The sequence below is a fragment of the Sorghum bicolor genome, chromosome 5, assembly GCF_000003195.3.
Source record: "Sorghum bicolor cultivar BTx623 chromosome 5, Sorghum_bicolor_NCBIv3, whole genome shotgun sequence".
Classification (NCBI taxonomy): Eukaryota; Viridiplantae; Streptophyta; class Magnoliopsida; order Poales; family Poaceae; genus Sorghum; species Sorghum bicolor.
In genome coordinates this window covers 4,838,526-4,910,614 of record NC_012874.2, presented here as the reverse complement: position 1 = coordinate 4,910,614, position 72,089 = coordinate 4,838,526, and the positions used below count along the sequence as shown (strand labels likewise).

At 43.0% G+C, this 72,089-nt stretch overlaps 1 protein-coding gene and 2 pseudogenes across 11 annotated transcripts; 1 reads left to right on the top strand and 2 right to left on the bottom strand.

The window, feature by feature from the left end:
• LOC8073623 lies at positions 4,450-8,872 on the top strand (annotated as a pseudogene).
• On the bottom strand, positions 12,914-20,539 carry LOC110435846 (annotated as a pseudogene).
• LOC8073620 lies at positions 24,338-67,024 on the bottom strand. 11 transcript variants are annotated; one of them, XR_002452988.1, is made up of 10 exons: positions 66,870-67,024; positions 65,796-66,752; positions 58,514-58,645; positions 48,507-48,586; positions 44,450-44,566; positions 40,602-40,916; positions 40,282-40,438; positions 38,108-38,216; positions 25,357-27,077; positions 24,338-24,388 (listed from the first exon to the last, which is right to left on the bottom strand). XR_002452988.1 is itself a non-coding variant. In XM_002449008.2 (4 exons), exons 2-3 carry the CDS (start codon positions 66,661-66,663, stop codon positions 58,554-58,556), a joined length of 960 nt encoding a protein of 319 aa, XP_002449053.2. In that variant the 5' UTR covers positions 66,664-66,752; positions 66,870-67,024; the 3' UTR covers positions 48,593-49,857; positions 58,514-58,553. The 11 variants fall into 11 exon arrangements, 1 of the variants encoding a protein (XP_002449053.2); XR_002452991.1 differs by lacking the exon at positions 40,282-40,438; XR_002452992.1 differs by lacking the exons at positions 40,282-40,438; positions 40,602-40,916.

The following is a 72,089-nucleotide window of genomic DNA, read 5'->3' as shown; positions in this document are numbered from 1 at the left end:
TGCAACAATTATGTTGCATAGCCATCGCACTTGGCTTACGCAAACTTTAGGGTCACTCCATCTTCAAAAACATTCTTCTAATACCTCTCTTTTGTCCCTTCAACAAAGAGAACATCTATATGTGGAATATATGTAGCCAAACATGAAAAAATAGGATTAATTCTTGCATACTGTGGGAGTGAGCTAGAGGTTTCAGCAGCCATGGGTGCTTGGTTTCGTCCATGGGAGGGAGCAGAGATTTCTCGGCCATGGGAGGGAGAAGAGGATTCTTGCATGTCGTGGGAGTGAGCTAGAGGTCTCGAGAGAGCAAGAGCCAGCCGGTTTTGGCCGTAGGAGTGAGGAGAGGATTCGTACATCCATTTTATAGGCGTGGTATAGGTGAGAGAAGCCATTGTAGGTGGGACGAACAGTGCAGATTCTATGATAGCTGAGATCAATGGTCAAGATTTCCAAATAATTTAGCTGGTGGGCGGATTAAGTAAACCGCCACTAAAAATCCAGTTTACAATGGCGATATATTAAAGACAACTGCCTGTGTGGCTGCCTTAAGTCAACCACCTGTGAAGATCTAGTTTACACTGGCAGTGCCTAATGCCAACCATTTGTGTAAATCTGGCATTAACAATGGTGAGTTTGTTAACCGAACGGCCAGTGTAAATAAGTTTATGGAGGCGGTTTATAGGGCGGGCCCACCCATTCAACATGGCGCCGCATTGTTTCAAACCGGTAGTGGAAAAAAAATGGGTGGTGCCAAGAGAGAGCGCTAGTGTACTAGGGTGCTGTTGCTTCCACCTAGAGGTAGCAGGCTTTTCCTTTAGGTAGTCAATATACCATTGAAGCATGAACTCAGTGCTATCATTAGTCTAGGTTTTGTACTTCTGACGAGATCCAGCAACAGCATTCCGGCCCATCTTTCTTTTCTTACTCATGCTCTGAATGAATTTTAGAAGTAAGTAAAAACATTATTAAACAATATAACAAACTATATTCGTGTTTGGCAGAAACAAAGATAATCCATGAAGCAAAATAGCAATATTATTTACATGCGTACAAGCAGCAGTACACTCTAAGGGTGATTACACAACCACCAGAGTATACAAAACCAAAAGACCAGCGAGTACTAACTAATTGTCAATGCCAAGATCATTATTAAGTCTATCATTACTCGTCGTGGTGTCAAGCCAGACTCGAGGCAGCGGCAATACAGGGAAGGCAATATATACGTTTAGATCCGTATGCCTCCTAGTCCTGCTGCCCCCCGTGGCCTCCTCACGAGCCATGCTTGCACAGTCACAGCACCCACTTGCCCTCCAAAGATGAATACACACTCCTATGCCCGCAATGGAGGGAAGACAAACAAGTCAAAAATTAGACAGGAAGAGCAAGCCTCCTACTCCCAGAATGGCAGAATATGCCAGAATCAGGATACCGTCAGATCAAAAGGGGGCCCCACAAAATATTACAATGTTGCTGAACATTCATTCATTTTTATTCATCCGACAACACTAAAGCTAAATAATTTATACAAACACACCGGTAAGGAATAACTAGAAAAACAAAGATGGATTTGTATTGCTGAATGCATGTTTGCTTAGGCTTATTCAGCATGAAACAAGATCAGAGAAATATTTGTAATATAAGTATAATTGTTATAAATTTAGGAAATTTTAGTGCCATTTTAATCTAGAAAAAAGATTATGAGCAAGTTTGTGATCTCAGATATGTGCACGTGAGATTCAAGTGTAATGAACACATATATGATACTAGATCTTGATCAATATAAAAAGAGGATGAATTGCGACATAGCCAACAACACCAGAGTCGGTTACGTAAGTCGACATAGTGCCTATTATTGTTGTCGTCCAACTCGATGTAATGCAGAGATGTAGCAGTGCCCATCTGCCGCCACCAGGAAGAAGACAAAGTTGTGGATCGATCTATTGAGCAGTCACATAATCGCTAACTCCTGCCCATAATTGGCACGAGTGGCAAAACCAATTCACGCACCGCATGCGCGTGTGGTTTACCCTTATCCTTTTCTCAACTTCTGAATGTAGGCAGACATAGTCCGCACCAATAAGTCAAGTTAACATTTAATCAAAAATCTCATATGGGACTAAATCATATGGCGCACGATATATTATACGATTTAATTATTAGATTAAATATTGGGCTTGGCCCACATTAGATCTAACAGTAATGCAAATCCCTAGAACAAAACTAATAGGACATTCAAAACACACACACAAATACATGCACACACATATTACCGTTGGGTTGGCTGCTCACTAATAGGACATTCAAAACACACACAACACACACACACACACACAATAACAGCATGCACAAAAAAAAACAGCAGCACGGCCTCAAGGAAACACGCTGCCATCCAAAACAATCTTTCCCAATGCGGCTCATGTTGGCGCTCGGATTGTCCTGGTTGTGTCTTCGCTTCGGGGCCTGAGGGTCACGCGATTCTCTCAGTTTTTTTGGAACTATCAACGCTGACTCTTAGTTCAAAACTAGTTGAAAAACTATGGAAAATTCTTCAGTAATTTCAACCAATAGAAACTGAAGTATAGCTATAAGCTCTGAAGAGACAAGCAAAGCCCGCATACTGTAGATGGAAGCATATGGTTTCTAACTGAAGGCAGGATTTAATGGGAGGGGAATTCAGCACAAGGATGAACAAGGCTTCAAATCAGCCCCTGGCCCGTGATCTTCTCGCTATAAACCCCCACACCCCTATTCGGGAATTCCCTTTGTTGGATAAGCTCTGTTAGAAAGAGGGGAAAACACTAAACTACTCTTAGAATAATTAATTCATTTTTAATAATCAATATCTGCTGATTTTTCTTTTGTGGGTGATTCTTCTCGCTACTAGACTACGGCATATAGATATTGCTACCAGAAGATCATCCCTTTCCATCCCAGTGGCAGCTACTAGAAGCTACGGCCCAGACACACAGGGACCATCCACTGCCGCCAGCGGCTTTGGATTATCAATGTCCTTGGCACTACAACAGTCGAGCGCGAGGAATAAGCTACGGGGTCAAGCATTGGGTGCTCCTCCCGTGTGGACATAACATTAGACGGTGAATCGGCCGCCACCATCTCGGCGAGCGATTCTTGCCCATTAATTGTTGGGCATCCGGCGCAGCACTAGTTGGGTTGAGCAGTCATCACTGTGTTGAGCCAGACTCAAGGTGGCGGCAATAGAGGGTGGCTGATATACAAGTTTAGATCCATATGCCTCCTGGTCCCGCTGCCCCCACGGCCTCCTCCTGTGCCACGCTCGTGTGCGCGCGCGCGCGCGCGCGCACACACACACACACACACACACACACACACACACACACACACACACACTTATGTCTGCTCACTTTCATTTATTGCATGTTGTTCCCATTGATTATTGCTTATGTGACCTTATTCATTCTCTTGGATATCAGAAGCATCTTTATTGCATGTTTGGTGATACCCTTTCTAATTTATGTTCGAGCTAGTTCGTCGTGATGAATGTTTCCTCTAATATAATAATATTAGGCTTTATAGTTGTATTTCTTTTTTTGTTCATTCAAGCTTCCCTAAAGATTGTCTCCTTGTTTGCCTGCAGCTTGTGTGGCATGGATATCCCTTTAAACCTTCTTCCGTCGTGCCAACAGTCGGATTGCCAAGAGCAGCAAGGGCGCAAACAATAATTTTTCTATCTCCTGTGAGATCAACCGGGTCTGGAACTTGAATGGAAAAAGGCCATACGGTAAACACATAATATATTTATAAATGCGAGCATTTGAAAATTAATGATTTAATAAATATATCATATAGAAGAGGAATTTTAAATTTTACGGGTATCAAAAGGGCACTCAAATTTTATTTTCTTCAGTCCTATTGTCTTTTAAGTATATAATATGTTTGAAGAATTGTCTTAGAGGCAACTGTTGGACCTTGTTGTCTTCTATATTTTCTTCAGTCTCTTTTATTCAAGTCTCATTTTCTCAAATGACATCGAAGAGAATATTTAATTGTCTCTAATTTCTTTTTCAAATGAGATTAAAAATGAATTGTCATCTATATTTACTTCGGTTATTTAATTTTTGACCTCATTTTCTTTTATTCAACACTACCCCTCACTCACTTCCAGTCCCAGTCCAAGTCCAAGTCCCGTCCCACTCACTCTCCCACCACTACAATTCCCACCAGATCTGGTTTCTCCGTGTGATGCATGCGCATGCCACCCTCCTCACCTCCACAATGCCAGCATCGATGGTTCCCCAGTGGCCATCGCCAGGCTTGGCACACAAAATCATGGTGCTATTCTTGGGCCTGCCACGTTGGTAACAATAACAGGATCTCCCTCAGGCACATTCCTCTTGTCGACGATGCTCCCAGCAGTAGTGAGCTCTGGCTCCCCTCCAGGTCTATCGCCCTGGAGAGAAACCTGGGAGGATGGATATGGCAGTGGTTAAGGGGTTGAAGAGAAACATTGGTGCACACACAGTAGCGAAGCAGGAGCCCCTCAGCGTCGGCGAGGAAATTGATGTACTCCTCAAAGGATGGCAGCTAGATCCAGAGCATGGCGCCTGCGTGCAAGTTCACGATGCGGCAGTGCCACAACAGGTGCCTCATCATTGTTGTCCCCGTCCTTGTGAAGCATCACCAAGCAGGGTTGTCCTTGTGAAGCATCACCAAGCAGGGTTACATAGAATTTCCTAGGTTGGACGATTAGCGGTGGAGCTGCTTGTCCATGGCTTGCAGACTGCTTTCAGGCAAATGTACTCCATTGCATTGATGGCGAGCAGCATCTCACCAATCTCCCTGATAGCGTCCTGGAATAGATTTGCCCAATCCTGATGTGGCATCGTGCAGAAAGTGAAATGGTTACATAGAATTTTGAGAAACGGAGAGATCGAACAAGAAATCATATGTATGAAGGAGGTTTCCAGGGGGCGCATGGAGAACCGCCTTTGACATAGTTAACACCAGTGCTGGGGGCAGGAATGACAGGGTTGCTAGTCGCAGCATCAACAACGGTAGTGACTTGGTGATGTTGGTTTGCTAGGAAAACCATGATGGTGCTGCTAGGTTTTGGATGGCTGAGTATGTGGACGAGGAAGGTAGATGGATTGCGCAAGCTGCAGGACTAGTGGACGACGCAGGCTCTTTGGGAATATGTAAGAGACACATTCTCATATGTAATGAAATAATACACAAGTATTTAAGTCTAAAATCAAGAATTCTAATTGTAAGAAAAAGTAACATGAATGAAAGTGATGTGTAAAGTAGATGTTGACCACAAAAAGCAGCATTTGTCCACTGTGCCGTCATCTCTATTACGTTTCATATAACAACCCCAAGGAAATGTACAACCTGTCCACGTGCATAATGCATAGGTCAGGTTTCTTCGATTGATACATGCTGAACAGATCCAAGTGTAAAACATGATGAGTTGCTTCCACTTTTTGCTCAAGGAATGACTCAATGTTGGAAACAGAGGAACACATTGTGCACCTCATCAAATGACCAATATATACATCATATTTCAAATATGAATCTGAGTAGTCATATCATGTCACACACTGCTTACATTTCTATGACCGAACTATGCTAGATCCAGTTCATAATGTTAAAGAAAATCAAAGACAAACCTTTGCTCAATATGCTCATTGAATACAGTATAAATCATTGCATAATTATGGTCTACATCTCGTAACTAAATGACAAATATTCCAGCTAGAGTTATTCTTTGAAACGGACACCCCACGAAGCAGACACACACACACACACATAATTCCTCTGTTGGTTATCAATTATGGCTGCTGGCAACCATTCCACATGCTTCTGCTAGCGCCCCCACTTGGACCCCACCAGCCATTACTTCCCTAACATGATTAGCTCCATGCTCAACCTAATATTTTCTGGAGGCATCCTTCTGAAAACATAAGCCTCAAGATATGGCCATTCAAAATGCCCTAGTTATAAACTTTTGTGCATATTGAGAGTGGAGCAATATCTAGTTATACTCACTCCGAGCTGGATCCTTCATTTCTTCTGGGTTTAAGCTATGGCATCATTCCTTTTGCAGACCACAATGTTGCTCAGAGGGTATTGTACCAATCTGAAAAACACTCGCAACAAGCTATTGAGTACTCAATTACAAATCCACACATCAGAGTTGATACTTTTTCTCATCAACTATATTATCCTCAGAGGCCTATTTTAAAAACAGTTATAGCCAACTATCTTGGCATCAGATTATACTACTTTTGGAAGAAAAGATGACTTTGCAAAACCAGAATATTTCAATTGACAAAATGTTTATCGTAGAAGTGAATGTTCATCAGGGGTTTAAACAAGAGGATTCCCTGGTTATGAATAGGGCTTCTCTTGAACAATGTTTAGGACTGAACACTCAGGAGCTATAAGATAGATGTAGAAAATAAGGATGGAACCAAATGACTGAAATTGAAGAAAAAGATAGATTTTGGAAAAAACAGAAAGCAAAAGAGGACGTGTTTACAATCTTGTTGATGATGGCTTACGTTACATTGGTGCAAGTCTTCAGACCAATGACATTGTTATTGGAAAAGTCTTGAATCTGGAGAAGACCACAGTATTAAGCTGAAGCATACAGAAAAGGGAACGGTTCATAATATATATTGCTATCAGCAAACGGTGAAGGGAGGAATTTTGCTGTTGTTAGTTTAAGACAGGTAACCCTTGATTGGCTGCTCATTCCACAGGTGTTGGAAACTTGGAATGAATTGGGGTGAAAATGTGGTGGATACGAGTGCAGCCAAACAAGACCTAAACGACATTTGTCTTAGCAAAGAAGTATTAACCTTTAACTAATAAGTACATTCCTTGATTTCTGGATTCACTAGCAAGCGTACGGAGCTTATTTGACAATAGAATGCTGCATTCTTCTCTTCTGTTCCACCGATTGATATAAACCATCTGTACTGCATTGGCTGTCAGTTAAGCATGTTTCCTGTTGCAAATTGATCATAGATCAGCTGGTCGGGTTTCTCCCCTGTCCACCCGGGTTCAAGTCCCCGACCTGACATGGGTGCTTGTATTTTCTTAGATTTATTCTAGAATTTAACGGCGCTATGCTTTCAGTGGTAGGCGACGTGTCTATCGACAGTGAGGCGCCTATGGTGACTTCGTTAATCTCGAGATTTGCCGGTCCAACTCGGTTTTTCGGAGGGGTAGGGTGTGCGTGCGTGCATTTATAGGGGTGAGTGTGCGCTCGTGTTATGAGCATATGTGTGTCTGTAACTGGGTCTCGCAAAAAAAAGCATGTTTCCTGTTTTTTTGTGTGCCTAGCATTTTTATTTAACCCAGTAGTGTCTTGCTCTTGCGATTATTGTTGGTCTTATTGGCATTCCTTTTTTAACTCAAAAAGATTAATGAATTATCGATGCCTATATTCTTGCCATCCAATTAAGAGGTCTTGGATGATAAGAAAGACAAGCATCAGTGTGCGCTCATGGGTACTTCATCCTTTATGGTTAAAATAAAACTTGGTTCAACTTTATTAATTCTTTTCTTTTACAACACTTGGCACTTTTAGCTTTTAGGATGTAACTTCAACACACGCAAATATTTCTATGTGCATATATTCTTTGGGTACCCATGTTGGCAATTCCTACAATGGTAATTTCACACTATTGAACCATATATAAAAAAACTATAGATAATTAGAAAATCAAAGCTCACAAGTATTACGAAACAGGGGTAGTACTTTTTCATGGGGTTCAGCACTTACATCATTGTTGGCTTGGTTGGGCATGGATGAGCCCAGATAGGCTGCTGGCTTGGTTGGGCCAGCATCTCAATTCACCCTTCTCCATTTCCTTAAATGCCTTCCAACACTTATAATGTGACTATTCTAATTTTGTTTGCATCCCCACCTTCACATTTACACCACATATGTTACTTTTTTTTTACCATATGAAGTTTTCTTTGTTGATCTGATTTTAGGTTCGGAACCTTGCCAAAAAGGTGTTGTTGGTTTTCTAGAATCTCAAGAGAACTTCCCATTTCCTTTCGAAGGTATAGTCCCGGATATTGTGATAAATCCACATGCCTTACCAACATGTCAAACTCCCGGACATCTGCTTGAAAGCTGCTCTGGGTAAGGGAACAGCCTGCAAAGGTGCAAGTAAGTGTTTCCTTTTCTAAAGAATGAATAGCTCCTTGCCTTAATTCAGACCCTTTCAAAGGGTTGAGCATTTTTTAGCCTCTTTTAGTTGAACTTTGTAATCGTTAAGCTTACTAGTACATCTTATAAGAACCCTGTACATCACTATGCTCTCAAGTCTCCAGTCTTAACTCTGTTAATACTTCACTGCTGCTTTTCAAAAAAAATAATACTTCACTGCTTATTATACATACAGAAGAAGAAAAGGAAAAAGAAAGGTAGGGAAAAAAATACACACATGCACAGAATGGCTGGTGGCTAACCTCGTATTTTGTACATTGGTCATTTGAGTAAACATGTATTGCATTGTTCGTAGTATCTATTGTAATCATTTGCTCCAAAATTGTGGAAATACACAACTTTCATTTTCCCATTTAACTTGCATTACTATCAGTTGATGCTTATCCTTTTCTTAACCGAGACATTCATAGTGGCACCACTAGTAGAAGATATAAAGCTTAGTGTGCTCACATACTAACATGTTATCAGTGAGGATCTTTTTTTAGATAATCAAGTAACTTTGCATGGAATGTATTTGAGAATTACAATATTTTAGTTATTTTCTTGCGTTGTAGACTTGTTTTCTTCTGTGACTTGTTTAGTTGATTTCCAAAATTTTATGTATCGTATTGCATTGCAGGGATGGTAATTCATGATGGGGAGTGAGAATATTCTAAATGGCCGAACTGGTGAAAGAATGCAATCCTTGGTTTTCATGGATCCTACCTTTTACCAGAGGCTGATTCATATGTCCGAAGATAAGGTGAAATTCCATAACACAGAGCCGGTGCAACCCCTCACGAGCCTGCAGCCTGCTGCCGACAGGAAAGGTTTGGTGGAGTTAAATTTGGAGAAATGGAGAGTGATTGCCTCCTCACCCATGGGTTAGCTGCCAACCTGCATGAAGGCCTCTTCATGCTTAGTGACTTCTCCCAGATGCACCTCTGCCAGACATTATCAATATATATTTGGGCTGGGTGTGTAACATAAAGTCATGTTTTGTCACGATCCTGTAACATTACCCCTCTAATGGTGCAACTATCCTATTTGGTATACACTAGTAAAAATTGGTTCTGATAATTAGTAAGTGGCTCACGACACAAGAATTAAAAAAAAATCAGAAAGTGACTTATGGCACAAGAGTTCAAAAGGAAAAACGGGGCCATAGAACTAGTGGAGCAAAAAAAAAAGCTAACTGCATGTACTGCTGTGCACACGTTCACGAAGTGGCGGTGACGGGGTGCTGCCTGGTCTGCAGGCGCCGTCCTCATCCTCGTGAAGCCTCACCCAGTTCCTGGTAAAGAAACATGGTTCCCTGGTTGGACGATTAGCGGTGAAGCTTCTCCACGGTTTGCAAACCGCTCTCAAGCGGATGTACTCCGTCGCATCAATGGCGAGCAGCTTCTCACCAATCTGGGACAGCATCCTTGACTAGATTTGCCCAGTCCCCCTCCTGCGACTCCACCTGATGTGGGATTGCACAGAAAGAGAAATTCATCACATAAAATCAAGAGAAACGGAGAGATCAAACAACAAATCACATGTACAAAGGAGGTATTTGGGAGATGCTTGCAGACACTCCATGGACATCGTAAACACTGGTGCCTGGGGCAGGGAGGACTCAGAGAGGGTTGACTACCACAGCGACATCAACTACAGCAACTTAGTGAAGTTGGTTTGCAAGGAAAGCCATAACGGCACCACCAAGTTTTGGATGGGTGAGTAGGTGGATGAGGAAGGGAGCTGGATTGCCCAAGCTTCAGGATGAGTGGACGATGCAGGCGCTAGGGAATATGTATGAGACACATTCTCATGTTTAATGAAATAGTACAGAAGTATTTAAGTTTAAAATCAAGAATTCTAATTGTAAAAAGAAGTATCATGAATGAAACTGACAAAACGTATTGTACAACTCATACAACATGTATATCGAACATATGGTTGGCCTTAGTCCACACAGATGACACACCCTGCTTGTTTGGTTGCTTCTCTAGAGCAGCAGCAAGCATTTTTTTTAGGCCATTCGGGGGGCTGCTGCTACTTTACACTCTCTCCAACAACCTTAGAAACTCACTTTTGTTGCTGTTTGCTGCTTGATGCTTTACGGTCTCTCCAACAACCTTAGAACCTACTTTTTGCTGCTGTTGTTTTACAATACAAGCTTTCACAATGCTGGGATTGGGAGGCCTCTCACTACACCATGGTTGCAATTCCTCATGTCTGCCAGATGTTGGCTCAGGCTGTCACTTTGGTTTGCTCGCGGCCTGGGGTGGCAAGTCAGGGTTGGCGGTGAAATACCCTTCTTCACCTACTCTTCCATATATCAATTTTTTTATTTTTAGCCCAAATTTGAAACATATTTCAAATTTGACCCGCTTATGAAAATATTTTCAAAACTAGGCCGTTTGGACCGCCACCCTGCATGGCGGGGCAAATGCACGTAACCCCGCCATGCATGGCGGCGGGGTACTACTGTTGACGTGGCATGTTTTAGGGGACACCTGCTGACGTGGCTAACACGTGGCGGAGTACGTGGCAAAGAGTACCCCGCCGCGCATCATGGCGGGGTGCTCCCTGTCTGACAAAACAGTCCACCCCTGCTTTCTCTGTGTCCCTGGTGGCACTTTCATTAATTTGTGATAATTATTGTCTGTAAATTGCACTAATTATACAGTTTACCTGCAAATCACGAGACGAATCTTTTAAGCTTAGTTACTTTATAATTAGATAATTTTTATTAAATAAAAACAAAATTGCTACAGTGTTAAAATTTAAAAAGTTTTGTTTTTATTTAATAAAAATTATCTAATTATAAAGTAACTAGGCTTCAAAGATTCGTCTCGTGATTTACAGGTAAACTGTATAATTAGTGCAATTTACAGACAATAATTACCATAAAATAACGAAAGTGCCACCAGGGAACGCAAAGAAAGCAGGGGGTGGGCTGTTTTGTCACACAGGGAGCACCCCGCCATGATGCGCGGCGGGGTTACATCCCGCCATGATGCGTGGCGGGGTACTCTTTGCCACGTACCCCGCCACGTGTTAGCCACGTCAGCAGTTGTCCCCTGAACCATGCCACATCAGCAGTAGTACCCCGCCGCCATGCATGGCGGGGTTCTGTGCATTTGCCCCGCCATGCATGGTGGCGGGTCCAAACAGTCTAGTTTTGAAAATATTTTCATAAGCGGGTCAAATTTGAAATATGTTTCAAATTTGGGCTAAACATATAAAAAATTCAAGATCAGAGTGACATTCGCTTCCTGCACCTCTCCCTTGCAGACAGGGCACCTCTCCTAGATGTGACCAAGCGGCACCAAATCAGATAATCTCATGTGGCATCAACTTTTGTTCATTAAATGCAAATGAACTAACTTCTGCATATATAGTTTGTGTGGGGGCCTTCATGACAAGAAGTGTTGGCGGAGGAATAGGGCTTGAGTGTTATGGAGCGTGACAATAGGCCCTGAAGGTGCTACGTCCCAATGGTCTTCTACCACATTGTTGAGGCACACCTACCGTGTTGTTTGTTAAAACAACCTCACCTTGCTTCCACATCCATGTAGGTATGATTGAACAAGGCTCGACACTAAGAAGGATTGGCATGTGGCCCACCCTCAGCCTCCGCAGCTTTGTGAGACATGCTAGTGGACCATAAGGAACTCCATTCTTGGAGGTTACAATTACATGCTACAAATCTGGTGTTGGGAGCATTGGCCCATCGGCACGCTGGACCTTAAGGAACTACCAGTACTTATACTTGTATGGGACTATTTTGTAGAGATTCACTAGCTCCATATTCACCACAAACAGCTCCACTATACCAAAAATTCCCCAAATGCTCTAGATCGGGGGCTAGATCCACTGTTTTGGTGGAGCTCTGATCCTCTAGGAGTGCTCCACACTAGTCCTCCTCGCTCTCCTCCACCCCCCTTTTTTCTTTCATAGCCATGGGGAAAAGTGGCTTTGGTGTCAACTTTGGACTGCAGCCACTGGAGCTCCTCCTCCCTGCATCATGGCCAGCGTCGAGCCATCTGCGGTCGGCCTCGCAGACCTCATGGATGGTGGCATGGCCAAGCACGTGGCCACCCAGGTTAGCAGCATGGCTACCCAGGCCGCCCTAGCCAGTGTCCAACCCATCCTAGCTAGCGCCTAGGATGCTATGGCCATCCTCCACCCTGCCATGACTGGCACCAAGGCCACCTTCCCTGCCCAGCAAGCCTTCATGTTATATAAAACTAGTGCTATTATTTTCAATCCATGAGAAGAAATGGAGATGAGACCAAAGTAACGTGAATCCTAAAGAAATATGAGAATAGTTGGAAGATGAAGGAAGTTGCCAATCCAATTAGCTCTGGAGAAGGATGCCAAACCATGAACACAAAGAGGAAAAAATTGAAAGATGCCATACTTATATGCAACAGATGCATGGCAAGAAACATCATCTGATGTAAATTATATATTATCCTGATTGCCTCCACTATCCTCTGTCTAGCACTAGTTATTGCAAGAATTGGATGACATATGCCATGAGGGCAACTGGATTCTTCCAAGATACAGAGTACTTCCTTTAGTTACTTGTGGTATGTGGTGGATAATCACTGATTTTTGAAGTTCCTACATGTTGTAGCATGGAGTCCTAGGAAGTAGCATGTGGTGGATAAATATCCGAGGGCAGCAGTTGTTGTGGCTTGGGCCTCGGGCAGCTCAGGTGGAAGGCATGGTAGAGGGTGGAGCGGAGCCGTAGCGGACGGCTGCTGCCTCCATGGCAGCCGGTGCAAGTGCTGCCGGCTTCGTGGCAGCCAGCGCGGGTGGATTCTGGCTATGTGACAACCAACACAGATGACTGGATGCAGGGCTGCAGCGAGATGGGCAGCGCAAACCTACAGGGATGGCGACGTGGATAGGGTTGAGGGGTGAGGCTCGGATATTTTCACGGACTGAGGTTGGACCAAGTCACGGGAGCGGGTAAATAATTTCCCTCGCTCTTTCTGCACATGCCTCTCTCTTTTGGGTGGGCCAGTGACTCTAGGAGCACGCGTGAGCCTCTCATCTGAGGAGCACGCGCATGTCCAATTGATATGAGGGAACACCCAAAATCTTCGCCAAGGAAAATTTTCCTCTTTTCATTCCTGCGGACGCGCGGGCCTTTTTTCTTTTGGATGGCGGCCAGGAAGCACGGCCTATATAGCGATAGCGACCAATGGTCTATCCTCTTTACTGATCTATCCCGACCCATTATTTGATGGTACAGTCAACTATCTATACCAACCGATCATTCATCGCGATAGGTACATTTTCTGACACTTGGTCTGTGGACAATCTATAACGACCAACTATTTAACGGTATTAGTGAACTTATAGCAACACATGTGTAACGCTAATTTGGTGTTGTGGTGTAGTGCCTTGAACATATTGGCATCAGAATAATGCAGTTAGATTTAGGCTTCATTGTCTATTCTTCTTGCATTATTTGGTTGTGAAAACAAAAATATTTGAACCTACTAATTCTGATTTGATGGTGTTTGCTACACAAGCCACAACTTTCTGTAGGTGTGCAAGGAGAGGTTCTTTGGTCTTTAAGATGTGGATTCTAGATTGTAGTTGTCACCCTCCCATTGTTGGGAGTCCAAAGTCCAAACTCAAATGACCTTATTGTTAAATGAAAGCATGTTAGGCAGTTGTGGGTACAACTGAATATGGTAGACTAATATTCATTTAATCTTTTGTTATTTTTATGTATGGAAAATCATAATATTGTTGAGATGTTGTCATGGAAATTGGTTAGTTAATTATCATCTTGTGTGTCAAAATATTGCATTTGTGTTGAAAAATACACTATTTTTCAATAATTATGACCAAAGATGCATGGTACATGTATCATATTACAACCTAATGTCAAAACAGGCCACTCCCACCAAAACCATTGTTTCATGGATCTGGAGTTGTTGTGTAGCCAAATAATTCTCTGATAGATCCATGATAGAGTTGATCCATTGTGAGTCACGTATCTACATTCACTTTTTTCTCGTGGTGAATCTCTACTAAAACTATAGGGATGCATAAAAAATGGGCACTACATAATCTTCTCTTTTCCAGCATATGCCGCAATTATAAATATGCCTGCTGTATATTTGGAAGGACATCATGTCGATTAGGGAAACCCACACATGAGCTATAGGTTGTACACCTCCTAGATGTGATCATGCAACACCAGATCGGATGATCTTATATGGCATCGACTTTTGTACATTAAATGCAAATGAACTAACTTTTGCATATATATGTTGTGTGGGGGCCTTTGTCACGAGAAGTGTTGGATGAATATAGCTTGTCTATTAATAACATCTTTGTTTATTAAATTGCAACACTTGTCAATAAGTATCATTGTATGACACCATGTAGGTATGATTAGAGGAGGCTCGACACTGAGAAGGGTTGGCGTGTGACCCACACTCAACCTAAGTCAGCAGCTTTGTTAGACATGCTAGTGGACCATTGGACATTACATCTACATGCTGCAAATCTGGTGTTGGGAGCATTGGCCCATCGGCACGGCGGACATTGGGGAACTACTAGTACTTATACTTGTGGGCCTATTTGGTAGAGATTCACTAGCTCCTGATTCATAAAAAATAGCTCCACTCCACAAAAAATTTCCCAAATGCTCTAGATCCACTAAATTCAGATTCACCAAAATGGTGGATCTGGAGAGCTCCTCAGGGGTTGCTCCATGTGTTTCGTAACTCCTCATGGAGTTCGGTGGAAACAACCCACCATTGCCATTGATTGCACACACTCGTCTTCTGGTACCGATTCATTCTATTCCTCTTCGTCTTCCCCACTCAATGGACATGAAAAATGAACATGTGTTGTCTTCCGTTGCGGCTAGGATGTCGTGTTGCCCACCTTCTCCATCTATTTTTCCTCTTTGATGAGCCCCCCATGACCGGATACGGTAGATACCGTCCTCATCGACCTCCTCCACCCCGTTCTTTTTCATAGCCATGGGGAAGAGTGGGTTTCTCGTCAACTTTGGGCTCCAGCAACTAGAGCCCCTCCTCCTTGTGTCACGTCCAGCGTCGAGCCATCTCCGGCTGGCATCGTGGATCCCATGGACAGTGGCATGGCCAGACACATGGCCACCTTGGCTGCCCGCGCGGCTACCCATACCAAGCTGGCCGGCGTCCAGCCCATCCTAGCTGGCGCCCAGACTCCACCTTGCCGCGTCTAGCACCTAGGCCACCTTCCCCGGCCAGCAGTCCTTCATGTTATATCAATCTAGGGTGTATCATTTTCTAACGATGAGAAGAAATGGAGATGACACCTAAAATAATGTGAATCCTAAAGAAATATGAGAATAGTTGGAAGATGATGGAAGTTGCCAATCCAATTAGCTGTGGAGAAGGATGCCAAACCATGAGCATAAAGAGGAAGAAACTGAATGATGCCATACTTCAATGCAATAGATGCGAGGCAAGAAATATCATCTGATGTGTAAATTATTATCCTAACTGTCTCTACAATCCTCTGGCTAATAACACTAGTTATTGCAGGAATTGGATGACATGTGCCATGAGAGGAACTGGATTCTTCCAAGATATAGAGTACTTCCTTTAGTTACCTATGGTATGTGGTTGATAATCACTCATCCCTGACCATATAGGCATCAGAATAATGCAGTCAGATTTAGGCTTCATAGTCTATTCTTCGTTTGAGATGTTGTCATGGACATTGGTTAATTAGTTATCTATCTTGTGTGTCAACATATTGCATTTGTGTTGAAAAATACACTATTTTTTCAGTAATTATTAACAAAAGATGAATGGTACATAAAAAATGGTGAATCTCTACTAAAGGGGCTCTATATTTCAAAACTATAGGGAGACATAAAAAATGGGCACTACATAATCTTGGTTTTTGCAGCGTTGGTCGCACCAAGACACTAACCTTTATGCATGTGTACTTGGAAGGACATCATGTCTGTTGGAGAAACCCACACAGGAGCTATAGGTTTGTACATAGATCTCCTAGATGTGATCAAGCAACACCAGATAGGATGATCTCATGTGGCATAGACTTTTATTCATTAAATGCAAATGAATTAACTTCTGCATGTATAGGTTGTGTGGGGGCCTTCAGCACGAGAAGTGTCAGAGGAATACGGCTGCTTGAGTGTCATGCAGTGTGACAATAGGCTCTTCCATGTAGTGGTCTTCTTCCACATTGTTGAGGCACACCAGCCATGTATAGTGCATCTTTGTATGTTAAAACATCTTTGTTTATTTTATTACAACACTTATTGATAAGTGTCATTGTTTGACATCATGTTGGTATGATTGATCAGAGGAGGCTGGACACTGAGACGGATTGGCGTGTGACCCACACTCAGCCTCTGCAGCTTTAGGAAGATAGGGAAAATAGGGATCAAGTAGATGAGGCAGCACAAAATCAAATTTGGTTTGGACAATACCTTGTTTGGCTGCACTCCTCTATGAGGATCTACATCAAGCCACCATACACGGACAGGAACGTTGTGGATTCCTCCTATGATGGTGATAACATTGATGACATTGTCACGATGACAAGACAAGACGAGGGATGCAGCCAAAGTTGAGACTATAAAGAGCTACATGGTCCACTTCTCCACGATATCACCTGATTATGGTAACCTTTCTTCATTTGGATGCATTTAGTAATTCTATCTTTATTGCAGACAACCCAGCGGGCACGACAATGTAATGAGGTTGGGATGGTGCTCTACAAGCTAGAGGGCATGAGCATGGCATTCTGCGAGGCTTTGCTGAGGTAAGATGTCTAAATCGTGCACCTACAGTTTTCATAATTTGGTTACTAATCATAACATTATACCGAGGGTGAGGACAAATTGTTGGAGGATGTGTTTCAAGTTCTAATGAACGCGCACTCATTCCCTATGCCTTCAAGCTCACTCGATCGAGCTCTATGACTTCGAGCTCACTGACTTCCACCACATGTTCTTCATCAACGACAAGGACCCCTACTCACTCTACTTCGACCATGCCACACAGGATGGCTGCTTTACCTAGGCAGCAGGAAAGCTCCAGCTCAGCGGATGAAGGATCAGACACATCATGGAGCCAGCACGAGATTGGGTTGTCCCATGTACAGGGCACACCACAACATTTCACTCAGTCACAACGAGACACAGAGATGGTACATTTTACATTTTACATCTATTTGATTGCAGGGTCCAAGCAACACCCAACAATACCATCGCCATACTAGCCAGCAGACTCGACAGTGCGGCCACACAGATGTGGGGTACACTCCAAATGTAATGCCGATAGAGCAAAGAAGCTAAGCTTGATGCGTACACAGACTCAGTACACCCATTGGCGCATCTGACTGCACGGACTGTGTGGACACTGCACGGACTGTGATGTTAAATGCTAGGAAATGGCATGGTATAAAAAATATACTAAACGTTGTCAATTTTTTTGTTTAAAATGCTTTCGTTGCTCCAAGATGAAAGAAGGTTACTTGTTTTCATTGTTTAATTGGTTGTCCCATTGGTGCATCTGTTTTTGTTGTTTAATTGGTTGTACAATTGGCAATACAGATGAAAGAAATTCTATTTTCTCTGTGTACAAGTATAGATACCTTAATCTGAAAGCAAAATTCTGAATTTTTTAAGTCATTACTAGCAGAATGTTGAACTAACACATGCACATCGAAATGGCATGTTGTTTCTCAAGTCTGGATATATATAGACGATAATCTACCAAAGGCACAACAAAAGAATGTAAAGAATGGTGCAATCTTGCCTGTTACTGCCAGTGGCAGAGGACAGATAAAAATAAGGTATGGCGAAGCTGTTCATATCATCAGCATCATGTGGTGCAATGTATCCATGCCTCTGTCTAAATACCTGTACCACATGTATCAGTAACTCTTGACAATTAAAATCTATTTGCTCAAATAAAAAAATACAGTCTTAGTAGATATATTGAGAAAATATTTGCTACAAAAATTACTATTATTTTTGTGCGTACAATAGTGTTGAGTTATATACTTATATATTCAATAGTACTACACCATAATCAAAATTGTCATAGGTTCGCAGATGGAGAGAGTGAATCCTCAAAATTGATGTGTGCTTTTTTTAGGGAACATTTGATGTGTTCTTTTGCAATCTCTTTTTGAAATCTATTTATATATGTTCCACACACATAATTAAATTCTGTTGAGGTAAATGTATTATGTATCTACGCTAAACTTCATTTCTGTCAGATCTGAAGCTTTAGTTAGGGAAACAGATGATATTTATATCAAGACCATAAGAATGGAAATTGGGAAATAAGAAGCTGCAGCACTTTGTTCTTATGAACGTAGCATAACACGCACTGTTAGAGGAGCCGGCTCCTGTATTGGACGGACTCAGAAGGGACGCAGCTTAACATGCAGTGCTAGAATTTGGTGGCCTCTCACTACATCCTGCTTTTTTTTAGACAAACTACACCACCCTGGTTTTGATCAACTGCCTCACAACTGTTGCAATTCCTCTTGTGTCCACCATTTGTAGTTGTTGCCTCATGCCTTCCCTTCTCTCGCAGCCTGGGTGTCAGTCAGGGTTGGTGGTGGAATCCCCTTCTTCACCACCTCTTCCATATATCGCAGTGACATTCTGTTCAGTCAGAGAATGGTGACTTTGCATGGAGCCACTGGTGCAAGCATGTCCTGAAGAAGAGGAGGCCACAGGTTGTAAACACAGGCTATTTAGCCAAGTCAAGACAGATATTGCACTCAAAGCTTGAGTTGCAGTCGCAGGAGCCATCCTTCTTAGCAGTACTACTTCCACACCCTTGTTGTCGTTGCCATCTATATTTTGCCCCTCGCTGCTTGTTCAAAAGAGCTATGAGTGTATTGGATTGCCAGACCAGACTATCTGATCTGTGCTATAGCTGCTGCTTGACTATGGTTTGTTGATCCTGGCGTCACAATGTTGTGCTGCTGCCTAATCTGTGTCGCCCTCAGAAAGTGGAGCTCAGGAGCTCCTACTTCAATTGCAGTTGCAGCAGCCCCTTGAGTGGATTGCAGTGGCCGCAACTCCTTGAGTGGACCACCCAAGTATATGCTTCGGTTGACCATCCCCATTCAGCAGCAACTACCCTACTAGGGCGCACATACCTTGCTACTAGATGATCTCCTTGTGGCAGCTAACAGAAGCTTCGGCCTACAGACACTGGACCATCCACTAGCGCGGGTGGCTCAGGAGCATCAATGTCCTCTTCACCCACCGGCACAGCTGCCGTCAAGCTAGGAATAAACTATGGGATCAAGCATTGGGTTCTCTCCAGGGTGGAGAGACCATTCGATTGCGAATAGGCCGCCACTGCAGAGGTGAGTGATTCCTAGCCTGTTCTTGGAGAGTCAGGAGCCCAGCACCGGTTAGGATGGGCATTAATGTCTGGGATGTCATCATGGTGTCAAACCAGACTCATGGCAGCAGCAATAGAGGGAGCGCAATATACAAGTTTAGATCTGTACGTCTCCTAGTCCAGCTGCCACCTGTGGCCTCCTCACCAGCCATGCTTGCGCAAGACCGTTGGAGGGAAAGGAGGCATCAGTTAAAGATTAAATAGGAAGAGCAAGCAAAACAATAGGAAATGTCCTGGTTGGGTCTTCGTTTCGGGGCCCAGGAGGGTCATGATTCTCTCAGTTTTTTTGGAACTATCAAGTCTGACTTTTGGTTCAAAACTAGTTGAAAACTATAGGAAATTCTTCGTTGATTTCAACGAGTTGAAACTGAAGTATAGCCATCAGCTCGAAAGAAGCAAGCAAAGCCCACATACTGTAGATGGAAGCATGTGGTTTGTAACTGAAGGTAGGATTTATGTAATGGGAGGGGAATCAGCACAAGGATGAACAAGGTTACAAATCTGCCCCTGGCCCGTGATCTTCTCGATATAAAGCCCCACAACCCTATTGGGAAATTCCCTTCATTGAATAAGCTCTATTAGAAAGAGGGGAAAACACTAAACTACTCTTAGAATAATTAATTCTTTTTTAATAATCAACAGCTACTGATTTTTCTTTTGCGGATGATTCCTCTCGCTACTAGACTAGGGTGACCTTGCTACTGATCAAGATCATCCCCTTCCAACACAGTGTCAGCTACCAGAATCTGTGTCCCAGACACACTACATCCACTGCTGCTGGCAGCTTAGGAGTATCAGTGTCCTCTTCATCGCTGGCACTACTGCAGTCGAGCCAGGAATAAACTACGGGGTCAAGCATTGGGTGCTCCTCTAGGGTGGAGATAACATTAGACGGTGAATGGGTCTCCACCATCGGTGCGAGGAATTCCTCGCCCATTCTTGAGCATCCGGCGCAGCACTAGTCAGGTTGGGCATCAACATCTAGGAAGTCATCACTATGTCGAGCAAGACTTGAGGCGGCGGCAATAGAGGGAGGCTGATATACAAGTTTAGATCCATGCACCACGTGGTCCCACGGCCCCCCGTGGCCTCCTCACACTGCCGCGCCCGTGCTGTCAACACACACATAACACACATTATCTTGGGATATGGCTGCTCACTTTCATTTTGTGCACGTTGTTTCCATTGATTATTGCTTCTGTGACCTTATTCATGCTTGCTCTTGGATATCAAAAGCATCTTTATTGCTTGCTTTTAGATTCCCTTTCTAATTACTATTTGAACTGGTTGCACATGATGAAAGTTTCCTCTAATAATTTTAGGCTTCGTAATTGTATTTCTTTTTTGTTCATTAAAGCTTCCCTAAAGATCATTTCCTTGTCTGCCTGCAGCTTTTGTAGAATGGATCTCCCATTAAACCTTCTTCCGTCATGCCAACAGTCGGATTGCCAAGAGCAGCAAGGGCGCAAACAATAATTTTTCTATCTACACTGAGATCAACCGTGCCTGGAACACATGAATGGAAAAAGGCTAGATGGTAAACACATAATATATAAATGCAGAGCATTCGAAACTTAATGATTCAATGAATATATCATATATAAAAGGAATTTTAAATTTTACGGGTATGGTACTCAAATTTTATTTTCTCCAGTCTCGTTGTCTTTTAAATATAATGGGTTTGAAGAATTGTCTTAGAGGCAACTGTTGAACCATGTTGTCTTCTATATTTTCTTCGGTCCCTTTCATTCTAGTCTCATTGTCTCAAATGAGTTCAAAGAGAAAATTTGGTTGTCTCTAATTTCATTTTTAAAATGAGACTAAAGATGCATTGTCATCAATATTTATTTCAGTCTATTTAATTTTTGACATCATTTTATTTTATTCAACACTACCCCTGTCCCACTTCCAGTCCCAGTGCAAGTCCCACAAACTCTCCCACCACTCTCACTGCCACCATCCTCCACTTCCTTAATGCCAGCATCAACGGTTCCCCAGTAGCCATCGCAAGGCTTGGCACACAAAATCATGGTGCTATATGCCTGGGCTGCCAGAGTCATGAGACCATGACAAGCACCACGTTGGGAACTGTAACAGGATCTCCCTCTGGCGCATTCCTCCTGTCGATGATGCTCCCAACAGTAGTGAGCTCTAGCTCCCTCCAGGCCTAGCGCCCTAGAGAAACCTGGGAGAACGGCCATGGCGGTGGTCAGAGGGGGTTGAAGAGGCACACTGTTTCGGTGCACACAAGCATCGACAAGGAAATTGATGTACTCCTCAAACGATGGCAACTAGATCCAGAGCGTGGTGCCTCTGTGCAAGTTCACAATGCGGCGGTGCCGCACCAGGTGCCTCATCGTTGTCGCCCTCATTCTTATGAAGCGTCACCAAGTTACTTGGAAAGAAACATAGTTCCCAGGTTGGACGATTAGCGGTTGAGTAGTTATATCATGTCACACACATCTTACATTTCTGCACAGAATTATGCTAGATCCAGTTCATAATGGTAAAGAAAAACAAAGATAAATCTTTGCTCAATATGCTCATTAAATACAGTACAAATCATTGCCTTCTGGTGATATATACTCACAAAACATACAGTTAATTATGGCCTACAGCTCGTAGCTAAATGACAAATATTTCGGTTAGAGTTTTTTTTGAGTTATAATTTGAGTTATTCTTAAATGGACACCGCTGGTAACTGGTTTATAGTAAATAATTATAAAAGTGATGAATGCGATGCTAGCAGCACGCAAACGGCAAGCGTCAAATCAGATTTTGCACAGCCGTAGCCCTCCACTGCCCTGCTGTCTATCTTTTTCTCTGAGTCCTACTCTGGTGAGCCACCCACACACTGCACCCCACCACCACCCACACACACACACATGCGCGTACACACACACACAACTTATCTGCTGGTTCTCAATTATGGCTGCCGGTAACGTTACCTTGCTTCCACATGCTTCTGGTAGTCGCCCCCACTTTCACCCCACCAGCCATTACTTCCCAAACATTATTACCTCCATGCTCAACCCAATGTTGTCCCAAGGCATCCTTCTGAAAAAATAAGCCTTAAGATATGGCCATCAAAAATGCCCTAGTTTTAAACTTTTGTGCATATTGAGAGTGGAGCGATATTTAGTTATACTCATTGTGAGCTGGATCCTTCCTTTCTTCTGGGATTAAGCTATGGTATCATTCCTTTTGCAAACCACAATGTTGCTCAGAGGGTATTGTACCAAACTGAAAAACACTCGCAACAAGCTATTGGGTACTCAACGACTAATCCACACATCAGAGTTGATACTCTTTCTCATCAACTATGTTATCCTCAGAGGCCTCCATTCAAAACAGTTATAGCCAACTGTCTTGGCAGATCAGATTATACAAATTTTGGAAGTAAAGATGACTTTGTGAAACCAGAATATTTCAATGGACAAAATGTAATCGTAGTAGTGAATGTTCATCGGGTTTCTCTTGAACAAGGTATGTTTAGGACTGAACACCTCAGGAGCTATAAGGCAGATGCAGAAAACATGGAGCCAAATGACTGAAATTGATGAAAAAGATAGACTTTGGAAAAACAGAAAGCAAACGACAATCATGATGATGATGGCTTACCTTACATTGGTGCAAATCTTCAGACCGATGACATCGTTATTGGAAAAGTCTCAGAATCTGGAGAAGACCACATTATTAAGCTGAAGCATACAGAAAAGGGAATGGATCAGAATGTATTGCTTTCAGCAAACAATGAGGGGAGGAATTTTGTTGTTGTTACTTTCAGACAGTGTAACACCCCAGGCACCACAAAAGCCTAGGATGTAACTAACGTCCCTTTCCTCATGCCAAATTTTAAAACATGGCAACATAAAACCCATGAACAAAGTAAAACGCAGAAGCGAGAACAACAATAAAACCACATTAAGAGAGGATCCACCTCAGTTAATATTATTAGACCACAAGGGGTCATCGTGACTGATAAACTAAATTTTATTACATCAGGCCAAAAACATCATTAATAACTCTATGTGTGAGTGACTTAGTGAAGATGTGCTGCTAATCCCCTTCCCTTCCAAGCAAGCATCAAGTACCTGGATTGAGTAAAGCAAGGGTGAGATGAAACATCTCAGCAAGAGAACTTGTTTTGACAAGCCATTTAAACCACAAGTTAAATTAACATCAAATTTAATATGGTGTTCCCACTTGACATGATATCAAATTAAAGTAATAGACTTCTGATTTGGAACATAGCCAATAATAGAGAGCTTCATAATAACATGGATAAAATCCCTTCAATAACATACATCTCATGAATGCATATGAATGCAATGCATGTCTCCTGCCTACACACCCAACAAGGTGTGGAGCTGCATCCCATGATGCGTACCGGTACAGTCATGACCATAGGTCAAGACATAACTTCCAATGCCAATGAATGATGCAGTGCACTTGGCATGTTGCAATAAAATTAATAAAATCACCAATGATACTACAACTTCAAATTCAGGTTTGTGGGCTAGCCACAAATAACAATATAAAATAATATCATCACCATGAGTACTTAAATAAGACCACAACTTAACTAAGACTGAATATACCAAGATCATAAATTTTGGATATTAGAGGGATGACATTCTTATAGACAATAAACTATAGGTGATGAACATAACAAGCCAAAACGGTAGCAAACCACTGCTACATTCACTTGCCTCCATTGAAGATCAAACACATGAGCTAAGAATGATCCAAAGCACATCACCTGTTTCGGAACAATGAACTCAGTACAAACACTCCAAATCTCACTCATAAACAATATACGAAGCATTCCAAAGTTCAAACCAACAACTGGCAAAAATAACCCCAAGTTGACCATGATAAAACGGCAGCAGCGCTGTACTTGTTTTTTAATCTTTAAACCCATAACATTGATGGTAGAAAGTAATAAATACTCTACAATAATCTACGCATAACAAGCTACAACTTTGGTATTCAAACAAAGTTCAAACTTTGCCTTCTACTATTGTTAAAACAGCCTATAAACCGACACACATGTTCTGCTTTTTAGCAGCAGCAACATTCTTTAAACAAAACCATATCTCCTAAGACAACCAATGAAAAAATTCTGCAATTCTGTCATAACATATAAATGTCTATTCTCTGTGACTCTCATTTAATGAAGATTTGCATTAGAAGCATCTAACATCACATAATCAAGCTCTGAACTTTACTGAATGTTTCAGACAATAAAACAGGACAGACAAAATTCTAAAATTCGTATCTTGAGTTATACTTAACCAAAAATTATGTTTGTTATATATATGGAAAGATTAACCGATTGCCTAAAACTTCTATTCAGATAACAAACTTCAATTCGGCCAGGAAGAGTATGTAAAATGCGTTAGATCTAAACTGCTCTGAATTTTTTTGACAAACTTAGACAACAGACTTCAGAATTTTATATCTCCTAAACCATTTGTTCTAAAATCTTGAACGTGGACTTCATGGAAACATCTCCGAGTTGTCTACATCTTCTTAGTTCAACTCAGAAAATAATTCTAACCCTAAGATAGCAAAACTGTTGAATAACAGAAAATGGCAGATCTTAGAACACCAGAAAAACATGGATGAGTTCTAACACTGAAACGTCGCCCCTAATCCTTTCCTACCATGATTTACCGTACTAAATCCACCTTAAATCAAGTTACATGTCAAAGGATCAAACCTCACCTAGGGTTTCCTCTTGAAGAACGGCAAGAAGAGGTTGGAAATCCATCGATCTAATGCCTCTTCTTGTCGCCCTTGATCTGTTTTTCTATCCACCCTAGGGCTCTTACACCTTTGGAGGGAAAGACTAGATGGAACAAGGTGCTGCCATGGTGGAGGAGAAGGAGATCACGTTATGGGGAGGAAAAGAGGGAGGTCGGCTATGGGAGGGGAGGGGGGCAGTTACTGTAGCGCTAGGTTTGACTTTATTATTTTTTAATCTTGCATGTCCATTTGATAGCTCTATGTTCCAAACTTCAAACAAGGCATCAGAGTAGTCAACAAGATTCATTTTGATGAGATCTTTGCATCCAAGGACTCATATCAACCATATGAATTATTTCACTAGAAGTCAAATTTTGGTCAAACGTTAAAATGCCCATCCGAGCTACATATAAAAAAATATTTTTTTGCCATTCTATAAACTACAATCATACCTTTTACCATTCTACGCTTCTGAACATATAAAACGTATTTTGGGGCGTTACAGACAGGTAAGCCTTGTTTTGCTGCTGTTCATTCCACATGTGTGTCACGAACTTGAGAAGAATTGGGGTGGAAATGAGGTGGATATGAGTGCAATCAAGCAAGACCTAAATGACATTTGTCTTAGCAAAGAAGTATTAACCATTAACCAATTAGTACATTCCTTGAATTCTGGCTTCACTAGACAATAGAATGTTCCATTCTACTCTTCTGTTCCACTGATTGACATAAACCAACTGTAGCTGTGTTTCCTGTTTTGTGTGCCTGGCATTTTTATTTAACCCAGTAGTTATCTTGTTCTTGAGAGATTATTGTTGGTCTTATTGACATTTCTTTTGTAACCAAAAAATATTAATGAATTATCTATGCCTATATCATTGCCATGAAATTAAGATGAGGTCATGAATGATAAGAAAGATAGGCATCAGTGTGCACTCATGAGTACTTCATCCTTTATGGTTAAAATAAAACATGTTCGACTTTATTACCTCTTTTCTACTACAACCGTTGGAACTACTAGCTTTTAGGATGTAACTTCAACACATCGCAAATATTTCTAAGTACATATATTCTTTGGGTACCAATGCTGGCAGCTCTTACAATGGTAATTTCACACTGTTGAACCATTTATTTAAAAAACTATAGATAAATAGAAAATCAAATCTGACAAGTATTGTGAAACAGGGGCAGTACCTTTTTATGGGGTTCAGCACTTTACATGTTTGCATCGATCCACCCCATGTCCCCATAGCCCAAATAAGTAATAGTAAGAATTTGGCTTCTCCTTGTTCTTGACTTTTAGGACATGGATAAGGCCAAATAGGATGCTGGCTTGGTTGGGCCAGCAGCTTAACTCACCCTTTTCCATTTCCTTAGATTCATTCCAACACGTACAATGTGACTATTCAATTTTATTTGTGTCCCCACCTTCACATTTACACCACATATTTTACTTTTTATTGACCATGTGAAGTTTTCTCTGTTTATCTGATTAATTTTAGGTTTGGACACCTTGCCTTCGAGATAAGTTTTCCAGCATGCATGGCCAAAAAGGTGGTGTTTTTTCTAGAATAATCTCAAGAGAACTTCCCATTTACTCATGAAGGTATAGTCCCGGATCTTGTGATAAATTCGCATGCCTTCCCAACACGTCAAACTCCCAGACAGCTGCTTGAAGCTGCTCTGGGGAAGGGAATAGCCTGCAAAGTAAGTGTTTATGTCAATAACGAGTAAGTGTTTCTAAAGAAAGTGTTGGTGTTTAGACCTATGGTCCTAACACTAACTAGTGAATTTGTGTATGCGTGCCCAGAAACCGGATGGTGATGCAGGAAGGAACAAGCGATGTATACTGGTTCTGGCCAAGAATGACCTACGTCCAGTAGGGAGTGGAGGTCTTGTATTATCCTGCACTGAAGTGCTTGTAGTATGGGTTACAAGCTGGGGGTGAGAGAGGGAACCAGTCCCAGGTCTCGTTGTTGTGAGAGAGTGAACACTAGTGGCGGTGTGTTCTGTGTGTTGCCTATGTGTGTGGCGTGTCATATCCCTGAATGGGACCCTGCCTTTTCCTTTTATAGTTCATAAGGGGCGGTAGTGCATACATGTGTACGTGTTATAGTGTCGTGGTCTTGATCCGAGGCTAAGGGGAGCTATGGCGTCATACGGCGGCGGAGTGGCCCTCCATTCTTTGCGCTGTAGCCTGTCGTAGTCGTCGTATGGGCATGTGGGGTCACTGTGGCTTCTATACTAAGCCATGCCTGCCCTGTGGACCAGACATCGTACGTACATGTAGTGGCCGTGCCGACCCCAGTTCACTATCCGGCGTGGACTCCCAAGACTCGTTCTCCTGCGGACCGTGCCCTGGAGCCTAGCGGGTTCACGGCTATAGGAGTGTGTATTGACCTCTGAGTCATCGCCTTTGGTCTCGACCGTACGCACAGTGACGGGAGCAGGTAGCACAGTGGCAGGAGTGGATAGCACAGTGCTCGTCATGCCCTGCCCTTCGCAGCGTGAGCGTGGGCATGGGGATTTGACCCGCGTCCCATCCTACCATACTACAGTTCGACGGCAGATGACGTCATAGAAGGTCTCGAGCGTACCAATTGGGAAAGGGGGCGTCCAAGCCCTGGGCCGGGTGAGGCGAAAATCGCCTAGCATCCCCCGAGGCTTTTGAAGTTAGGCCTCGGGCGAGGCGGAGATTGCTCGGTCCCGTCTGAGGCCTTAAGGTTGGGTCTCATGCGAGGCGGAGATTGCTCGATCTCGTCTGAGGCCTTACGGTTGGGTCTCGAGCGAGTCAGAACGAGTAGTCCAGTCTCGGCTCCACCGAGGCCTGGTGGTCCGGTCTCGCAAGCAGGGAGTGACTGTTTGGCCTGGCAGGTCATTTTAGTTAACATGTATTGGATGTTCTTGGTATCTCTTAGTCTACAGTAATTTCACATGTATATATATTTTTGTATTTTTTTGCTCCAAAATGGTGGAAATACACAACTTTCATTTTCCCTTTTAACTTTTATTACTATCAGTTGATGCTTATCTCTTTCTGAACTGAGAGATTCATAGTGGCACCACTAGTAGAAGATATAAAGTTGAGTGTGCTCACACACTAACATGTTATCAGTGAGGATCTTACTTCAGATAATCGAGTAACTTTGCATGGAATGTATCTGAGAATGAGAATATTTTAGTTATTTTCTTGCATTGTAGACTTGTTTTCTTCTATGACTTGTTTAGCTGATTTCCAATTTTTTTTGTATCTTGTTACACACACACACACAGATATATATATATATATATATATATATATATATGATCTTTGTTGAAGGGAATCCTTCGGTCATTTTGGGAAACTCAATAAACCAAACTGGATGGGCTCAACACAACAAAGACTGAGAGAATTTAGATAGATAGTAAACACATAATCTATTTTATAAATGCAAAGCATTTCAAACATAAAGATTCTATAAATATATCAAATGGAAGCGAATTTTAAATTTTATGGGTATTGAAAGGGCACTAAATCTTATTTTATTCAGTCTCATAGTCTTCTAAGTATATAATGAGATTGAAGAATTGTCGACCCAACTGTCGGACTATGATGTTTTCAATATTTTGTCTTTTTAATTTTATATGAAACCAAAAATGCATTGTCTTCTGTATTTTATTCGGTCTCTTTCATTTCAGTCTCATTGTCTCTAATTTGTTTGGGGACAATATTTCACTGTCTCTAATTTTATTTTTCATGTGAGGCTGAAAATGCATTGTCATCTATATTTATTAGTTCAGTCAATTTACTTTACAATCACATTGTCTTCTATTCAACACTACCCCACTCCCAGTCCCAATCCCAATCCCACTCCCTTTCCCACCACTCCCATGATTTCCACCAGATCTGGTTTCTCCTCGCCATGCACGCCACCATCCTCCACCCCCATTGTGGCAGCATCGACGGTTCGGCAGTGGCCATCGCCAGGCTTGTCGCACAGAATCAAGATGCCATGCCTGGGCAGCAAGAGTCATGAGACCACGATGATCACCACTTCGGTAATAATAATGGGATCTCCATTTGGCACATTCCTCCTGTCGACGATGATCCCGGCAGCGGTGAGCTCTGGCTCTCCCTCTAGGCCCGGCACCTCGGAGAAACCTGGAAGGACGGCCACAGCCATGGTTAGGGGTGGTGAAGAGGCGCACCATTTTGGTGCACTCCATAGTAGAAAAGCAAGATCCACTTGGCGTCATAGTACTCAAATGGCATCAGCTCGATCTAGATCGTGGCACCGCCTGTGCACACATTCACAAAGTAGCGGCAACAGGGCACCGTTGGGTCTGCAGGAGCCTCGTCATTGCAGTCCACTTGGTTGGGAATCCTCACCAAGTTCCTGGGAAAGGAGGACAATTCCCAGATTCGACGATTAGCGGTCGAGCATCTCCATGGCTTGCAGACCGCTCTCAGAATTAACTTTCACAAGAGCGAACTGTTTTGTTTTGGGAAGGCAAGGGAACACGAGGAATACTACACACAACTCTTTGGGTGTGATGTAGGTAGGCTCCCATTTCATTACCTAGGCTTACCAATGTCCTCGCGAAAATTGAGTAATAAGGAGAGGGAAGAAATTAAAAATAGAATTGAGAAGCGTCTCACTGGATGAAAAGGAAAGATGTTGTCTTCCGGTGGCAGACTAGTACTGATTAATTCAGTTCTATCCAGCTTACCGATGTTCATGTTGTCTTTCTTTGAGATCCCACGTGGGATGTTAGAAAAAAATAGACTGCTACGGATCACGCTTCTATTGGCAAAATGATCAACATAAAAGAAAATATAGATTGCTCAAATGGGAGGTGCTTTGCCAACCAAAACTGCAGGGAGGGCTTGGTATACAGAACTTAGACATTAAGAATAAATGTTTGTTGAGTAAATGGCTTTTTAAATTGCTAAATGAAGAGGGTATGTGGCAAGAATTGGTGAGAAATAAATATTATAAAACAAACGGTTAGGGGCCTGTGTTAAAAAGGCATCTGATTCTCACTTTTGGAAAGGATTGATGAATGTTAAAGAGGCCTTTATGAGTCTAGGGTCTTTGAATGTGGGAGATGGCTCGCAAGTTCGTTTTTGGGAAGACAAATGGCTTGGAAACCAACCACTTAAAGATAGGTTCCTGGCTCTCTTTAATCTAGTAACAAGGAAGCAGGATACTGTGTCTAAAATGCTCAGTTCGGTCCCGCTAAATATTTCTTTTCGTAGAAACTTAGTAGGGAGGAATATGAGGGATTCACATAGAATTGTTAAATCTTTACTAGAGGTGAATCTCCAGGATGGTAGAGATACCTTCAGTTGGTCGCTACATTCATCAGGGAGATTTTCAGTAAAATCTATGTCTGCTGCTCTAATTAATAATGGTGCTAGAGTGTCACAGGATATTTGGCGCGTAAAGATACCTACAAAAATTAAAATATTTTTGTGGTACCTAAAACTAGGTGTAACCTTAACTAAAGATAACCTAGCTACGCGAAATTGGGAGGGAGATAAAAGGTGTACCTTTTGCTACTTACCAGAATCTATCCAACACCTTTTTCTAGATTGTTACTATGCAAAATTCTTGTGGCGTGTGGTTCATTTACTTTTTGGTATTCCACCTCCTTATACTATTGATGATTTATTTAATCGATGGTTAAAAGTGGGAAGTGGTAATCAAAATACATTGATGTTAAAAGCAGCAGCTGCCCTTTGTTGATTAATCTGGCTCACGAGAAATGAAGTGGTATTTGACAAATGTAGACCAAAAACTTTTTTGCAGGTACTATTCAGGAGAACACATTGGCTACGCCAGTGGGCAAAGCTACAAAGGTGTGAAGATCTGAAGAATCAGCTGATCCTAGTCTGTCAACACATCGAAGTTGCTGCTCTCCGCTTCTTTGGTTCTAATGGACGGTCTACAGCTAGTAGAATTGGTCTACTTTAGTCTTTCTGTTTTTTCGTGGTTGTTAGAACATGGTTAATTTTTGAACAATTTGAGCGTGGTGTGTGTAATAAGAGGCCTGATTCTACTTCGGTAGATGAACCCTGATTTTATATCCATTATCTAAAAAAAGGCAGAGGTACTCTGTCGCATTGATGGCGAGCAGCTTCTCACCGATCTCCCTGACGTACAGCGTCCTATACTAGAATCGCCCAGTTCCTCTCCTAGGGCTCCAACCTGATGTGGCATCATGTAGAAACAGAAATGTGGCACAAAAAATTGACAGAAATTGAGAGATCAAACCAGAAATCACATGTACATAGGAGGTGTCTGCGAGACTCGTGCAGACCCACAATGCACGTCATCAACGCTGGTGCCAGGGATAGGGAGGACTTTGATTTTAAATACCAGGACATGGGATGGTACATTGTTGTCGAATTTTTGTTTAAAATGTTTTCGTTAGTTGCTTCGAGATGAAAGAAGTTTACTTCTTTTCGTTGTTTAATTGGTTGTCCCTTCGGTGCATTTGTTAATTATTTTTGTTGTTTAGTTGGTTCTCCCATTGGGGCTACAGATGAAAGAAATTCTGTTCTCTTTGTACTAGTACAGATCCCTCAATCTGGCAGAAAATTTCAGAATCTTTTAAGCATTACTAGCGGAGTGTTGAACTAACACAAGCACATGAAAATGGGATGTTTATCAAGTGTATGCATATGGAAGATAATCCACCGAAGACACAGCAAAAATATGTACACAGTGGTGCAAACATGCTTGTTCTGCTAGTGACAGAGGATGGAATAAAATTAAGGTATGGTGAAGCTGATCATATCGTCAGCATCATGCAGTGTACCGTCACTACTAAAACCTATTTGGATTGCTAAAATGAAACAACCAGTCCTAGTAAATTTATTGAGAAAATATTTTGTACGAAAATTACTATCATTTTCATGCGTACAACAGTAGTCAGTTATCTACTTATATATTCAACAATAATACACCATCATCCAAATTGCCCCCTCGTTGTTTATTCAAAAGAGCTATGAGTGTGTTGGATTGCCTGGACCAGACTAGCTGCATCAGTGCTAGATGCCCTTGACTGTGGTTGGCTGCCTCCGGCAAGCACCAGATTTAGACCTAGGAGGAGGGTCCGGCGACGTCCTCCTCTCCATGGCCAAACACATTTGTAATAGAAGTAACGCAAATACCATGATCAACACTATTAGGACACTCAAAACCTTGGGGTTGGCTGCTGACTTTCATTATTTGCACGTTGCTTCCTTTGATTATTGCTTTGGTGACCTAATTTGATCTGGCTCCTCATGACGAATCTTTCCTCTAATAATATTAGGCTTTATAATTATATTACGCTTCATAACTGTCAGATTGCCACCAGCAGCAAGGGGTCAAACAATAGTTTTTCTATCTCCTCTGCGATCAACCAGTTCTAGACCATGAATTGCTCTCACTACGCCCTAGTTTTGTACCAACTCCCTTCTATTTGCTCGCGGCTTGGCAGGTGGAAAGTCAGGGTTGGTGGTGGAATCCTCTTCTTCACCAACTCTTCCATATATCAGTGTGACATTCATTTCCAGCACCTCAACCTTGCAGACAGGGCACTCAGAGAAGGGTGACTGTGCATGGAGCCACTGGAGCAAGCATGGCCAGTAGAAGAGGTGGCCACAAGGTGTAACCACAGGCTGTTTAGCCGGTTCAGAACACATATTACACTCAAAGGTAGAGTTGCAGTCACAGAAGCCATCCTTCTTAGCAGAAGAACTTCCACACACCTTGTTGTCATCGCCATTCGTATTTTGCCGGACCAGACTATCCACATCTCTGCTAGATGCCCCTTGTTTGTGGTCATCTGCCTCCAGCGAACTCCTCCTCTACATGGCCATGGGCGTGTCCATGGCATCAGTACCTTGCTGATCTGTGCCTAGTCCCGCTGGCTTTGGGCATCATCAAACATAGGACTAGAAGGTGGGTCCAGTGACAGCACGGCCATGGTAGGGGTGGGCACATCCACGGCATCGGGACCTTCCTCCTCTATGTCTGGTCGCGGCTTCTTGCTTCGGCTTGGGCAGTGGTAAACGATGCGGAAACACTCTGGGGAGAATTCATCAAAGGTGTCGGAGTAGGAGTCCATGGCAGGCAGCGCATCTAGCGAGTGCGAGAGCGAGAGAGAAATGGATCATATATCAGTGGGCAACCGGGAGAGAGAAGATGCAATCCCTAGAATACACACAAACATTTGTGAAACATGTAACGCATCTCCCAAGATCAGGACATTCAAAACACACACACACACACACCCACTCATTTTCTTCTATTGAACATTGTCGCTCTCCCACTCCTAGTCCCACTGCCACTCCCATTCCCTTTCCAACCACTCCCATTCCCACCAGATCTGGTTTCTCCTCTTGATGCATTGCCTAGGCCAAGAGAGTCGCGAGACCACAACGAGCACCACGTTGGGGACAATAATGGGATCTCCATCTGGCACATTCCTCCTGTCGGTGAGGATCCCAGTAGTGGTGAGCTCTGGCACTCCCTCTAGGCCTAGCAACCTAGAGAAACCTACAAGGATGATCATGGCAATGGTTAGGGGGTCCAAGAGGCACATCATTTCTATGTGCTCACAGTAGAAAAGCTTGAGCCCCTCAGCGTTGGCAAGGAAATCTCCGTACTCCTCAAAGACGTTTGCTGGATCCAGAGCATGGCACCATGCGCACGTTCACAAAGTGGCAGCAATGGGGCGCCACCAGTTCTGCAGATGCCTCGTCATCGTTGTCCTTGTGGTTGTGAAGCATCACCCAGCTCCTGGGAAGGAAACAAGGTTCCTAGGTTGGACGATTAGCGGTGGAGCTTCTCCAAGGCTGTACACTCCTCTCAAGAGGATGTACTCCGTCGCATCGATGGCGAACAACTTCTCACCGATCTCCCTGACAGTTTCCTATACTAGATTCGCCCAGTTCATGGGTTATCCTCCAAAAGCCTTACGCACAGGATTTGGTGCAGAAGGCATTGCAACAATTGATGCAAGCGGTTACGGTGTTTTTCTCTAGGGCACATGGGTGGCGATCTAGTCTTAGAATTGATTGTCATTAGAGTGTGAGGTTTCTTTCTCTTAGGCTTTGTGTTTAGGCAGAAGCCGGAAGTGAATTCACTTTTATTGTATCAACTCAATGTAAAGACTGTGAATTAATAAAATACTTCCTTTATTAAAAAAAGTTCCTCTGCTCTGGCTCAAAAGCAGATGTGGCATCGTTGAAAAATAGAAATTCGTCACATAAAATCGAGACAAACGTAGAGATCGAACCAGAAATCACATGTACAAATAGGTGTTTGGGATACTCTAGACCCACCATGGACGTCGTCAACGCTAGCATCAGGGGAAGGAGGACTGGCACAGGGTTGCCTGCTGCAGGATCATCAACGACAGCGACTTGGTGAAGTTGGTTTGCAAGGAAAGCCATGACGCCACTGCTTGGAATTGGATGAGTGAGTAGGTGGACGATGAAGGGAGCTAGATGGCCCTATAGTAACTATGAAGAGATATGAAAATAATTGGATCCCACACCACTATGCCCATTGCCTTGGGGTTGGCTGCTCATTTTCATTTTTTGCACGCTATTTCCTTTGGTTGTTACTTTGGTGACCTTATTCGATCTGGCTCCTCATGACGAATCTTTCCTCTAATAATATTAGGCTGGATAAATGCATTAGGTTTATAACTGTCGGATTGCCAACAGCAGCAAGGGTGCAAACAATAATTTTTCTATCTCCTTGGAGATCAATTGGGTCTGCAACATGAATGGAACATTTTTTCGATCTCATTATCTTATACTGCCTCCATCCCAAATTATAAGGCATTCTAAGAATCTTGAAGAGTCAAAGCATCTTAAGTTGGACCAAAATTATAGAAAAAAATATAAAGATTTGTGACATCAGATAGATAATTCTATGAAAATATAATTAATGAAGAACCTAATGATACTTAGTTAATATCATAAATTTTATTATCTTATCATATAAATTTGGTCAAATTAAAAATGCTTTAAGTCTTCAAGATTCTTGGAATGTCTTATAATTTGGGATGGAGGGAGTATTGAACACTGTCGCTCTCCCACTCCTAGTCCCACACTCCCACTGCCATTCCCTTTCCCACCACTACCATTCCCAGCAGAACTGGTTTCTCCTCTTGATGCACGCAACCGTCCTTCACCGCACAATGCCAGCATCGATGGTTCCTACTCACCATCACCAGGCTTGGCGCATAGAATTACGGTGTTATGCCTAGGCAAGGAGAGTCACGAGACCACCACAAGCACCACGTTGGGGACAATAATGGGATCTCTATCGTGCACATTCCTCCAGTCGACAATGATCCAGGTGGTAGTGAGCTCTAGCGTGGCACTTCCTGTATGCCTGGCACCCCAAAGAAACCTAAGAGCACGGTCATGGCAATCGTAACAGGGTTGAAGGGGCGCATCGTTGCAGTGCACTCAAAGTAGAAAGGCTTGTGCCCCTTAGCGTTGGCAAGGAAATTGCAATACACTTCAAGTGACATTTGATTGGTCCAGAGCATGGCACTTGTGCACACATTCACAAAGTGGCGGCAACGAGGCGCCACCAGTTCTTCAAGCACCTCTTATCATCAACTTCCTCGGGGTTGTGAAGCATCACCCGGTTCTTGGGAAAGAAACAAGGTTCCCAGGTTGGACGATTGGCGGTGGAGCTTCACCAAATGCTCTTAAACTGCTCTGTCGCATTGATGGCAAGCAGCTTCTCACTGATCTCCCTAACAGTTTCCTATATTAGATTTGCCTAGTTCCTCTGCTCCGGTTCAAAACTGAAGTGGAAACGTGCAAAAACAGAAATTCATCACATAAAATCAACAGAAATGCAAAGATCAAACCAGAAATCACATGTACGAAGAGGTGCCTGGGAGACTCGTGCAGACCCACCACTAGTATAGGATTTCTTTTGCGTGGCGTTAGAGTATTTTTATTGGAGGCGGTCACACTTTTTTCCACATCCTTTGTTCCTAGGCAAGCGAGCCACAACCGACCCCTAAATAGCCTGCCTCAGTTAAATGTTAATGCAGACGGGCACATTAAAAACCCCACCTCTATTAATCTATATTAATAGAGGTGGTCGTCTTAATAAGGTGTCTGCCTTCATAAATCAATTTTTGGAGACTGGCACACTACTCCCTCCTCAGAAAAAGGCGGCGTGTCTCCCTTTCCATTGAGTGTCACGTCATGTGTGGCCCCGCTCCCCTTCCACCGAGGTGCGCACACGGCCAAGGGAGGAAGGCCTCCCCCTCCCGCCGGTGGCAGTCCCTCCCTTCAGTGGCTCTCTCTCCCTCCCTCTGAGATCTAGTGTCGCAGGTGATTCACCCTCACTCAACTCCGGGGTCCAATGGCAACAGGGCAGCTCTCGCTTGAGAAGGCCAATGTCTGCCTTCATCCTCTCTCTCCCTTCTCTCAGATCTAGGGCCACCCTTCACCTCACCTTCACTATCGCAGATCCATGGCAACAGCGACGAACGAGCGGCCTGCTCCCTCTCCTAGTCTCCCCCATGGAGCGATGGCAGTGGATTGGGTCGATGGGGTGGTAGATCAAGGCACAGGCGACCCGATCCGACAAGCAGATGGTCAGATCTGGCAAGCGGCTTCTGGATCCGGCTAGCGGGCATGGCAGTGGCGTAGATCCGACGTGCAAGCACACCGCGGTGTAGATCCGGTCAACAGTGCCTGGATGGACCCGATGGAGCTGGGCTTGATGGGCTTTCTTCTTTTTTGTTTTCTCTAATCGATTAACCAAGGCAAGCATTTTTTCCCGCCTCTATAGTTTGTGCATTAACGGAGGCCTTTCGTTGGAGGAAGTTGGGATTGCCCGCCTCCAAAAATCTAAAACATTCGCCTCCATGAAACTTTTTCTAGTAGTACAACATGGACGTCGCCACCACTAGCATCGGAGGAAGGGAGGACTAGCACAAGGTCACCAACACTTGTGAAGTTGGTTTGCAAGGAAAGCCATGACGATGCTGCTAGGGTTTGGATGACTGAGTAGGTGGACGATGAAGGGAGGTGGATTGACCTATAGTAACTATGTAGAGATATGAAAAGAGCTGGATCCCACATGACTATGCCCTATATTGTTCCAATTTTATGGATCATCCTAGTTCTATCTTCGTTTCAAGGCTTAGGGAGGGGGGCATGATTTTCTATTAGTTTTTTTGGAACAATCCAGGCTGACTTTCTGTTCAAATCTAGTTGAAAAACTATGGACAATTCTTCAATGGCTTCATCTAGTAGAAACTGAAGTACAACTATAAGCAAAGCTAGCACACTGTAGAGGGCTGCTTGTTATAGCATCATCAGTGACATACATCGACTTGGTGAAGTTGGTTTGCATGGAAAGCGAGGATGGTATTACTAGGGTTTAGATGGGAGTAGGTGGATGAGGAAGGGAGCTGGATTGCCCAAGATATAGGATGAGTGGACGATGCAGGCGCTGTGGGAATATGTATGATACACATTGTCATATGTAATGAAATAATACAAAACTATTTAAGTTTTAAATCAAGAATTCTATTTGTAAGAAAAACATGAATGAAAGTGATGCGTAAAGTATTGTACAACCCATGCATGTAAACAAAATGAATGATTGTAACCCCCTCTACCCCACCTTTTATCTGAATCCAACTTTGATGAGCCACACACATAATTTATCTCCTTGTTCTGAACTGTGGCTGCTGGAAACCTTACCTTGCTTCAACACGCTTCTGCTAGTCGCCCCAAGTTTGACCACTCTAGCCATCACTTCCCTAACATGATTACCTCCATGCTCTGCCCAGTGCAATCCCCAGCCATCCTTCTGAAAACATAAGTATCAAGAAAAGGTCACGCAAAATGCCCTAGTGATAAGGTCAAACACTTGTGACATTTAGAGAATCTAGCTTAGGTCTGCTTAGATCAAGAAAACAACCAAAAATCAGGCCCTAAAGCATGGTTGGTGATGGCGATAAACTTTTGTGTAGATTGATTATTCCCAATAGAAGCAAAATAGAAAGTATTTCAATAAAATTGTTCTAGTTGATGCCCTGAACTTGATAGAAGATGGGACATGCATGTGAGCAATTGGAAAGTCTAGTTGATGCATCTTGGATGAATGAGTCCTCACCTATGGTTTTCCCTGTGGATTGAAATTCCACCTCGATCCTTGCAGATCTATTTCTTCCAATAGAAAAGATATTGGGAGTAGAGGAAGAAAATGGGGAATGGGGAATATGTGTGAATATTCTATTGAAGGAGGGGGTGCACCGTTGACATTTGTGGGCTCTTGTTGGGCTTGTATTGGAGAAGGATGATCAGCAAATTGTTGAAGAGTATATTTTAATTAAAACCTTGATGTGTGTACAGTTATATAGTTTGGGGTCTCACATCAATGTAGGAACCTCAATAATTTAGTTTAGTGTAATGTCCATGAATCCATATCATGATATGCATGCAATATATCTCCTTCACAAAATAAGTTAGGCAGCACTACAGAGTGTATGTATGCTTTCCACCTAGTAAAAGCAGCGTTGCAGTTAATTGTTTTTTCATATTCATGGTTCCTTTACTATTGTTTATTACTGTAATTGTTCAACTGTTTTTTGTTTTTTCTCATATCGCCGGGTACCATTGCTTGAATTGTTTTCCAAGCACTAGGCCCACATGTTGATAGATGATTATCTACACCCATAGTTGGGCCCCTTGAGGCCCAGGGCCCACACTCCACAGTAGTGGGACAAGAGGTACATGTCGTACATACGGCCTGTCGGTATTCTCAAACTAGCCTAGGTTCTCAATGATGGCCTACCTGACATGAATGGGCCTATTATCACCACTGCTATTGATAGATTGTGTCTAGAGACCCACAACTTCCACCTCTCCTATGGTGAGATGACTATCATGCTCTAGGACATGCTCTTCTCTTTGGGGCTTCCATTGGAGGGGGCCACGATCACAAAGATCTTGGACCATGATGATTGGAAGAACATGGTGGAGCAGGCGGTGGGTATCATGCCCCCAATGTTGCTGACATGGTGATTTCAATGTAGATAACTTAATAAATGTTTGGTAATCACCTTGTTAGGTACACCAGTAAATAAATGGCTAATACTTCCATGTCATTGAAAATTGCAGAGAACACGTTCTGATAGGTTGGATCAAAAGCAACTTCAACGCCTATTCACACAGGAGCCCATAAAGAGATACTAGAGAGGTATATCAGACTGTGGCTATGGCACTTCCTCAATGCTTTGCTGCTACTAGACCAATTCTTTTATTTTTTTGGCCTTTTTTGAAACATATTCACAAATAGACCCTGGAAAACTCCTTTTGACTTATGGACCCTGCACTCAGTGTTGTGACCATTAGCACCGAGCTAACACATCTCCAAGCCATAGGCTTTGGCACCAAGGTCCTAGGCCCGTTTCAGCGTCGCGCTAGCGTGGCGAAGATGTGGCACTAACCTTGGCGCCAACGCTTTGAGCTTGGTGTCGTATACCTTAGTGCTGAGGTCTGCACCATGTGCTTTGGCGCCAAGCTCGGCGCTGAAGGCCTTGGCGCCGAGTGTGTTGGTCCAAAAATAAAGTTTGTAGCACAGGATGTAATCTATAACTTTGATTAAAGGTGAAACACAAGAACTCATACAGACACTAAAGTTCTATTTTGTTGAAGCAGTAATATGAAAAAGGTGCATAATGTTGATAGGAACACTTGGAAACATTTGAAGCAACACATTGGTTTGGTTAGTCCAGCGCTACATGGATAGTACATGGAACAATATATGGCATGTGTGGAACTCTAGATACATGAAGCTAAATAGTCCCACCACTAATCCTAACATTCCTTAGGGAAAATAAACAAAGCACAATTTGCAATGGCATGTGTACCTATAAGCAAAGCCAGCACACTGTAGATGGTTGGCAGTCACAAACATCATCAATGGCAGCAACTTGGTGAAGTTGGGTTGTAAGGAAAGCCATCATAGCGCTGCTGGGGTTTGGATGGGTGAGTAGGTGGACGAGGAAGGCAGCTGGATTGCCCAAGCTGCAGGACAAGTGGACGATGCAGGCGCTGTGGGAATATGTATGATACACATTCTCATATGTAATGAAATAATACTAAAGTATTTAAGTTTAAAATTAAGAAATCTAAATGTAGAAAAGTAGCATGAATGAAAGTGATGCATAAAGTATTGTACAACCCATACCATACATGTAAACAGAATGTATGGTTGTAACCTCATGTACCCCTGCCTTTTCTCCGAATCCAATTCCGGTGAGCCACACACACAATTGCTCTGCTGGTTCTCAACTGTGGCTGCTGGCAACTTTACCATGCTTCCACAAGTTCTGCTAGTCGCCCCACTTCGAATCCAACAGCGATCACTTCTCTGACATGGTGATTACCTCCATGCTCAGCCTAATGCCATCTCCAGCTATCCTTCTAGAAAAATAAGCCTCAAGAGAAGGCCATCCAAAATGCCCTAGTGATAAGGTCAAACACTTGTGACATTCGAAGAGGCCTGCTCACAACAAGAATACAACAAAATAGTGCCCTTAAGCATGGTTGGTGATGGAGATAAACTTTTGTGCAGATTGATTATTGCCATCTGAAACAAAACATAAACTATTTCAATGTGGCGGCACGGCCGGGCACGCGGCCACCCTGCTGGTGCCAGGCCACTGTGGCCGGCCTGCATCCCCCATGCCAATGCCCAGGCCACCTTCCCCATGCATAGAAATGGTGGTGACACTTAAGGCCCCGTTCAGTTCTGCAGGATTCCATGAGGACTTATTCCATTTGATCAATGCTTATATAAATTTGCAAAGCAATTCCAGTAGGATTCATTCTAGGCAAATGATTCCATGCCAAATGAACAAGCCCTAAAGTAACGTCAATCCTAAAGAAATATGCAAATAGTTGGAACATGATGGAAGTTGCCAATCCAATTAGCTAGCTCTGGAGAAGGATGCCAAACCATGAACATAAAGAGGAAGAAACTGAAAGACATACTTCTATGCACTATTTTGAAGTTTGGACTATCGCTATATTGTTGAAATGTTGTCATGGGCATTGGTTAATTGATTATCTATCTTGTGTGTCAAGATATTGCATTTTTGTTAAAAAAACGCACTATTTTTAATCAATATGAACAAAAGATGCATGGTACATTTATCATATTACAACCCAAGAGCAAATCAGGTCATTCCCACAAAAACCTCAGTTTAGTGGATCTGGAGTTGCTATGTAGCCAAACAGTTCCTGGTAGATCCACATTGGATCTCATAACCATGGACGAGCTGATCAAAGGTGAATCCAGGAACTGGATTCACTTTTTCTGGTGTGGTGTTGAATCTCTACCAAACAGGCCCATATTCAAAACTGGGAAGACATAAAAAATGGATACTACATAAACTCCTTTTTTGCAGCATTGGACGCACCAAGACACTAAAGACTTTACGCCTGTATATTTGGAAGGACATCAGGTCAGTTGGGGCAACCCAGACTGGCGCTACAGGTTGTACATCGATCTCCTAGATGTGATCATGCAGCACCTGGTCGGATCATCTCATGTGGCATCGACTTTGGTTCGTTAAATGCAAATAAACTAACTTCTGGAATATATTGGTTGTGTGTGGGGGCTTCAGCACGGGATTTGTTGGAGTAATATGGCTTGAGTGACATGACCGAGCATGACAACAGGCTCTCGAGGTGCTACTTGCCAGTGGTCTTCTTCCACACTGTTGAGGGCCATGTAGAGTGCATATATATGGAATTTGGAATAAGCAGAAACCATGTCCTCCTGTTGAGTTTTCAACTAGCCAAGCTTAGCATAAGTGTGTGAAATTACATCCTTGTTTGTTAAAAACATCTTTGTTTGTTAAATTACAACACTTCTTAATAAGTGTCATTGTTTGACACCATGTAGCTAGGTATGATCAGAGGAGGCTCTATGCTGAGAAGGCCGGATTGGTGCGTCTCTTCAGCTTTAGGAAGACAAGGAGCATAGGGATCAATGAAATTAGGCATCACACAATCAAATTGGTTTGATCGATACCTTGTTTGGTTTCACTCCTCTATGAGGATCTACATCAAGCCACCATACACGGACAAGAATGTTGACGATTCATCTGATGATGATGATGACGTGACAAGGCAAGGGATGCAGCCAAAAAGAGACCCTACACAGAGCTGCATGGTCAACTTCCAGTAGGAAAGCTCCAGCTCAGAGGATGAAGGATGAGACACATCGTGGAGTCAGGACGAGATTGGGTTGTCCCATATACGGGGCACACCACAACGTTTCACTCAGTGACAGGGAGACACAGAGTTGGTACAAGTCCAACCTAAGTAACCTTCTCGGTGCTAATCATATGGTACTGCTTTGCATTAAATTTTACATCTATTTGATTGCAGCATCCAAGCGACACCATACTCGCTAGCACACTCGACAGCGTGGACCTATTTGGATTGCTCAAATGAAAAATGCAGTCTTAATAAATTTATTGAGAAAAAATTTGCTACGGAAATTACTATTATTTCCATGCGTACAACAGTAGTGAGACTTATATATTCAACAGTAATACACCATCATCCAAATTGTCATAGGTTGGACAGAGGGAGTGAATCATCAAAATTGATGTGTGCTTTTTTAGGGAACATATTATGTGTGCTTTTGTAATCTCTTTTTTGAAATTATGTTCCACGCACATAATTAAATGTTGTTGAGGATATATTAGCAAAGATAAATGTATTATGTATCGATGCTAAACTTCGTTACTGTCAGAGCCTTTCTTACTGAAGCTTTAGTTTGGTGAAACAAATGATATTTATACCAAGAAAATAAGAATGGAAATTATTGGAAACTAAGAAGCTGCAACACTTTGTTCTAATGGACGCAGCATAACATGCACCATTTGAGGATTATGCTCCTCTATTGGACGGACTAGGAGTGGACGCAGCGTAACATCACTGCTAGGGATTGGGAGGCCTGTCACTGCACCCTGGTTTTGTATCAACTGCCTTCTTGTGTCTGCCATTTGTAGTTGTTGGCTCAGGGTCTCCCTACTGTTTGCTCACAGCCTAGGTGGCAATCAGAGTTGGTGGTGGAATCCCTTCTTCAAGACCTCTTCCATATAGATCTTAGTGACATTCGCTTCCAGCACCTCACCCTTGCAGAAAGGGCACTCAGAGAAGGGTGGTGTGACCACAGGCTGTTTAGCCTGGTCACGACAAATATTACACTCAAAGCTGTAGCAAAACAGCTTCCACACGTCTTGTTGTCATTGTCATTCGGATTTTGCCGCTTCGCTGCTTGTTCAAAAGAGCTACGAGTGCGTTGGATTGCCTAGACCAGACTATCTACATCTGTCCTAGCTGCCCCTTGTCTGTGGTTTGCTGATCCTGGCGTCACAATGTTGTGCTGCTGGCTAATTTGTCTCACCTTCAGAAAGCGGAGCTCAGGAGCTCCTGCTTCAATTACAGTTGCAGCAGTCGCTTGAGTGGACCATTTCCATTCTGGCCGCAGCAGCTACCCGACTAGGGCGCACAGACCTTGCTACCAGAAGATCTCATCCCCTTCCATCCCAGTGGCAAATCTTTAGAACACACATACATTTGTAATAGAAGTAAACGCAAATCCCTAGAACAACACTAATAAGCTATTCAAAACACACACACACACACACTATTAGACTAGCACCAATATTTAGTGTGTTTACCTGGTCTTGGTGACGGGAGCCTCCCATTAGTTGTAGGCATGGTGACTGGCACCATTGGCCAGGGGTGCCAAGTGCCTATGGGCCACATATTAGAGTGTGTGTGCGAGAGTAATTCTAGACATGGAGACCTGGCATGGTTGGTCAGGAAGGCTCCATGCTTCCTATATGTACTTGCGCACATTGGTCTGAATACACAATCAGTATTCCTATTCATTACTGTCAGATTGCCAGAAGCAGCAAGGGCACAAAATGATAATTTTTCTCTCTCTTCTGAGATCAACCGGATCTGGACGTAACATGAATGGAAAAATGCTTGATGGCAGGTGTAACGTACAGTAGAGATGGCAGCAGCAACATAATCAGCTTGTTCCTCCATTTAAATGATGTGTCCTGAAGAGAATCCTGCCATCAGTTTGGGGCACGCAACAAACCAAACTGGATGGACTCAACACTGCAAAGATTGAAAGAAATTAGATAGATGGTAAACACATAATATATTTTATAAATGCACAACATTTGAAAGTTCATGATTCTATACATAAAAATTTTATGGGTATCGAAAGGGCACTCAAATTTTATTTTCTTCAGTCTCATTGTCTTCTAAACATACAATGAGTTTGAAGTACTGTCTTAGAGCTAGCTGTTGGACCATGTTGTTTTCTATATTTTATTTTTTCCTTTTTCACATGAGATCGAAGATGCATTGTCTTCTATGTATCCTTGATTCTCTTTCATTTCAGTCTCGTTGTCTCTAATTAGTTGGGGGAAAATATTTCATTGTCCCTAATTTCATTTTTCAATTGAGACTGAAGATGCATTATCATCTATATTTACTTCAGCTTATTTATTCTTCGATCTCATTGTGTTGTATTCAACACTACCCCGTCTCCCACTCCCACTCCCTCTCCCACCACTCACATTCCCACCAGATCTGGTTTCTACGCACGGGACCGTCCTCGACCTCCACAATGCCAGCATCGACGGTTCCACAGTGGCCATCGCTTAGCGCACAGAATCATGGTCCTATGCCTGGGTGGCGAGAGTTGCGAGACCACAATGAGCACCATGTTAGAGACAATAATGGGATCTCCATCTAGCACATTCCTCCTGTTGACGGCGATCCCGACAGTGGTGAGCTCAGGCTCTCCCTCCAGGCCTGGCACCCCAGAGAAATCTAGGAGGATAGTGGTGGTGGTCAAGGGGTCGAAAAGGCACACCATTTCGGTGCGCTCATAGTAGATGTCAGCTCCTTGGCGTCAGCGAGGAAATTGTCATATTCCTCAGATGCTGTCAGCTCGATACAACGAAGCAGTTGCAACGGGGCGTCACCGGGTCTGTAGGTGCCTCGTCGTCATTGTCCTTGTGCTTGTGAAGCATCACCTAGTTCCTGGGAAACAAACACAGTTCCTAGGTTGGACGATTAGCAGTGGAGCTTCTCCATGGCTTGCATACCACTCTCAGATGGATGTACTCCACCGCATTGATGGCGAGCAGCTTCTCACTGATCTCCCTGACAGCGTCCTAGACTAGATTCACCCAGTTCCACACTTCCAACTCCAACCTGATGTGGCATCATGCAGAAACATAAATTTGTCACATAAAATAGAGAGAAATGGAGAGATCAAACCAGAAATCACAAGTAGGAATGAGGTGTTTGGGAGACTCATGTACACCCGTCATGCATCTCGTCAATGCCGGCACTGGGCTCAGGGAGGATGGGTTGATTACCACAGCATTGTCAATGACATCGACTTGGTGAAGTTGGTTTGCAAGGAAAGCGAATGACAGTGATACTAGGGTTTTGATGGGTGAGTAGGTCAATGAGGAAGCGACCTGGCTTGCCCGAGCTGCAGGACGGGTGGACAATGCAGTCGCTATGGGAATATGTATGAGACACATTCTGATATGTAATGAAATAATACAAAAAAAATTAAGTTTAAAATCAAGAATTCTAATTGTATTAAAAAGCAGCAAGACTGGAAGTGATGCTTAAAGTATTGTACAACCCATACATGTAAACTGTACAAATGATTGTAACCCCCTCCTCCCCTGCTTTTTTTCTGAATCCAACTTTGATGAGCCACACGCACAATTTCTCTGCTTGTTCTCAACTATGGCTGCTGGCAGCCTTACCTGGCTCCACATGCTTCTGCTAGTGAATCCCCACTTCGACCCCTCTAGCCATCACTTTCCTAACATGATTACCTCCATGCTGAGCCCAATGCCGTCCCCAGCCATCCTTCTAAAAACTTAAGCCTCAGACAAGGCCATCCAAAATGCCCTAGTAATAAGGTCTGCTTAGATCAAGAAAAAAACCCAAAATCATGCCCTTAAGCTTGATTTGTAATGGAGATAAACTTTTGTGCAGATTGATTATTGCCAACACAAATAAAATAGAAAGTATTTTAAGAAAACTGATCTAGTTGTTGCCCTGAACTTCATAGAAGATGGGACATATGAGCATTTGGAAAGTCAAGCTGATGCATATTGGATATTTGAGTTCTCAACTAAAGTGTTACCATGTGGATTGAAATCCCACCTTGATCCTTGTAGATCTATTTCGTCCAACCAAAAAGCTATAGGGAGTAGAAGAAGAAAATGGGGAATGGGGAATATGTGTGAATACTCTATTGAAGGAGGGGTATTTATAGTACAAGGGTGAAAATCCTAGACATTTGTGGGCTCTTGTTGGGCTTGTATTGGAGAAAGATGATCGACAAATTATTGAAGAGTATTTTTTTAATTAGAACCTTAGTGTGTGTACAGTTATATATTTCAGGGACAAGGAAACCATCCTACAGTAGTATACTGTCGGGTACCAACATTAGGGTACCTAGACAGAAGGCCTTAATAAGTCATCAAAGTCGTCTGAGTGTTCTATGGTATGACCGAAACTTTGTTGCGGGCCATTGCGAAAAAGGCCCAGCTCTGGCTAGGCGGCCTGCACATCAGACCCGGATTGACCGATGGTTGTGGCATAGGTTCCACCTCACCCAACCCTTAGAGATGAGGGTCGGTGTTGCCCAAGGGTAGGAGTGTAGGCTCTGCCTAGCCCGATGGCTAGGATGTGGGCCCTGGTCCATCTGACCCAGTAGATGCCAGACCCACCTTACCCGATCCTAGAGGAGTTTTCGCCTCTCTCCTGATGGTTTGGGCCAGACTCAGGGGTTGGGCGGAGAACATTTGGGACCACGGAGGGCCCAAGCTGTCCCCTCCTAATCCCTCCAGACGTACTAGTACCATGGTGCCTCGCCACAGTACAGAAGCTAACACGCCCCCGTGCCACTTGTAGCCATGACACGCTATACTTAGGGGCGCATGTCTGAAACAGTGCTAGGTAGACCGACATTGTGCTATTCTAAGCCGCGTACGACACCCACCCAGAGACCCATGGGTTTCCTATGCAAGCACGCCTCGTGCCGCTATGGCATGGAACGCCATAGCTGGGCGGGTGGCACGCCTCTGCTACCGCCCTAAAAGTGGCGACGTGGGGAGTTACCACCATCCTCGATTAGTGAGCTAGCCAGTCCCACCCACAGGAGGAGAGTGGCACCACCATGGAATCCATGTATAGAAATAGTGGTGACACTCACACATTGCACCCCACCACCACCCACACACACACATGCACACGCACGCACGCACGCGCACACACACACACAATTTCTCTGCTGGTTCTCAATTAAGGTTGTCGGTAACCTTACTTGCTTCCACATGCTTCTGGTAGTCACCCCCACTTTCAACCCACCAGCCATTACTTCTTAAACATTATTACCTCCATGCTCAACCCAATGTTGTCCCGAGGCATCCTTCTGAAAACATAAGCCTTAAGATATGGCCATCCAAAATGCCCTAGTTTAAAACTTTTGTGCATATTGAGAGTGGAGCGATATCTAGTTATACTCATTGTGAGCCGGATCCTTCCTTCCTTCTGGGATTAAGCTACAGTATCATTCCTTTTGCAAACCACAATGTTGCTTGGAGGGTATTGTACCAATCTGAAACACACTCGCAACAAGCTATTGGGTACTCAACGACAAATCCACACATCAGAGTTGATACTCTTTCTCATCAACTATGTTATCGTCAAAGGCCTCAATTCAAAACAGTTATAGCCAACTGTCTTGGCAGATCAGATTATACTACTTTTGGAAGTAAAGATGACTTCGTGAAACCAGAATATTTCAATGGACAAAATGTAATCGTAGCAGTGAATGTTCATCGGGTTTCTCTTGAACAAGGTATGTATAGGACTGAACACCTCAGGAGCTATAAGGCAGATGTAGAAAACAAGGATGAAGCCAAGTGACTGAAATTGATGAAAAAGATAGGCTTTGGAAAAACAGAAAGCAAACGAGGACGTGTTGACAATCTTGATGATGATGGCTTACCATACATTGGTGCAAATCTTCAGACCGAAGACATCATTATTGGAAAAGTCTCAGAATCTGGAGAAGACCACATTATTAAGCTGAAGCATACAGAAAAGGGAATGGATCAGAATGTATTGCTTTCAGCAAACAATGAAGGGAGGAATTTTGTTGTCGTTACTTTCAGACAGGTAAGCCTTGTTTCGCTGCTGTTCATTTTATATGTGTGTCATGAACTTGAGAAGAATTGGGGTGGATATGAGTGCAACCAAGCAAGACCTAAATGACATTTGTCTTAGCAAAGAAGTATTAACCATTAACTAATTAGTATACATTCCTTGAATTCTGGCTTCACTAGACAATAGAATGCTCCATTCTTCTCTTCTGCTCCACTGATTGACACAAACCAACTGTAGCTGTGTTTCCTGTTTTGTGTGCCTGACATTTTTATTTAACCCAGTAGTTATCTTGTTCTTGAGAGATTATTGTTGATCTTATTGACATTTCTTTTGTAACCAAAAAATATTAATGAATTATCTATGCCTATATCATTGCCATGCAATTAAGAGGAGGTCATGAATGATAAGAAAGACAAGCATCAGTGTGCACTCATGAGTACTTCATCCTTTATGGTTAAAATAAAACATGTTCGACTTTATTACCTCTTTTCTACTACAACAGTTGGCAGTACTAGCTTTTAGGATGTAACTTCAACACACCGCAAATATTTCTAAGTACATATATTCTTTGGGAACCAATGTTGGCAATTCTTACAATGGTAATTTCACACTATTGAACCATTTATTTAAAAAACTATAGATAAATAGAAAATCAAAGCTGACAAGTAATATGAAATAGGGGCAGTACCTTTTTATGGGGTTCAGCAGTTTACATGATTGCATCGATCCACCCCATATCCCCATAGCCCAAAAAAGTAATAGTAAGAATTTGGCTTCTCCTTGTTCTTGACTTTTAGAACATGGATAAGGCCAGATAGGATGCTGGCTTGGTTGGGCCAGCAGCTTAACTCACCCTTTTCCATTTCCTTAGATTCCTTCCAACACTTATTATGTGACTATTCAATTTTCTTTGTGTCCCCACCTTCACATTTACACCACATATTTTACTTTTTATTGACCATATGAAGTTTTCTCTGTTTATCTGATTAATTTTAGGTTTGGACACCTTGCCTTCGAGATAAGTTTTCCAGCATGCATGGCCAAAAAGGTGGTGTTGGTTTTCTAGAATCTCAAGAGAACTTCCCATTTACTCATGAAGGTATAGTCCCGGATCTTGTGATAAATTCGCATGCCTTCCCAACACGTCAAACTCCCAGACAGCTGCTTGAAGCTGCTCTGGGGAAGGGAATAGCCTACAAAGTAAGTGTTTATGTCAATAACGAGAGTAAGTGTTTCTAAAGAATGTGTTGGTGTTTGGACCTATGGTCCTAACACTAACTAGTGAATTTGTGTATGCGTGCCCAGAAACCGAATGGTGATGCAGGAAGGACACAAGTAATGTATACTGGTTCTGGCTGAGAATGACCTACGTCTAGAATGGAGTGGAGGTCTTGTATTATCCTGCACCGAAGTGCTTGTAGTATGGGTTACAAGCTGGGGGTGAGAGAGGGAATCAGTCCCAGGTCTCGTTGTTGTGAGAGAGTGAACACTAGTGGCAGTGTGCTCTGTGTGTTGCCTATGTGTGTGGCGTGTCATGTCCCTGAATGGGACCCTGCCTCTTCCTTTTATAGTTCATAAGGGGAGGTAGTGGATACATGTGTATGCGTTATTGTCGTGGTCTTGATCCGAGACTGAGGGGAGGTATGGTGTCGTACGGCGGCGGAGTTGCCCTCCATTCTTTGGTCGTCGTATGGGCATGCGGGGTCACTGTGGCTTCTATACTAAGCCATGCCTGCCCTATGGACGAGACGTTGACCGCACCTGTAGTGGTCGTGCCAACCCCAGTTCACTGTCCAGCGTGGACTCCTGAGACTCGTTCTCCCACGGACCAAGCCCTGAAGCCTAGCGGGTTCGCGACTATAGTTGTCCATATTGACCTCTGAGTCTTCGCCTCTGGTCCCGGCCGTACGCACAGTGATGGGAGCAGGTGCTCGTCATGCCCTTCCCTCCGCAGCGTGAGCGTGGGCATGGGGATTTGACCCGCGTCCCATCCTGTTGTACTACACTTCTACAACAGATGACGTCACAGAAGGTCTCGAGCGCAACAATTGGGAAGGGGGGCGTCCGAGCCATGGGGCTGGGTTAGGCAGAAATCGCCTAGCATCCCCTGAGGCTTTTGACGTCAGGCCTCGGGCCAGGCGGAGATTGCTCGGTCTCATTTGAGGCCTTAAGGTCGGGTCTCAGGCGAGGCAGAGCTTGCTCGGTCTCGTCCGAGGCCTTACGCTTGGGTCTCGGGCGAGTCGGAACGAGTAGTCCAGTCTCGGCTCCACCGAGGCCTGGTGGTCCGGCCTCGCGCGAAGCAGGGAGTGACTGTTTGGCCTGTCAGGTCATTTTGGTAAACATGTATTGGATTGTTCTTAGTATCTCTTAGTGTACAGTAACTTCACATGTATGTATATTTTTGTAATTTTTTGCTCCAAAATGGTGGAAATACACAACTTTCATTTTCCCTTTGAACTTGTATTACTATCAGTTGATGCTTATCTTTTTCTGAACTGAGAGATTCATAGTGGCACCACTAGTAGAAGATATCAAGCTGAGTGTGCTCACACACTAACATGTTATCAGTGAGGACCTTACTTCAGATAGTCGAGTAACTTTGCATTGAATGTATCTGAGAATGAGAATATTTTAGTTATTTTCTTGCATTGTAGACTTGTTTTCTTTTGTGACTTGTTTAGCTGATTTCCAAAATTTTATGTATCTTGTTGCTCCATATATATATGATCTTTGTTGAAGGGCTCATTTTGGGAAACTCAATAAACCAAACTGGATGGACTCAACTTAGCAAATACTGAGAAAATTTAGATAGATAGTAAACACATAATCTATTTTATAAATGCAAAGCATTTCGAACATAAAGATTCTATAAATATATCAAATGGAAGTGAATTTTAAATTTTATGGATATTGAAAGGGCACTAAATCTTATTTTATTCAGTCTCACAGTCTTCTAAATATATAATGAGTTTGAACAATTGTCGACCCAACTATCGGACTATGATGTTTTCAATATTTTGTCTTTTTTAATTTTATATGAAACCAAAGATACATTGTCTTCTGTATTTTATTCGGTCTCTTTCATTTCAGTCTCATTGTCTCTAATTAGTTCGGGGAAAATATTTCACTCTCTTATTTTATTTTTCATGTGAGGCTGAAAATGCATTGTCATCTATACTTATTACTTCAGTCAATTTACTTTACGATCACATTGTCTTCTATTCAACACTACCCCTCTCCCCACTCCCTTTCCCACCACTCCCATTATTCCCACCAGATCTGGTTTCTCCTCGCCATGCATGCCACCATCCTCCACCCCCATAATGGCAGCATCGACGATTCAGCAGTGGCCATCGCCAAGCTTGGCGCACAGAATCACGGTGCCATGCCTGGGCAGCAAGAGTCGTGAGACCACAATGATCACCACTTCGGTAATAATAATGGGATCTCCATCTAGCACATTCATCCTATCGATGATGATCCCGGCAGTGGTGAGCTCTGGCTCTCCCTCTAGGCCCGGCACCTTAGAGAAACCTGGGAGGATGGCCACGGCCATGGTTTGGGGTGGTGAAGAGGCGCACCTTGGTGTGCTCCATAGTAGAAAAGCAAGATCCCCTTGGCGTCATACTAGTCAAATGGCGTCAGCTCGATCTAGAGCGTTGCACCGCCTGTGCACACATTCACAAAGTGGCGGCAACAGAGCACCGTTGGGTCTGCAGGAGCCTCGTCATTGCAGTCCACTTTGTTGGGAATCCTCTCCAAGTTCCTGAGAAAGGAGGACAATTCCCAGATTCGACGATTAGAGGTCGAGCTTCTCCATGGCTTGCAGACAGCTCTAAGGCAGATGTACTCTGTCGCATTGGTAGCGAGCAGCTTCTCACCGATCTCCCTGACAGCGTCCTATACTAGATTCGCCCAGTTCCTCTCCTTGGGCTCCAACCTGATGTGGCATCATGCAGAAACAGAAATGTGGCACATAAAATTGACAGAAATGGAGAGATCGAACCAGAAATCACATGTACGTAGGAGGTGTCTGCGAGACTCGTGCAGACCCGCCGTGGACGTCATCAACGCTGGTGCCAGGGACAGGGAGGACATTGATTTTAAATGCCAGGACATGAGATGGTACATTGTTGTCGAATTTTTGTTTAAAATGTTTTCGTTAGTTGCTTCCAGATGAAAGAAGTTTACTTCTTTTCGTTGTTTAATTGGTTGTCCCTTCGGTGCATTTGTTAATTATTTTTGTTGTTTATTTGGTTCTCCCATTGGGGCTACAGATGAAAGAAATTCTGTTCTCTTTGTACTAGTACAGATACCTCAATCTGGCAGAAAATTTCAGAATCTTTTAAGCATTACTAGCAGAGTGTTGAACTAACACAAGCACATCAAAATGGGATGTTTATCAAGTGTATGCATATGGAAGATAATCCACCGAAGACACAGCAAAAATATGTACACAGTGGTGCAAACATGCTTGTTCTGCTAGTGACAGAGGATGGAATAAAATTAAGGTATGGCGAAGCTGATCATATCGTCAGCATCATGCAGTGTACCGTTACTACTAAAACCTATTTGGATTGCTAAAATGAAACAACCAGTCCTAGTAAATTTATTGAGAAAATATTTTGTACGAATATTACTATCATTTTCATGCGTACAACAGTAGTGAGTTGTCTACTTATATATTCAACAGTAATACACCATCATCCAAATTGCCCCCTCGCTGTTTATTCAAAAGAGCTATGAGTGCGTTGGATTGCCTGGACCAGACTATCCGCATTAGTGCTAGATGCCCTTGACTGTGGTTGGCTGCCTCCGGGAAGCACCAGATTTAGACCTAGGAGGAGGGTCCGGCGACGTCCTCCTCTCCATGGCCATGGGCGCGTATACAGCATCGGCACCTTCCTGATCTGTGCCTGGTCCTGGGCATCGTCAAACATAGGACTAGAAGGTGGGTCCAGTGACAGCGTGGCCATGGTGCGGGTGGGCACGTACACGGCATCGGCAACTTCCTGATCACTGTCGTCTGGTTGCACCTCCTTGCTTGGGCTTTGGCAGTGGCGAACGATACGGAAACACTCTAGGGAGAAATCGTCGGAGGTGTCAAAATCAGAGTCCATGGCAGGCAGCACCGCTGCTAGCTAGTGAGAGCAGGAGGGAAATGGATTGGACATCGGAGAGCAAGAGCGAGAGAGAATTGGGAAATCCCTAGAACGCAAACACATTTGTAATAGAAGTAACGCAAATACCAAGATCAACACTATTAGGACATTCAAAACACACACACACACACACACGGGGTTGGCTGCTGACTTTCATTATTTGCACGTTGTTTCCTTTGATTATTGCTTCGGTAACCTAATTAGATCTGCCTCCTCATGACGAATCTTTCCTCTAATAATATTAGGATTTATAATTGTATTACGCTTCATAACTGTCAGATTGCCACCAGCAGCAAGGTAGCAAACAATAGTTTTTCTATCTCCTCTGCGATCAACCAGTTCTGGACCATGAATTGCTCTCACTACGCCCTAGTTTTGTATCAACTCCCCTTTGTTTGCTTGCGGCTTGGCGGGTGGAAAGTCAGGGTTGGTGGTGGAATCCTCTTCTTCACCAACTCTTCCATATATCAGTGTGACATTCATTTCCAGCACCTCAACCTTGCAGACAGGGCACTCAGAGAAGGGTGACTGTGCATGGAGCCACTGGAGCAAGCATGGCCAGCAGAAGAGGTGGCCACAAGGTGTAACCACAGGCCGTTTAGCTAGTTCAGGACACATATTACACTCACAGGAGCCATCCTTCTTAGCAGAAGAGCTTCCACACACCTTGTTGTCATCACAATTCGTATTTTGCCCCCTCGCCGATTGTTCAAAAGAGATATGAGTGCATTGGTTGCCGAACCAGACTATCCACATCTGTGCTAGATGCCCCTTGTTTGTGATCATCTGCCTCCAGCGAACTCCGTCCTCTCCATGGCCATGGGCATGTCCATGGCATCAGCACCTTGCTGATCTGTGCCTAGTCCCGCTGGCTCTGGGCATCATCAAACATAGGACTAGGAGGTGGGTCCAGTGACAGCACGGCCATGGTAGGGGTGGGCACATACATGGCATCGGCACCTTCCTGCTCTGTGTCTGGTCACGCCTTCTTGCTTTGGCTTGGGCCGTGGCAAACGATGCGGAAACACTCTGTGGATAATTCGTCAAAGGTGTCGGAGTTGGAGTCCATGGCAGGCAGCAATGCATCTAGCGAGAGCGAGAGCGAGAGAGAAATGGATCATACATCAGAGGGCAAGAGGGAGAGAGAAGTGGCAAATCCCTATAATACACACACATTTGTAAAACAAGTAACGCAACTCCCAAGATCAGGACATTCAAAACACACACACACACACACACACACACACACACACACACACACACACACACATATTACCATGGGGTTGGCTGCCCACTTCCATTTTTTGTACGTTGTTTCCTTTGATTATTGCTTCAGTGACCTTATTCGGCTGGATAATTGTGTTATGCTTTATAACTATCAGATTACCCAGAGCAGCAAGGGTGCAAACAATAATTTTTCTATCTCCTTAGAGATCATTTGGGTCAGCAACATGAATGGAACAATTTTCGATCTCATTTTCTTCTATTGAACATTGTCGCTCTCCCACTCCTAGTCCCACTGCCACTCCCATTCCCTTTCCAACCACTCCCATTCCCACCAGATCTGGTTTCTCCTCTTGATGCATTGCCTAGGCCAGGAGAGTCGCGAGACCACAACGAGCACCACGTTGGGGACAATAATGGGATCTCCATCTGGCACATTCCTCCTGTCGGTGAGGATCCCAGCTGTGGTGAGCTCTGGCACTCCCTCTAGGCCCAGCACCCTAGAGAAACCTACAAGGATGGTCGTGGCAATGGTTAGGGGGTTCAAGAGGCACATCATTTCTGTGCGCTCACAGTAGAAAAGCTTGAGCCCCTCAGCATTGGCAAGGGAATCTCCGTGCTCCTCAAAGATGTTTGCTGGATCCAGAGCATGGCACCATGCGCACGTTCACAAAAGTGGCAGCATTGGCGCGCCACCAGTTCTGCAGACGCCTCATCATCGTTGTCCTTGTGGTTGTGAAGCATCACCCAGCTCCTGAGAAGGAAACAAGATTCCTAGGTTGGACGATTAGCGGTGGAGCTTCTCCAAGGCTGTAGACCGCTTTCAAGAGGATGTACTCCATCGCATCGATGGAAAACAGCTTCTCACCAATCTCCCTGATAGTTTCCTATACTAGATTTGCCCAGTTCGTGGGTTATCCTCCAAAAGCCTTATGCACAAGATTTGGTGCAGAAGGCATTGCAACAATTGATGCAAGCGGTTATGGTGTTTTTCTCCCGGGTGGGTGGCGATCTAGTCTTAGAATTGATTGTCACTAGAGTGTGAGGTTTCTTTCTCTTAGGCTTTGTGTTTAGGCAGAAGCCAGAAGTGAATTCACTTTTATTGTATCAACTCGATGTAAAGACTGTGAATTAATAAAATCCTTCCTTTATCAAAAAAAGTTCCTCTGCTCTGGCTCAAAGCAGATGTGGCGTCGTGCAAAAACAAAAATTCGTCATATAAAATCGAGACAAACGTAGAGATCGAACCAGAAATCACATGTATAAATAGGTGTCTGGGATACTCCAGACCCACCATGGACGTCGTCAACGCTAGCATCGGGGGAAGGGAGGACTGGCACAGGTTGCCGGCATGCTGTAGGATCATCAATGACAGCGACTTGGTGAAGTTGGTTTGCAAGGAAAGCCATGACGCCACTGCTAGGAATTGGATGAGTGAGTAGGTGGACGATGAAGGGACCTGGATGGCCCTATAGTAACTATGCATAGATATGAAAAAAATTGGATCCCACACCACTATGCTTTTCATTTTTTGCACGCTATTTCCTTTTATTATTACTTTGGTGACCTTATTCGATCTGGCTCCTCATGATGAATCTTTCCTCTAATAATATTAGGCTGGATGCATTAGGTTTATAATAACTGTCGGATCGCCAGCAGCAGCAAGGGTGCAAACAATAACTTTTCTATCTCCTTAGAGATCAATTGGTCTGCAACATGAATGGAACATTTTTTGATCTAATTATATTATACTCCCTCCATCCCAAACTATAAGGCATTCCAAGAATCTTGGAGAGTCAAAGCATCTTAAGTTGGACCAAAATTATAGAAAAAATATAAAGATTTGTGCAGAAGCTAACGAGATCTTATCAGAAAAATCAAATAAATATAGAACAATTAGCTCACTTTCACAACGAGATAAAACAGCAAGTTGTAAGTTATCGGTAGACATACTTGGTTGCATGAGTGCAGGGACAAAATTGCAGAATGTAGCCCTTCTGGGTTGCTATAAATTTTGGATATGATAGCAATCTATCATCTCTTCCTCGGTATGCATTTTCAACCAAGTGGTGATGGCCTCCTGCTCTCACAGCGACAGTACATGCTGGACATCTTAGATCGCGCCGGGATGACTGAGTGCAAGCCATGCTCTACTCTAGTTGACACCAATCCTAAGGTTGCTGCAGCTGAGGGGGCCTGTGTCTGATGCCACATACTTTCGCAGTCTTGCTAGAGCTCTTCAGTACTTGACGTTCACTCGCCCAGACATTGCATATGTTGTTCAGCAAGTCTTCCTTCACATGCACGACCCTCGAGAGCCTCACCTTGCTGCTTTGAAGAGGATTCTTCGCTATGTTCGCGGCACACTCCACCTCGGTCTCCTCCTGTGACCATCTACTTCGACTGATCTTGTTGTCTACACCGACGCTGATTGGGCTGGTTGTTGGACACTCGCAGGTCCACCTCGGGCTATGCAGTGTTCCTCGGCGACAATCTCGTTTCCTGGTCCTCCAAGCACCAGAACATGGTGTCAAGATCAAGTGCTGAAGCTGAGTATCGCGCAGTGGCTAACGGAGTTGCAGAGGCAATCTGGCTGCGTCAGCTTCTGTTAGAGCTGCATGCCCCTCTTCGGCGCGCCACAATGGTGTACTATGACAACATCAGCGCTATCTACATGACCTCAAACCCGGTGCAACATCAGCGCACCAAGCACATTAAGATCGATCTTCACTTCGTCCGGGAGCGAGTCGCCTTTGGTGATCTTCGTGTTTTGCATGTTCTGACCTCGTCACAATATGCAAACATCTTTACCAAGGCACTGCCTACTTCAGTGTTCACAAAGTTAGGTCCAGTCTGAACGTGCAGAGAGGCTGACGATCGGACTGAGGGGGTGTGTTAGACTAGCACCTATATTTAGTGTGTTTACTCAGTCTTGGTAACAGGAGCCTCCCATAAGTTGTAGGCATGGTGACCGGCACCATTGGCCAGCAGTGCCAAGCGCCTATGGGCCACATATTAGAGTGTGTGTGCGTGAGTAATTCTAGACATGGAGACCTGGCATGGTTGGTCAGGAAGGCTCCATGCTTCCTGTATGTACTTGCGCACATTGGTCTAAATACACAAGCAGTATTCCTATTCATTCACACACACACACTACCTTGGGGTTGGCTGCTCACTTTCATTTTTTTCATTTTTTTTTGTTTTGCATGTTGTTTCCATTGATTACTGCTTTAGTGACCTTATTCATGCTCTTGGAGATTCCCTTTCTAGTTTTTATTCGAACTGGCTCCTCGTGATGAATCTTTCCTCTAATAATATTAGGCTTGATAATTGTATATATTAGGCTTCATATCGGATTGCCAGAAGCAGCAATGGTACAAAACAATATTTTTTTCTCTCTTCTGAGATCAACCGTATCTGGACAGAACATGAATGGAAAAATGCTTGATAGCATGGTACGTACAGTAGGGGTAAATGAAGTAGGGACGGCAGCAGCAACATAATCAGCTTGTTCCTCCATTTAAATGATGTGTCCTGAAGAGAATCCTGCCGTCAGTTTGGGGCACGCAACAAACCAAACTGGATGGACTCAACACTACAAATATTGAAAGAAATTAGATAGATGGTAACCACATAATATATTTTATAAATGCACAACATTTGAAAGTTAATGATTCTATAAATAAAAAATTTATGGGTATCGAAAGGGCACTCAAATTTTATTTTCTTCAGTCTCATTGTCTTCTAAATATACAATGAGTTTGAAGAACTGTCTTAGAGCAGCTGTCGGACCATGTTATTTTCTATATTTTCTTTTTTCCTTTTTCATATGAGATCGAAGATGCATTGTCTTCTATTTTTCCTTTGGACTCTTTCATTTCAGTCTCGTTGTCTCTAATTAGTTGGGGGGAAATCTTTCATTGTCCCTAATTTCATTTTTCAAATGAGACTGAAGATGCATTGTCATCTATATTTACTTCAGTTTATTTATTCTTCGATCTCATTGTGTTGTACTCAACAATGCCCCGTCTCCCACTCCCACTCCCTCTCCCACCACTCCCATTCCCACCAGATCTGGTTTCTGCACATTACGCACGTGACCGTCCTCCACCTCCACAATGCCAGCATCGACGGTTCCACAGTGGCCATCGCTTAGCGCACAGAATTGTGGTCCTATGCCTAGGTGGCAAGAGTTGCGAACCACGACCACCATGTTGGCGACAATAATGGGATCTCCATCCAGCACATTCCTCCTGTCGACGACGATCCCGGCAGTGGTGACCTCAGGCTCTCCCTCCAGGCCTGGCACCCCAGAGAAATCTAGGAGGATAGTGGTGGTGGTGGTCAAGGGGTTGAAGAGGCACACCATTTCGGTGCGCTCGTAGTAGATGCCAGCTCCTTGGCGTCGGCGAGGAAATTGTCATATTCCTCAGATGTTTTCAGCTCGATCCAACGAAGCAGTTAAAACGGGGCGCCACCGGGTCTGCAAGCGCCTCGTCGTCATTGTCCTTGTGCTTGTGAAGCATCACCTAGTTCCTGGGAAAGAAACACAATTCCTATGTTGGACGATTAGCAGTGGAGCTTCTCCATGGCTTGCATACCACTCTCAGATGGATGTACTCCATGGCATCAATGGCGAGCAGCTTCTCACCAATCTCCCTGACAGCGTCCTAGACTAGATTCACCCAGTTCCACTCTTCCAACTCCAACCTGATGTGGCATCGTGCAGAAACAGAAATTTGCCACAAAATCAAGAATCACAAGTACGAATGAGGTGCTTGGGTGACTCATGTACACCCGCCATGGATGTCGTCAATGCCGGCACTGGGCTTAGGGAGGACAGGTTGCTTGCCACAGCATCGTCAATGACATCGACTTGGTGAAGTTGGTTTGCAAGGAAAGCGAATGACGGTGCTACTAGGGTTTTGATGGTTGAGTAGGTCGATGAGGAAGCGACCTGGCTTGCCCAAGCTGCAGGACGGGTGGACAATGAAGTCGCTATGGCAATATGTATGAGACACATTCCGATATGTAATGAAATAATACAAAAAAAATTAAGTTTAAAATCAAGAATTCTAATTCTATTAAAAAGCAGCAAGAATGGAAGTGATGCTTAAAGTATTGTACAACCCATACATGTAAACTGTACAAATGATTGTAACCCCCTCCACCCCTGTTCTTTTTATGAATCCAACTCTGATGAGCCACACACACAATTTCTCTGCTTGTTCTCAAGTATGGCTGCTGGAAACATGCTTCTGCTAGTGAACCCCCACTTTGACCCCTCTAGCCATCACTTCCCTAACATGATTACCTCCATGCTGAGCCCAATGCCATCCTAGCCATCCTTCTGAAAACTTAAGCCTCAAGACAAGGCCATCCAAAATGCCCTAGTAATAAGGTCTGCTTAGATCAAGAAAAAAACCCAAAATCATGCCCTTAAGCTTGATTTGTAATGGAGATAAACTTTTGTGCAGATTGATTATTGCCAACAGAAACAAAATAGAAAGTATTTTAAGAAAACTGATCTAGTTGTTGCCCTGAACTACATAGAATATGGGACATATGAGCAATTGGAAAGTCATGCTGATGCATCTTGGATATTTGAGTTCTCACCTAAAGTGTTTCCATGTGGATTGAAATTCCACCTTGATCCTTGTAGATCTATTTCATCCAATGAAAAGCTATAGGGAGTAGAAGAAGAAAATGGGGAATGGGGAATATGTGTGAATACTCTATTGAAGGAGGGGTATTTATAGTACAAGGGTGAAAATCCTAGACATTTGTGGGCTCTTGTTGGACTTGTATTGGAGAAAGATGATCGACAAATTATTGAAGAGTATTTTCTAATTAGAACCTTAGTGTGTGTATAGTTATATAGTTCAGGGACAAGGAAACAACCCCACAGTAGTATAGTGTCGGGTACCAACATTAGGGTACCTAGACAAAAGGCCTTAATAAGTCATCAAACTTGTCTGGGTGTTCTATGGTATGGCCAGAACTTGGTTGCGGGCCTTTGCAAAAAAAGGCATAGCTCTGGCTAGGCGGCCCATACGTCTGACCCGGCTTGACTGATGGCTGGGGCATGGGTTCCACCTCATCCAACCCTTAGAGATGAGGGCCAGTGTCACCCAAGGGCAGGAGTGTAGGCTCTGCCTAGCCCGATGGCTAGGATGTGGGCACTGGTCCATCTGACCCAGTAGATGCCAGACCCACATCACCCGATCCCTAGAGGAGTTTTTGCCTCTCTCGATGGTTTGGGGAAGACTTAGGGGTTGGGCAGGGAACATTTGGGCCCATGGAGGGCCCATGTTGTCCCCTCCTAATCCCTCTAGACATACTAGTACCATGGTGCCTTGTCGCAGTACAGAAGCTAGCACGCCCCCGTGCCACTTGTAGCCATGACACACTATACTTAGGAGCGCATGTCTGAAATGCTAGGCAGACCGAGATTGCGCTGTTCTAAGCCACGTACGATGCCCGCCTAGAGACCCGTGGGTTTCCTATGCAAGCACGCCTCATGCCATAACTGGGCGGGTGGCACGCCTCTGCTACCACCCTAAAAGTGGCACAACGTGGGGAGCCACCCCCATCCTCGATCACTGAGCTAGCCAGTCCCACCCACAGGAGGAGAGTGGCACCACCATGGAAGCTTCTTCCTTGGCACTCCTCTATTTTCTCTTTCTTCTTTTTCCTCATTCCTTTCATCATGTACCTAAAGACTCCTCCCTTGAGCTATAAAAGGGAGGACTTGGGACCCTTCCTAAAAAAAGAAGCTCTCCGGACTTCACCAAGTTCAATAGAACACAACTCCGACCATCTACACAACATAGAGACTTGGGAGCCTTCTTCCTCTCTCGCCCGTTTGTAACCCCTCTACAAACTAATCAAATAGCAGGTGGCACAACAGCGCCACAACTAGAGTAGGAACGTTATTCCCGAACCATTATAATCCCTTGTGCCCACATTACCTAACCATCCGAGCCTAAATGTGCAAACATACAATGTTACTAGTTAGAGGTTTCATAACACCGACATATAGTAACCCCAGTAATTTAATTTAGTGTAATATCCATGATTGCATATCATGATACGCATTGAATCAGGATACAAGTGCAATATATCTCCTTCACAAAATAAGATAAGCAACACTGGTATGTGTGCTTTCCAGCCAATAAAAGAAGCTTTGCAATTAATTGTGTTGTTTTCATATTCATGGTTCCTTTACTATTGTTTATTACTCTAATTGTTCATGTAGGATGGTGCACCCTTGGTACCCACTTATTGAGTTGTTCTAAGACCCTAAGCACTAGGCCCACTTGATGACAGATGTGTATCTACACCCACAGTTGGGTCTCTTGAGGGCCTAGGCCCACACTCCATAGTCCACAATGATGGAATGAGAGGTATGTGTCATTCATATGGCCTACGAGTATTCTCGAGCTAGCCTAGTTTGTCAATGATAGCCTACCTATCATGGATGGGCCTCTTATCACCGCTGCGATCAATAGATAGTGTCCAATGACCCACGGTTTCCAACTCCCCTATATGTCGAGATGATTATTACACTACAGGACTTGCCCTTTTCTTTGGGGATTCCTTTGGAGGGGCTCACAGCCATGTGGATCTTGGACCATGATGATTGGAAGAACATGGTGGAGCAGGCGGTGGGTATCAACCCCTAGATGTTGCTGATGTGGTTTGATCCAACTAAGTAACTTAATAACTTTTTGGTAATAAGCCTGTTAGGTGCAACACTAAAAAAATGGCTAATACTTGCATGTCGTTGAAATTCTAGAGAACCACTGGAGTTTTGACTGGTTGGATCACAACCAACTTCAATGCTTGCTCACACAGGAGCCCCTAAAGAGGTACTAGAGAGGTATGTCAGAGTGTGACTTTGGCAATTTATCAATGCTTTGCTGCTATCCAACTGAATTTTTTATTTTTTGGCCCTTTTTGGAAAAATATTCACAAAAAGACCCTAGAAGTTTCCTTTTGTCCCTTATGGACCCTGCACTAGATGTTGTAGCCTTCGATGCCAAGGTCCCAGGCCCATTTCAACATGGCCCTAGCATGGCGATGATGTGGCGCTGCCTCAGCACCGAGATCTATGTCTTTGAGGTCGGCACCGAGATCTATGACTCCGTGCTTGGCGCTATAGAACTTGGCACCAAGGTCGGCCCCGTGTGCTTTGGCGCGAAGCTCAGCACCAAAGGCCTGGCACCGAGTCTGTTGGTCCAAAAATAAAGTTTGTAGCACACGACCTAGTCTACAACTTTGATTAAAGTTGAAACACCACAACTTGTACAAAAACTAGAGTTCTACTTTGTTGAAAGTTGTAATATGAAAAGGTGCATACACTTGATAGGAACACATGGAAACATTTGAAGCAACAAACACGTTTGGTTAACCCAACGCTATGTGGGTAGTACATGGAACAATATATGGCATGTGGAGAACTCTAGATACATGAAGCTAAATAGTCCCACCACTAATCCTACAATGCCTTAGAGAAAATAAACAAAGCACAACTCGCAACGGCATGTGTGCAACTCTGTACTTCTAATGTTCAGAGCTCCACCATTAGTCCTAACAGCCTTAGGGAATATAACTTGTTGTGTCGACTACATTTTTCTTCTGCCTATAGCATGGTTGTTTCCCCTTTCTGTCATGCCCTGAAGATGGTTCCACTGCATCCTTCTTGTTCTTAAGAGCTGCCTCACGAGCTTGAATCTCTTCTTCCTGACACTTGATGGTTACTTCACTCAAATTTAACTCTCGCCTCCAAGCAAGCTCATCCTCCTTGCCCTTTAGATGGAATTGGTCCATCCTCATGCGACGCTCTTGCTCCTCCCTCATCTATCGTTCCACCTCGCAAGCCATGAGTCATCTTCACAAAGTATTAGTTTTTTTCACCTCCTTTCATATCATTCTAGGCCATTCAGGCGGCTGCCAATCCACCCATTCAAGCTATTTGCAAGGCTACATGTGTAGTAGTAGATGTCATGGATGAGGTTGAGAAAAGATAATGAGAAATAAATGATTTAGTTGTACTTAACATAAAGTACGAAGCAATGAGACAAAGGAATGGAAAGAAGGGCGTAAGCTGACAATAGATGTGGAGGCGATTGTGCAGAAGCTAGCAAGATCTAGGAAAGATCAAATAAATAGAGAACAATGAGCTCGCTTTCACAACAAGATGAAACAGCAAGTTGTGTAAGTTAATTGATAGGCAGACTTGGTTGCATGAGCACAGGGACGAAATTGTAGAATGTAGCCCTTGTGGAATGCTGTAAATTTTGGAAGTCATTAGTTCATTGATAGCAATCTAGCTATAATCTCTCAGATAAAGAGGAAGTGACAATCTTCCAAGGACAAGTAGCTCTGCTCCTACCTGAAAGTGTCAAGTAGCATATGAATATGTGGGCATGATGAGAGGTGGCTAGCGGTCCCTAAGGGGAGCCAACGCAATGTTCAAACCAGAAAGCTATCAATGATCCATTGCGAATTTAATTGCAAAAAAAGTGGAGTGTGGAAAGTATTGAGCTCATCATCAATGATTCTTCAGGGAAAAGTGTGTGAACCTAAAACATCCCCAATAGCCAATATCACCACAAAGTTAGCACACGGTCCAAGTTTTCCTGGGGAGGCCTAATTTCTTGAAGGTGTGCCTGTCATATTGGAAGATTATAACTTGGGTGTAGCACAAAACGAACACTAATATGGATATGGGACAGCGACCTCAACACGCAGCAGCAATGGATCGATGGATTTACTATATGTGCAGTCTTACTTCGATTTGCCAAGCGTAAGGAGAATCAATTATGTCTCTAGAAACTTAGTGAACAAAAAAGAAATTGTCAATCTATATATGCATCTAAGATATGCAGTTTGCAAATAGTTCTATGAATTAAATCCAGCAACAAGCCGAAATACCCAAGTCTAACGTTGGTTAGACTAAATGGATAATTAGTGCCCATGTAGAAGTGACAGAGAGCAGTCAACTGAGAAAATAAGTCCATTGAGTTGGGTCTCCCCAATCATTTTGCACATCCGATTAGATTTGAAATCCAAAGGGGTCGTTTGCATCCTTTTATTTTAGGGGGATTAGAATCTACTTAATATACTAGGCTATTTGGCTTAGAATTTGACACTCCACAACTTTTCAATGTTCACAAGTCTATGCTAAATTCATAGGGTCAGAGATAGAGATTGATTCTATAGATCATTATGCTATATATGTTTGTACTATATGATTAATAGCACGCTCTTCAACCCGCTCCCCTATAGTAAAATGAAACACACATCAGCATCTTTCTCGATAGCCAACACTAGCATACAAATATATTCCACCTACAACCATATTTGCATAATTTAATTTGTGCCTAAATTATAATTATTGGAATGAATTCAATTCTAAAGATCCAAACAAGCCTTAATTTAGCTTTAATTTATGAATATTACTCAAACAAGCGTTCTGGAAGAGAACAAACGAACATTATTAGCCCCAACTAATTACATCCAAAATGCTGCATGAGAGAACATGCGGTTATGCTTGGAGACTGCATATGATCTAGTGGCACGGCGAGCCTTGGTCTTTAGCTCTCCATTATTGTGATTATACTTGAGTGCAAACAAAGTGACATGGATCACACAACCGTCGTCCAAATCACCACTGCGCAGGATATTCTCAAATAAGGCAAACCTGCTGTCACCCATGTAGGTAAGAGAAGTGGCCTTACCTCTCAAACCGGACCAGTGCTTTGGGTCCTCGTCGCTTCGCCGAAGCAGCTTCTCCATGAGCATCCTGCACTCTGCTGGCTGCTGCGTGGTGGTGACGCTGAGGGAGGTGGCTGGGCAGCAGCAAACCCGTCCGTCGTGTTCGCGATGAAGCCCAACCCATGCGTCCAGACCGCTATCAAAGAAAGCTTGGCCTCTGAAGGGCAATAGCCACTCGCCAAGCTCCTTGCACACACCATTGCTGGTGTCCAAGGCGTAGGTACAGCCGCCTGCGGATATGAAAATGGTGCGCCCATCCCGATGCACCGCGTAGGCGATTATGTCAATTCCATTGAACGGGAGTTCTGAAGGTGAGGGCACCGTGTTCCAGCTCCACTCCTTGGTTGGATTTGGATCCCATGGCTCTTCCATTGACAGAACCTGCAAGGAGGTTGACATAATGAAAGGAACTGTTGTTGGCGCATACAGATTTTCACCGACAGCCATGGCAGCGCCCAAGTCATGGATACACTCTGGAACGAGCGGGCCGGCGCTGATGGCGGCAGTTTTGGTGTCGTAGACCAAGGTTGGGGGTGGGGGTGCGCAGTTCCTGCCCCGGTTGGTGCCGATAAATATGTTGCTGCCCACAGCAGCAAAGGACATGTCGCACCGCGATGCTATCCGAATAGCAGCCGGCTCGGGGAGCTCCTCCTCTCCTCCTCCTCCTCCTGAATCTCCATCCAGGATGTCGTCGGCGTCATCAAGCCTGTGGATGCTGTACCCGCCGTTCCAGTCATCCAACGCCAGGTAGAGGTGCTTCTTCCGCTGCTGGGAGGACCTCAACTTGGGGTAATCGTCGTTCCGGCGCCGCCGCTTAGATGTGCCGCCCATCACGGATAGATAGGGCAACAGATTTCGATGGACGCACCCTCTGCTTGCCTCCTCAATCCGTCAGTAGAATAGGAGGAAATAGGCGGTGTCTGCGCGGATGCGGTGGGGATTCTTCGTCATCGTCATCGATTTTAATTTATAGAGCGAGATGTGGAATCCGAATCGAAATCGATCACAAAAGCAATAGGAAACGGACGGTGGAGTACCTGAACGGTGCCGCCGCCGCCGTGAGTCGGAGTGTCGGAGTCGGAGTCGCCGGCGCCGCTCCACCGCGATTGGATGTGAATCGGAGCCAACAACGCCCACGCCCACCAGGCCAACTGGTGCGGCGTGACCTCTGCTCGGGTTTCGACCTCACCGTGTGCTCTAGAGAGTGCCCTAGCCAGCAGTCCAGCACCCAGCCTTTGTATTGCTGGCACGGATTGGCCGCTGACAAGAAGAAAGGCAGCACTTGGCTCTTTTTTTTCATTGGATATTGGAAAAAAAAAAGTCTATTTTATTCCTAAACTATGTCCGAATTCCACGTACGTTCATTTTACCTCTTGCCCTGGTTAGCAGCATTTCCTAAAAGGCAGTTTTATGTTTTTTATAATAATTTAAAAATAAATCTATTAAACACTAGATAAGGTTGTTAAAACCATGAAAAATATATCTAAGGTTCTAAAAATTCAGAGAAAAGAGGTAGATTGGAACGCAGCGTGTTTGTGACTACTCTATAAACTCCACCGTGGAATAGCTCCACAAAAAACTCTGGAGTTTGCACAACACCTGTTTAGGTGCTCTCGTATCTTCACCTTTTTTGGGGAGCAGTGCTGGGACTTGTTTGGTTAAAAGATATGGAGGGGAGCACTCCCGACACCCCATATTAAGATCTCATGAAAATGTCTTCCAAAAATCTAATAAACTACCACAATATTCAATTTCATGTCTAAACACAATTTAAGAACTTTCCACAGCATTGGCTGATAAACCATGGCAGAAAGTATTATTGGCTGATTTCTTATGAGAGAAAAATGTTGCTGAATGACTGGCAGATTCGGCTGATAAGTTCAAGCAAATTGGAATGGGCATCGATTATTAGAATGTTCATTGCATTCATACTGGCTGCTTCTCATCTTCTTATAATAAAAAGTATTCAAATTGGAATGGGCATCGATTATTAGAATGTTTTAAAAAATAGTAGATTTTTTGGAGATTTTTTTCATTGTGCTAGAGCGAAATTCAATTTTTGGAAGCTTCTAGATATATTTCACTAGCTTTAAATATTTTTATTTTGTTTTTCTCGTGTTCCAATCTATCTCTAAGATTTTTCTTCAAAAGTTTTAGAAGCTTAGAGACATTTTTCATGATGTCGTCGACTGGAGGGATGGCGACCACCAATCGGCATGGCAGTGACCAAGATGCTAGAAATGGCGGCTGCTGCTACGATGACTCGATGAGGGCTTCCCTCCTCCTCTCTATGACATATTTATTGAAAAAAAAATTCATCAAAAAGCAGGGGTGCTAAACACCAATTTCTTTCCATGGACAACTTCCTCAACAAGCTGATTCTCTGGGCAGCTGAAGAAAAGTTGACTTAAAACTAATTTCAGTGTGCCAAATAGGTCCATAATAATCTCAATCAGCTTCTCAGGACACTTAACTTACAAATCTCATTCTCCGAAAAGAGAATAAGTTCCCGCGGATAGAAAACAGGGATCTAATACCAATGGTCCAAAATTATTTGGTTCGATGTGAAAAACAGGATACATTAGTAGTCAAATGGATTCGTCTCAATGAGTTCTATGCAACCACTGTCTCGGTCATCCATACAGATTATATGGTTCAAAAAGTCAAAATTCTCTCATCTCTCTAGTCTGCTTAGTGAACACGTTACATGAATAAAACTAGGGCGTTATATATTATAATCTGTGATTTGGAGGCTCGGAGCCATTACTCCCGCTGCATGTATGTACGTGTGTGGGCTCATGGAGGGGGACATGCCATGGTCGTGGCATCCAGGCGAGATCTACGGGTATCTGTCCGTCGTGAAAGCAATAAAATCAAATAATCCCATCAAGCGGTTTGAAACGATGGTTTTAGTATAGTGATGGTGGTTTTGTCTTTTTTTATTTTCGCTGAATGTTTAAAAAAAACATAGAAACCACAGAAAAAATATAAAATAAAAAATCCAGTATAGTTTAGGTGGTAAAGTATTAGTCCACCCTGTATAGTTGAAAGGATTATGTAAAATTTTTCCTATTCTGGTGGAATCCCAAACTCGTTGTTTAAATAGGTTTGCACCAACTTATATAATCCTTCTCGTTCCAAACACATCACCTCCGAATTGAAGGTGTCATTCGACCACAAAATCCTTATGTGGAATGTTGCTACAACCCAAAACAAACATCCATGCTTCAGTGCAAGTATCTATCGCCACCCGGACGGTACAGATATTTTCCGACCGTATTCGAGACCGAATTTGTTTAGAGAGGTTTAGATCTGTCCGTATCCGAGTCCGGATATTCAACATCTGATACCGTATTCGTATCCGAATACTTAAATCGTTTATTTATGATATCGACATCCAACGTATCTTATCCGACGTGGTTGACATTATCCGTATTCGAATCCGAATCCGACCAGAATTATGAAATAAATATGATATCGGTGATATCCGTCCGTATCCGATCCGTTTTCATCCCTACCTCCACCTTTACGTCATCCCGAGTTCTAGATGATTTAGGGGAATAAAGATATTTAGGAAAAATAGGTAGAGAATTTGTTTAGGAAAAGAATTTAGGTTTCTTAGGAAAAGAGAGGATTTTGTTTTAGGAAAAGGAGTCCAAATCTATAAGAACTTCTTGATAGATAGTTTGTTGTGCAAGTTCATTAGAGACTATAAATATAGGGAAAAGTTTATATAACCCTCTCAACTATATAAGGTAGACTACTTTACCCTCGAATTATAAAACATGGATTTTCTACCCCTCAACTTTCTAAACTCGGTCAAATAACCCTCTCAAACGTTTTTGGGCGTTGGTTTTGCTACAGTGACGGTGGTTTTATGTTTTTCTTTTTTATTATTTATGCTAAATCTTTAAAAATTTATAGTAAATCATAAAAAAATCATAAAAAAAATCATAAAATCAAAATTCCAATTTTGTTAGACTCCGCATGAGTAGATCTACACGATGAAAATATAATATAGTATGCTTTAGTACAAATTTTTTATTCGATTAAGATCTATGAATTATTCCAATTAATTATAGAAAATCATAGATCTAAAGTTATAGAAAAATATATGTATAGATTTATTAGTATAATCATGGAGATTGTATCCATAGTGGATGATGTGTTCTGCTAACGTGGGTATCATAATACTTGTGCTACTGAACTTTAATTCCAAATGACAGTGAACTGCTGAGGTGGACACCTTCCATGTCAAGAGAAATTGCTAGTAGAAAATAATAGTGGACTGCTAAGGTGTACGCTTTGCATGTCAAGAGAAATAGTTAGTAGAGTTTTGCTTTATAAGAGTTATAGATAGGGGCATTGTAACTATTCCAACTCAATAAGGAAATAGAGCCTTTCTCTTAAACAAATCCCTCTCTCTTACACTCAAGTGTTGTCGCCTCCCCCTGCACCTAGCGTCACTGTCGCCTCACCTGCACCCGCCACCACCCTACCATGCCACCACCTCCACCCTGCCCTCTTCGACCCCTAGTCGCCCCCCCCCCCCCCCCCCCCCCGCCGAACAAGCCCCTGACATCAACACTAGGGATTGATACTTGACTCCTGTGAGCTGTAGAGTTGTTTGCTAAATGCCCTTGCAATTAGTGAAAAAAAATCTGTCATTGGGAAGATGTTCTCCATGTAACAACTTCCAAGATGCATATTGGAGCAAAATTTAGATACGCTATTGAACTTCCTCTCTCCCTGAAAGAATCAATTTCTAAAATTGCCTTAAGTCAAACTTTTAAATTTTGACCAAATTTCTAGAAAAAAAACTACTAAGATTTATGGTATGAAATTAGTATCATTAGATTTTTCATAGAACATATTTTCACAAGATGCTCATTTTATGTCACAGATGTTATTATTCTTTTCTATAAAGTTAGTTAAAACTTAAAAGATTTTGATTGGCACGTATTCTAGGAATTGATTTGTTTGAGGACAGAGGGATTATTGATGCTTACATTGCCTTTGAGCTATAGGACCTAACCTATTTTTTGGCATAGTTCTAGCCTAGGCTTCTAGCTCCAATAGTTCTTGGAGCTGGTCACTTATAGGTCTAGAAATATTTGGAGCTAGAGCCATGCGTACTATGAAGACATTTGATTGAGAAATTTTATAAGTAATTTGGACTAAATATACATTTAAATGATTTTATTTATCCTGCAAACTCAATCCGGAAGACCCAGCAGGGATTTTTTTAATTAAGGACTAAATAGGTCTTCCTAGAAATTTTGTTAGTAATTTTGACTGTTTTGGCCTAGAAGCAATTAAGGAAGGAGATCTGGTAGGATTTTTTGTGATTTTGTTTGTTATTATTTTCAATTATTTATTAATTACTTAACTATTGTATATATTTTCAAAATTTAAAAGCTGAGATTTATTCTAAATCTTACCTCCTACTCACTTTGTTCCTAAGAAAGAGTCGTTCTCCCTTCCAAAAAGTCAATAACTTTTATCTTTGACCAAATATATTAAGAAAGTATTCATATTTATGGTATATAATTAGTATATCATTAGGTAGATCATTCAATATATTTTCAGAATAAGCTTATTTAGTAATATAAATGTTGCACGTACTTTCTACAAATCTAGTCAAAGTTCAGAAAGTTTAACGAGCACGATTCCCATAACAACTCATGGATGGAGGGAGTATAGCGTAATGGAGTACGGCAGCAAGACCCTTCGGTCTTTTGTGATCAAAACCATTCTATTGGAGCCTTATTGAATATATTTATATATTCATTAATTTGCTATTTACATAATAATAATAATAATAATAATAATAATAATAATAATAATAATAATAATAATAATAATAATAATAATAATAATAATAATAATAATAACAACAACAATAATAATAATAATAACAACAACAATAATAACAATAATAACAATAATAACAATAACAATAATAACAACAATAACAATAGCAATAACAACAGCAATAACAACAGTAACAAGAACAGTAACAATAACAGTAACAATAACAGTTAACAATAATAATAATAATAATAATAATAATAATAATAATAATAATAATAATAATAATAATAATAATAATAATAATAATAATAATAATAATAATAATAATAATAATAATAAATGAGCTAGAAGATACACAGTTTGACCGTCGTAGATCCTATTGTTGTCAATAGGTTAGCACTTGCCATACCACGATCCGAACGACTCTCTCATTGTCACCTCTA

Excerpts from the sequence above, each read along its gene's own strand:
- LOC8073620 (XM_002449008.2), bottom strand. The coding sequence starts at position 66,663 with ATGGGCGGCACATCTAAGCGGCGGCGCCGGAACGACGATTACCCCAAG. Across the intron at positions 58,646-65,795 it reads GCACTGGTCCGGTTTGAGAG|TGTTGAGTCCATCCAGTTTG; the intron begins GTAAGGCCACTT and ends CAATATTTGTAG.